Source organism: Phyllobates terribilis, unplaced genomic scaffold (genome assembly GCF_046119375.1).
Source record: "Phyllobates terribilis strain yellow unplaced genomic scaffold, ASM4611937v1 Scaffold_57__1_contigs__length_8443340, whole genome shotgun sequence".
In the NCBI taxonomy this organism is placed as follows: Eukaryota; Metazoa; Chordata; class Amphibia; order Anura; family Dendrobatidae; genus Phyllobates; species Phyllobates terribilis.
Window position 1 is genome coordinate 4,239,589 of NW_027362817.1, and position 72,089 is coordinate 4,311,677.

A 72,089-nucleotide genomic window follows, 5' to 3' on the forward strand; every position below is an offset into this window, starting at 1 on the left:
AGAGGTATGGCCTCAGGGCAGCGGATGTGGATGATGTTGGGAGTGATGGTGTGGATGTCCCAGCACTAACGGTGCGACAAGGAAGCACGGAAACGCGAGGGTACAGTTCAGGGCCTTTACTGATGGTACAAGGCAAATTCCCCCGGGAGTACTGGCTAGTAGTTGGGGCCTGGTTAGCCTGCGAGTAAGCCGGAGTTCCCCTGGCCAGGTGGAGTTGTAGGCCTTCCCGTTAGTCTGTACCCTTCCTGGCTACCCTGCTTTCAGCGGTTACAGGTAGCCCACGTCCCTGGGTATACCGTGTGGTGCTCACCCGTATGGCTGGTGACCTGGGGCCTCCTGTTAGCCTCCGCTCTGGGATGGCGGTGCTGGTCCCTTCGTTGTGACTGAGCCTCCGGGCTTTTATGGCCAGAGGACCTGGAATCCCCTGCCGGATGGATTCTGCTGCTGGGTATATCTTAGTCCCCACAGCCTCGGACTCCTGTGTCCGGTTTTAGTACCTTCTCCCAGGGCGAGCTCTGCACAGCTCCAGCCCCTGGCGCTTCTCCTTGGCTCCTACAGAGCTCCTGATGTCTATCTGTCCCTGTTTCTGCGTGTCCAGACCAGACTCCGTCTCTGTCTGGAACTCCTCTCTCTAACCCTGCCTCAGCCCCAGTTTATATAGGGGAAGTTCTTCCCCTCCCAGGACTGGGCAGGAGGTGTGGCATGCTTAGGATTCCTGCCCAGGAGACCTCCCACCTGCTCACAGACGTAATACTGCTATTACTGTGGAAACCAGACCCCTGGGGTGCCACACAGTGAGTCCAATGGCTAACCAATTTTAGGAAAAACCCCACTAAGAATTTAAAGACACATAGAGCAGGCCCACAGTAACAAGTACGACATGTTCCCATTAGAAATGAGAGCGTCTGCTTTACAGTTATAGGGTATGCAGTGAGTCTAATGGCTGACAAAATTCATGAAAAACTCCACTAAGTATTTAAAGACACATAGAGGAGGGCCACAGTAACAAGTACGACATATTCCCATTAGAATGGAGAGGTTCTGATATACAGTTATAGGGTATGCACTGAGTTCAACGGCTGACCAAATTTAGGAAGAACTCCAATAAGATTTTAAAGACACATAGAGCAGGGCCACAGTAACAAGTACGACATGTTCCCATTAGAAAGGATGGGGTCTGCTATGCAGATAAAGGGTATGCAGTGAGTCTAACGGCTGACCAATTTTAGGAACCCCCCCCCCCCTAAGAATTTAAAGAACCACAGAGCAGGGCCACAGTAACCACAAATTCCCATTAGAACGGAGAGAGTCTGCTATACAGTTATAGGGTAAGCAGTTAGTCCAACGGATGACCAATTTTAGAAAAAGCCCCACTAAGAATTTAAAGACACATAGAGTAGGGCCACAGTAATGACAAATTCCAATTAGAAAGGAGAGAGTCTGCTATACAGTTACAGGGTATGCAGTGAATCCAACGGCAGACCAATTTTAGGAAAGACCCCACTAAGAATTTAAAGACACATCGAGCAGGGCCACAGTAACAAGTACAACATATTCCCATTAGAAAGGAGAGAGTCTGCTATACAGTTACAGGGTATGCAGTGAATCCAATGGCTGAAAAATTTTACGAAAAACCCCACTAAGAATTTAAAGACACATAGAGCAGGGCCAGAGCAACGAAGGATTCCCATTTGAAAGGAGAGAGTCTGCTATACAGGTATAGGGTATGCAGTGAGTCCAACTAGTGACCAAATTTAGGAAAAACTTCACTAAGAATTTAAAGACACATAGAGCAGGGCCACAGTAACAAGTTTGACATGTTCCGATTAGAATGGAGAGGGTCTGCTATACAGTTATAGGGTATGCAGTGAGTCCAAAGGATGACCAAATTAAGGAATAACTCCACTAAGTATTTAAAGACACATAGAGCAGGGCCACAGTAACAAGCACGACATGTTCCATTAGAAAGGAGAGGGTCTGCTATACAGTTATAGGGTATGCAGTGAGTCCAACGGATGACCAATTTTAGGAAAAACCCCACTAAAAATTAAAAGACACATGCAGCACGGCCACAGTAACGACAAATTCCCATTAGAAAGGAGAGAGTCTGCTATATAGTTATGGGGTATGCAGTGAGTCCAACGGCTGACCAATTTTAGGAAAAACCGCACTAAGAATTTAAAGACACATAAAGCAGGACCACAGTAACAAGTATGATATGTTCCCATTAGAAACGACAGGGTCTGCTATACAGTTATAGGGTATGCAGTGAGTCCAATGGCTGACCAATTTTAGGAAAAACTCCACAAAGAATTTAAAGACACATAGAGCAGGGACACAGTAACGACAAATTCCTATTAGAAAGGAAAGAGTCTGCAATAAAATTATAGGGTATGCAGTAAGTCCAACGGCTGTCCAATTTTAGGAAAAACCCCACTAAGAATTTAAAGACACATAGAGCAGGGGCACAGTAACAAGTACGATATGTTCCCATTAGAAAGGAGAGGGTCTGCTACACAGTTATAGGGTATTCAGTGAGTCCAACGGCTGACCAATTTTAGGAAATACCATACTAAGAATTTAAACACACAGTAACGACAAATTCCCATTAGAAAGGAGAGAGTCTGCTGTACAGTTAGTCTATGCAGTGAGTCCAACGGCTAACCAATTTTAGGAAAAACCCCACTAAGAATTTAAAGACACATAGAGCAGGTCCACCGTAGCGACAAATTCCCATTAGAAATGAGAAGGTCTACTATACAGTTATAGGGTATGCAGTGAGTCCAATGGCTAACCAATTTTAGGAAAAACCCCACTAAGAATTTAAAGACACATAGAGCAGGCCCACAGTAACAAGTACGACATGTTCCCATTAGAAATGAGAGCGTCTGCTTTACAGTTATAGGGTATGCAGTGAGTCTAATAGCTGACAAAATTTATGAAAAACTCCACTAAGTATTTAAAGACACATAGAGGAGGGCCACAGTAACAAGTACGACATATTCCCATTAGAATGGAGAGGTTCTGATATACAGTTATAGGGTATGCACTGAGTTCAACGGCTGACCAAATTTAGGAAGAACTCCAATAAGATTTTAAAGACACATAGAGCAGGGCCACAGTAACAAGTACGACATGTTCCCATTAGAAAGGATGGGGTCTGCTATGCAGATAAAGGGTATGCAGTGAGTCTAACGGCTGACCAATTTTAGGAACCCCCCCCCCCTAAGAATTTAAAGAACCACAGAGCAGGGCCACAGTAACCACAAATTCCCATTAGAACGGAGAGAGTCTGCTATACAGTTATAGGGTACGCAGTTAGTCCAACGGATGACCAATTTTAGGAAAAGCCCCACTAAGAATTTAAAGACACATAGAGTAGGGCCACAGTAATGACAAATTCCAACTAGAAAGGAGAGAGTCTGCTATACAGTTACAGGGTATGCAGTGAATCCAACGGCAGACCAATTTTAGGAAAGACCCCACTAAGAATTTAAAGACACATCGAGCAGGGCCACAGTAACAAGTACAACATATTCCCATTAGAAAGGAGAGAGTCTGCTATACAGTTACAGGGTATGCAGTGAATCCAATGGCTGAAAAATTTTACGAAAAACCCCACTAAGAATTTAAAGACACATAGAGCAGGGCCAGAGCAACGAAGGATTCCCATTTGAAAGGAGAGAGTCTGCTATACAGGTATAGGGTATGCAGTGAGTCCAACTAGTGACCAAATTTAGGAAAAACTTCACTAAGAATTTAAAGACACATAGAGCAGGGCCACAGTAACAAGTTTGACATGTTCCGATTAGAATGGAGAGGGTCTGCTATACAGTTATAGGGTATGCAGTGAGTCCAAAGGATGACCAAATTAAGGAATAACTCCACTAAGTATTTAAAGACACATAGAGCAGGGCCACAGTAACAAGCACGACATGTTCCATTAGAAAGGAGAGGGTCTGCTATACAGTTATAGGGTATGCAGTGAGTCCAACGGATGACCAATTTTAGGAAAAACCCCACTAAAAATTAAAAGACACATGCAGCACGGCCACAGTAATGACAAATTCCCATTAGAAAGGAGAGAGTCTGCTATATAGTTATGGGGTATGCAGTGAGTCCAACGGCTGACCAATTTTAGGAAAAACCGCACTAAGAATTTAAAGACACATAAAGCAGGACCACAGTAACAAGTATGATATGTTCCCATTAGAAACGACAGGGTCTGCTATACAGTTATAGGGTATGCAGTGAGTCCAATGACTGACCAATTTTAGGAAAAACTCCACAAAGAATTTAAAGACACATAGAGCAGGGACACAGTAACGACAAATTCCTATTAGAAAGGAAAGAGTCTGCAATAAAATTATAGGGTATGCAGTAAGTCCAACGGCTGTCCAATTTTAGGAAAAACCCCACTAAGAATTTAAAGACACATAGAGCAGGGGCACAGTAACAAGTACGATATGTTCCCATTAGAAAGGAGAGGGTCTGCTACACAGTTATAGGGTATTCAGTGAGTCCAACGGCTGACCAATTTTAGGAAATACCATACTAAGAATTTAAACACACAGTAACGACAAATTCCCATTAGAAAGGAGAGAGTCTGCTGTACAGTTAGTCTATGCAGTGAGTCCAACGGCTAACCAATTTTAGGAAAAACCCCACTAAGAATTTAAAGACACATAGAGCAGGTCCACCGTAGCGACAAATTCCCATTAGAAATGAGAAGGTCTACTATACAGTTATAGGGTATGCAGTGAGTCCAATGGCTAACCAATTTTAGGAAAAACCCCACTAAGAATTTAAAGACACATAGAGCAGGCCCACAGTAACAAGTACGACATGTTCCCATTAGAAATGAGAGCGTCTGCTTTACAGTTATAGGGTATGCAGTGAGTCTAATAGCTGACAAAATTTATGAAAAACTCCACTAAGTATTTAAAGACACATAGAGGAGGGCCACAGTAACAAGTACGACATATTCCCATTAGAATGGAGAGGTTCTGATATACAGTTATAGGGTATGCACTGAGTTCAACGGCTGACCAAATTTAGGAAGAACTCCAATAAGATTTTAAAGACACATAGAGCAGGGCCACAGTAACAAGTACGACATGTTCCCATTAGAAAGGATGGGGTCTGCTATGCAGATAAAGGGTATGCAGTGAGTCTAACGGCTGACCAATTTTAGGAACCCCCCCCCTAAGAATTTAAAGAACCACAGAGCAGGGCCACAGTAACCACAAATTCCCATTAGAACGGAGAGAGTCTGCTATACAGTTATAGGGTACGCAGTTAGTCCAACGGATGACCAATTTTAGGAAAAGCCCCACTAAGAATTTAAAGACACATAGAGTAGGGCCACAGTAATGACAAATTCCAACTAGAAAGGAGAGAGTCTGCTATACAGTTACAGGGTATGCAGTGAATCCAACGGCAGACCAATTTTAGGAAAGACCCCACTAAGAATTTAAAGACACATCGAGCAGGGCCACAGTAACAAGTACAACATATTCCCATTAGAAAGGAGAGAGTCTGCTATACAGTTACAGGGTATGCAGTGAATCCAATGGCTGAAAAATTTTACGAAAAACCCCACTAAGAATTTAAAGACACATAGAGCAGGGCCAGAGCAACGAAGGATTCCCATTTGAAAGGAGAGAGTCTGCTATACAGGTATAGGGTATGCAGTGAGTCCAACTAGTGACCAAATTTAGGAAAAACTTCACTAAGAATTTAAAGACACATAGAGCAGGGCCACAGTAACAAGTTTGACATGTTCCGATTAGAATGGAGAGGGTCTGCTATACAGTTATAGGGTATGCAGTGAGTCCAAAGGATGACCAAATTAAGGAATAACTCCACTAAGTATTTAAAGACACATAGAGCAGGGCCACAGTAACAAGCACGACATGTTCCATTAGAAAGGAGAGGGTCTGCTATACAGTTATAGGGTATGCAGTGAGTCCAACGGATGACCAATTTTAGGAAAAACCCCACTAAAAATTAAAAGACACATGCAGCACGGCCACAGTAACGACAAATTCCCATTAGAAAGGAGAGAGTCTGCTATATAGTTATGGGGTATGCAGTGAGTCCAACGGCTGACCAATTTTAGGAAAAACCGCACTAAGAATTTAAAGACACATAAAGCAGGACCACAGTAACAAGTATGATATGTTCCCATTAGAAACGACAGGGTCTGCTATACAGTTATAGGGTATGCAGTGAGTCCAATGGCTGACCAATTTTAGGAAAAACTCCACAAAGAATTTAAAGACACATAGAGCAGGGACACAGTAACGACAAATTCCTATTAGAAAGGAAAGAGTCTGCAATAAAATTATAGGGTATGCAGTAAGTCCAACGGCTGTCCAATTTTAGGAAAAACCCCACTAAGAATTTAAAGACACATAGAGCAGGGGCACAGTAACAAGTACGATATGTTCCCATTAGAAAGGAGAGGGTCTGCTACACAGTTATAGGGTATTCAGTGAGTCCAACGGCTGACCAATTTTAGGAAATACCATACTAAGAATTTAAACACACAGTAACGACAAATTCCCATTAGAAAGGAGAGAGTCTGCTGTACAGTTAGTCTATGCAGTGAGTCCAACGGCTAACCAATTTTAGGAAAAACCCCACTAAGAATTTAAAGACACATAGAGCAGGTCCACCGTAGCGACAAATTCCCATTAGAAATGAGAAGGTCTACTATACAGTTATAGGGTATGCAGTGAGTCCAATGGCTAACCAATTTTAGGAAAAACCCCACTAAGAATTTAAAGACACATAGAGCAGGCCCACAGTAACAAGTACGACATGTTCCCATTAGAAATGAGAGCGTCTGCTTTACAGTTATAGGGTATGCAGTGAGTCTAATAGCTGACAAAATTTATGAAAAACTCCACTAAGTATTTAAAGACACATAGAGGAGGGCCACAGTAACAAGTACGACATATTCCCATTAGAATGGAGAGGTTCTGATATACAGTTATAGGGTATGCACTGAGTTCAACGGCTGACCATATTTAGGAAGAACTCCAATAAGATTTTAAAGACACATAGAGCAGGGCCACAGTAACAAGTACGACATGTTCCCATTAGAAAGGATGGGGTCTGCTATGCAGATAAAGGGTATGCAGTGAGTCTAACGGCTGACCAATTTTAGGAACCCCCCCCCTAAGAATTTAAAGAACCACAGAGCAGGGCCACAGTAACCACAAATTCCCATTAGAATGGAGAGAGTCTGCTATACAGTTATAGGGTACGCAGTTAGTCCAACGGATGACCAATTTTAGGAAAAGCCCCACTAAGAATTTAAAGACACATAGAGTAGGGCCACAGTAATGACAAATTCCAACTAGAAAGGAGAGAGTCTGCTATACAGTTACAGGGTATGCAGTGAATCCAACGGCAGACCAATTTTAGGAAAGACCCCACTAAGAATTTAAAGACACATCGAGCAGGGCCACAGTAACAAGTACAACATATTCCCATTAGAAAGGAGAGAGTCTGCTATACAGTTACAGGGTATGCAGTGAATCCAATGGCTGAAAAATTTTACAAAAAACCCCACTAAGAATTTAAAGACACATAGAGCAGGGCCAGAGCAACGAAGGATTCCCATTTGAAAGGAGAGAGTCTGCTATACAGGTATAGGGTATGCAGTGAGTCCAACTAGTGACCAAATTTAGGAAAAACTTCACTAAGAATTTAAAGACACATAGAGCAGGGCCACAGTAACAAGTTTGACATGTTCCGATTAGAATGGAGAGGGTCTGCTATACAGTTATAGGGTATGCAGTGAGTCCAAAGGATGACCAAATTAAGGAATAACTCCACTAAGTATTTAAAGACACATAGAGCAGGGCCACAGTAACAAGCACGACATGTTCCATTAGAAAGGAGAGGGTCTGCTATACAGTTATAGGGTATGCAGTGAGTCCAACGGATGACCAATTTTAGGAAAAACCCCACTAAAAATTAAAAGACACATGCAGCACGGCCACAGTAACAAGTACGACATGTTCCCATTAGAAAGGAGAGAGTCTGCTATACAGTTATAGGGTATGCAGTGAGTCCAACGGATGACTAATTTTAGGAAAAACCCCACTAAGAATTTAAAGACACATAGAGCAGTGCCACAGTAACAACTACAACATGTTCCCATTAGAAAGGTCAGGGTCTGCTATATAGTTATAGGGTATACAGTGAGCCCAACGGCTGACTAAATTTATGAAAAAACACAGACACAGAGAGCAGGGCCACAGTAACGACAAATTCCCATTAGAAAGGAGAGAGTCTGCTATACAGTTATAGGGTATGCAGTGAGTACATCGGCTGACCAATTTTAGGAATAAGCAGACTAAGAATTTAAAGACACACAGAGCAGGGCCACAGTAACGAAAAATTCCCATTACAAAGGCAAGAGTCTGCTATACAGTTATAGGGTATGCAGTGAGTCCAATGGCTGACCAATTTTAGGTGAAACACCACTAAGAATTTAAAGACACAAAGAGCAGGGCCACAGTAACGACAAATTCCCATTAGAAAGGAGAGAGTCTGCTATACAATTATAGGGTATGCAGTGAATCCAATGGCTGAAAAATTTTACGAAAAACCCCACTAAGAATTTAAAGACACATAGAGCAGGGCCAGAGCAACGAAGGATTCCCATTTGAAAGGAGAGAGTCTGCTATACAGGTATAGGGTATGCAGTGAGTCCAACTAGTGACCAAATTATGAAAAACTTCACTAAGAATTTAAAGACACATAGAGCAGGGCCACAGTAACAAGTTTGACATGTTCCGATTAGAATGGAGAGGGTCTGCTATACAGTTATAGGGTATGCAGTGAGTCCAAAGGATGACCAAATTAAGGAATAACTCCACTAAGTATTTAAAGACACATAGAGCAGGGCCACAGTAACAAGCACGACATGTTCCATTAGAAAGGAGAGGGTCTGCTATACAGTTATAGGGTATGCAGTGAGTCCAACGGATGACCAATTTTAGGAAAAACCCCACTAAAAATTAAAAGACACATGCAGCACGGCCACAGTAACAAGTACGACATGTTCCCATTAGAAAGGAGAGAGTCTGCTATACAGTTATAGGGTATGCAGTGAGTCCAACGGCTGACCAATTTTGGGAAAAACCCCACTAAGAATTTAAAGACACATAGAGCAGGGCCACAGTAACGACAAATTCTCATTAGAAAGGAGCAGGTCTACTATACAGTTATACGATATGCAGTGAGCCCAACGGCTGACCAAATTTATGAAAAACTCCACTAAGAATTTAAAGACACATAGAGCAGGGCCACAGTAACAAGTACGACATATTCCCATTAGAATGGAGAGGTTCTTCTATACAGTTATAGGGTATGCAGTGAGTCCAACAGCTGACCAACTTTAGGAAAAACCCCACTAAGAATTTAAAGACACATAGAGCAGGGCAACAGTAACGAAGAATTCCCATTAGAATGGAGAGAGTCTGCTATTCAGTTATATGGTATGCAGTGAGTCCAACGTTTAACCAATTTTAGGAAAAACCCCATTAAGAATTTAAAGACACATAGAGCAGGGCCACAGTAACAAGGTTTGACATGTTCCCATTAGAAAGGATAGGGTCTGCTATACAGTTATAGGGTATGCAGTGAGTCCAACTGGTGACCAACTTTAGGAAAAACCCCACTGAGAATTTAAAAACACATAGAGCAGGGCCACAGTAACAAGTCCGACATGTTCCCATTAGAATGGAGAGGGTCTGCTATATAGTTATAGGGTTCCCATTTGGTCCAACTGGTGACCAAATTTAGGAAAAACTTCACTAAGAATTTAAAGACACATAGAGGAGGGCCACAGTAACAAGTACGATATGTTCCCATTAGAATGGAGAGGGTCTGCTATACAGTTATAGGCTATGCAGTGAGTTCAATGCCTGACCAATTTTAGGAAAAACCCCACTAAGAATTTAAAGACACATAGAGCAGGGCCACAGTAAAGACAAATTCCCATTAGAAAGGAGAGAGTCTGATATACAGTTATAGGGTATGCAGTGAGTCCAATGGCTGACCAATTTTTGAAAAAACCCCACTAAGAATTTAAAGACACAAAGAGCAGGGCCACAGTAACAACAAATTCCCATTAGAAAGGAGAGAGTCTGATATAAAGTTATAGAGTATGCAGTGAGTCCAACGGATGACCAATTTTAGGAAAAACCCCACTAAGAATTTAAAGACACATATAGCAGGGCCACAGTAACAAGTACAACATGTTCCCATTAGAAAGGAGAGAGTCTGCTATACAGTTATAGGGTATGCAGTGAGTCCAACGGCTGACCAATTTTAGAGAAAACTCCACTAAGAATTTAAAGACACATAGAGCAGGGCCACAGTAACGACAAATTCCCATTAGAAACAAGAGAGTCAGCTATACAGTTATAGGTTATTCAGTGAGTCCAACGGCTGACAAATTTTAGGAAAAACCCCACTAAGAATTTAAAGACACATAGAGCAGGGCCACAGTAACAACTACAACATGTTCCCATTAGAAAGGTCAGGGTCTGCTATATAGTTATAGGGTATACAGTGAGTCCAATGGCTGACCAATTTTAGGAAAAAAAAACTAATAATTTAAAGACACATAGAGAAGGGCCACAGTAATGACAAATTCCCATTAGAAAGGAGAGAGTCATCTATACAGTTATAGGGTATGCAGTGAGTCCAATGGCTGACCAATTTTAGGAAAAACCCCACTAAGGCTGCGTTCACACATTACGTATTTCCCTGTGTTTTTTTACGCTGCGTATATTCCTGCTTTTTTACCTGCGTTTTTTTACGCAGGTAAAAAAAGCACCTCCATTCACACACTGCGTAAAAAAGCGCAGCAGAAAACGCAGTGTGAAAATGAAGGGTGACATGTGTAATGTCACACTTCATTTCAGTGTGACGTGTACTGTCTGTGTGTCGTGTGTGTACTGTCTGTGTCTATGTGTCGTGTGTGTCCCTAGCAGTGTATGTACAGACTATGGATACTCACCTACCCGATGGATGAGAGACGCGTCTGCTCCGTCCCGCGTTTGGAGCATCTGCCATGAAGCGATCAGCTGATTGTCACGTGACCGGCTTGTAATCAGTTGACCAGAAGCCGGTTACAAGCTAACAGCTGATAGGCTCACCGGCAGATGCTGGAAGCGCGGGATTGGAGCGGACCGGAGCGGACGCCTCTCCCCTGACATCGGGTAGGTGGGTATCCACCTGAGCCTCGGTAAAAAAGCGATGGAATTACGCAGTGTGTGAACACCACTGCGTAATTCCATCGCTTATAAAGGGCACAATAGTGAGAAAGCGCGGGACTCAGCTGCGTAAAGAATTGACATGGCAATTCTTTACGCAGCTGCGCTATCCCGCTGCGTAAAATTACACAGTGTCTGAACGGCAAAGTGAATTTCCCATTCACTTTGCTGGCAGACACAAAGCACATTGCGTATTTTCAAAAAGCACGCGCAAAAAAGCACACGAAAATACGCAATGTGTGAACGCAGCCTAAGAATTTAAAGACACATAGAGCAGGGACACAGTAATAAGTATGACATATTCCCATTAGAAATGAGAGGTTCTGCTATACAGTTATAGGGTATGCAGTGAGTCCAACTGGTGACCAATTTTAGGAAAAACCCCACTAAGAATTTAAAGACACATCAAGCAGGGCCACAGTAACAAGTACAACATGTTCCCATTAGAAAGGTCAGGGTCTGCTATATAGTTATAGGGTGTACAATGAGTCCAACGGCTGACCAATTTTAGGAAAAACCCCACTAAGAATTTTAAGACACATAGAGCAGGGCCACAGTAACGACAAATTCCCATTAGAAAGGAGAGAGTCTGCTATACAGTTATAGGGTATGCAGTGAGTCCAACGGCTGACCAATTTTAGGAAAAACGCCACTAAGTATTTAAAGACACATAGAGCAGGGACACAGTAATGACAAATTCCCATTAGCAAGGAGAGAGTTTGCTATACAATTATAGGGTATGCAGTGAGTCCAACGGCTGACCAAATTTAGGAAAAACCCCACTAAGAGTTTAAAGACACATAGAGCAGGGCCACAGCAACAAGTGCGATATGTTCCCATTAGAATGGAGAGGGTCTGCTATACAGTTATAGGGTATGCAGTGAGTCCAATGGCTGACCAATTTTAGGAAAAACCCCACTAAGAATTTAAAGACACATAGAGCAGGGCCACAGTAACGACAAATTCCCTTTAGAAAGGAGAGAGTCTGATATACAGTTATAGGATATGCAGTGAGTCCAATGGCTGACCAATTTTAGGAAAAACCCCACTAAGAATTTAAAGACACATAGAGCAGGGCCACAGTAACAACAAATTCCCATTAGAAAGGAGAGAGTCTGATATACAGTTCTAGGGTATGCAGTGAGTCCAACGGATGACCAATTTTAGGAAAAGCCCCACAAAGAATTTAAAGACACATAGAGCAGGGCCATAGTAACAAGTACAACATGTTCCCATTAGAAAGGAGATGGTCTGCTATGCAGTTATAGGGTACTAGATGGTGGCCCGATTCTAATGCATCGGGTATTCTAGAATAGGTATGCGGCCGACGGGGCGCAATTAGCAGAGCGGTGTTTACATTTTGCGCCAAAATCGCTGATTGGTCTCGTTCGGCAACCGTGACCAATCAGCAAAGCGGTGTTTAAATTTGGCGGCAATATTGGTTATTGGTCGCGGGCGGCGGCGGCGACCGATCAGTGAACCGTGTTAGTGAGGACTGGAGAGCGTATTTAAATTTGGCACCAAAATCGCTGATTAGTCACGACCAATCAGCAGAGCGGTGTTTGAATTTGGCGCCAATACTGCTGATTAGTCGGGGCCGCCGGCCGCGACCAATCAGCGATTTTGGCGCAAAATTTAAACAACGCTCTGCTGATAGGTCGCGGCCTTTGACTAATCAGCGACTTTGGGGCCAAATTTAAACCCCGCTCTGCATCGCTCTGCTGATTGGTCGCGGTCGCCGGCCTCGACCAATCAGCAGAGCGTTGTTTAAATTTGGCGCCAATCTGGCTGATAGGTCGCGGATGGGGGCCGCGACCAATCAGCAGGGCGGTGTTTAAATTTGGTGCCAAAATCGCTGATTGGTCACGGGCGGCGCCCGCCGCCCGATCAGCGAACTGTGTTAGTGAGGAATGGAAAGCGTGTTTAAATTTGGCACCAAAATCGCTGATTAGTCGCGGCCGGCGACCAATTAGCAGAGCGTTGTTTAAATTTGGCACCAATCTCGCTGATTGTTCGTGGCTGACGGCTGCGACCAATCAGCAGAGTGAGGTTTAAATTTGGCGCCAATACTGCTGATTGGTCGCGGCCGGCGACCGCGACCAATCAGCAGAGTGGGGTTTAAATTTTGCGCCAATACTGCTGATTGATCTCAGCCAGCGACCGCGACCAATGAGCAGAGCGTTGTTTAAATTTGGCGCCAAGCTCGCTGATTGGTCGCGGCTGGCGTCCGTGACCAATTAGCACAGCAGTGTTTAAATGTCGCGGCAAGATCGGTGATTGGTCGCGGCCGCTATTTAAATGTTGTGCCCAAATCGGTGATTGGTCGCGGGCAGCGGCCACGACCAATCAGCAGAGCGGTGTTTAACTTTAGCGCCAAGATCACTGATTGGTCTCGTGCGGAGAGTGCGACCAATCAGCGAATCGTATTGGTGAGGAGCGGGGAGCGGAATCGTATTAGTGAGGAACGGGCAGCGCCGCTGCCTGTGCGGGTACTTCCGCTGCGAGAACCCGGGACATGAGCGACTGCTCGCAGCAGAAGTATCCCGACCCACAGCGCCGCTCCCCGGTCCTCCCTTCACACCCTAGCCGCTTATGTCTCCACAGTATCCGCATAGTGTTACAAAGGTCCGGACATTTGTGTGAAAAATCGCTGATTGGTCGCTGGTGCTGCCCGCGACCAATCACCGATTTGGGCGCCAAATTTAAATATCGGCCGCGACCAATCACCGATCTTGGCTCCACATTTAAACACCGCTGTGCTGAGCGCCAGCGACCAATCAGCGATTTTTAACACAAATGTCCGGACCTTTGTAACACCATGCGGATACGGTGGGGACATCAGCGGCTAGGGTGTGAAGGGAGGACCGGGGAGCGGCGCTGCGAGTCCGGATACTTCTGCTGCGAGCAGTCGCTCATCTCCCGGCTTCTCGGAGTGGAAGTATCCTCACAGGCAGCGGCGCTCCCCGGTCCTCACTAATACGATTCCGCTCACCAATACGATTCGCTGATTGGTCGCGCTGTCCGCACGCGACCAATCAGTGATCTTGGCGCTAAAGTTAAACACCGCTGTGCTGATTGGTCGCCGACGCTGTGCGCGACCAATCACCGATTTGGGCGGCACATTTGAATAGCGTCCGCGACCAATCAGTACAGCGGTGTTTAAATGTGGAGCCAAGATCGGTGATTGGTCGCGGCCAGCGGCCAATCAGCGTTTTTTAACACAAATGTCCGGACCTTTGTAACACCATGCAGATACTGTGGGGACATCAGCGGCTAGGGAGTGACGGGAGGACCGGGGAGCGGCGCTGCGGGTCCGGATACTTCTGCTCCGAGCGCCCGCTCATGTCCCGGGTTCTCGGAGAGGAAGTATCCGCACAGCCAGCGCCGCTGACATCCATGCGGCTAGGGCGTGAAGGGAGGACCTGGGAGCGGCGCTGACCTCCAATTGGTCGCGGCCGCTATTTAAATGTGCCGCACAAATCGTTGATTGGTCGCGGACTTGGCCCACGACCAATCACCGATTTGGGTGCCAAATTTAAATATTGGCCGCGACAAATCACCGATCTTGGCTCCACATTTAAACACCGCTGTGCTGATTGGTCGCGGCCGATATTTAAATTTGCCGCCCAAATAGGTGATTGGTCACGGGCAGCGCCAGCGACCAATCAGCGATTTTTAACACAAATTTCCGGACCTTTGTAACACCATGCGGATACTGTGGGGACATCAGCGGCTAGGGTGTGAAGGGAGGACCGGGGAGCGGCGCTGCGGGTCGGGATACTTCTGCTGCGAGCGCCCGCTCATGTCCCTGGTTCTTGCAGCGGAAGTATCCACACAGGCAGCGGCGCTGACATCCAATTGGTCGTGGACGCTATTTAAAATTGCCGGACAAATTGGTGATTGGTCGCTGTCTTGGCCCGCGACCATGACTGATCTTGGCGCCAAAGTTAAACACTATTGTGCAGATTGGTCACAAACGCTGACCCCGACCAATCACCGATTTGGGCGCCAAATTTAAATATCGGCCGCGACCAATCACCGATTTGGGCGCCAAATTTAAATATCGGCCGCGACCAATCACACATTTAAACACCGCTGTGGTGATTGGTCGCGACCGATATTTAAATTTGGCGCCCAAATCGGTGATTGGTCACGGGCAGCGTCGGCGACCAATCAGCACAATAGTGTTTAAGTTTTGCGCTAAGATCAGTGATTGGTCGGGTCCGAAGACCGCGACCAATCATCGAATCGTCTTGGTGAGGACCGGGGAGCAGCGCTGCCTGTGCGGCTACTTCCGTTGCGAGAACCCGGGACATAGCGGGCGCTCGCAGCAGAAGTATTCCGACCCACAGCGCCGCTCCCCGGTCCTCCGTTCCGCATGGAGGTCAGCGGTGCCGGCGGTCCTTCCGCTGCTACCGGCCGGGAGATGAGCGCCTCGCGCCGCTCATCTCCCAGCTGCATTTCCGTCCCGCAGATGGGTCCGGCGGTCGGGTTCCTTCTGCTGTTGCTTGCCGGGAGATGAGCGCCTCGCGCCGGTCATCTCCCGGCTGCATCGCCGCTCAGCTCCGTCCCGCAGATGAGCCGCTAACGGCCGCCATCTTTTTTTAGAAATCCCCCGGCGCTGATTGGCCGCTGCCGGACCAATGAGCGACACGAGATTTCCTGGACAGACAGACAGACAGACAGACAGACAGACGGGATAAGATGATTATATATATAGATGCAGTGAGTCCAACGGCTGACCAATTTTAGAGAAAACCCCACTAAGAATTTAAAGACACATAGAGCAGAGCCACAGTAACGACAAATTCCCATTAGAAAGGAGAGAGTCAGCTATACAGTTATAGGGTATGCAGTGAGTCCAACGGCTGACAAATTTTAGGAAAAACCCCACTAAGAATTTAAAGACACATCAAGCAGGGCCACAGTAACAACTACAACATGTTCCCATTAGAAAGGTCAGGGTCTGCTATATAGTTATAGGGTATACAGTGAGTCCAACGGCTGACCAATTTTAGGAAAAAAAAACACTAAGAATTTAACGACACATAGAGCAGGGCCACAGTACCGACAAATTCCCATTAGAAAGGAGAGAGTCATCTATACAGTTATAGCGTATGCAGTGAGTCCAATGGCTGACCAATTTTAGGAAAAACCCCACTAAGGCTGCGTTCACACATTGCGTATTTCCCTGTGTTTTTTTATGCTGCGTATATTCCTGCTTTTTTTACCTGCGTTTTTTTACGCAGGTAAAAAAAGCACCTCCATTCACACACTGCGTAAAAAAAGCGCAGCAAAAAACGCAGTGTGAAAATGAAGGGTGACATGTGTAATGTCACACTTCATTTCAGTGTGACATGTGTACTATCTGTGTCTGTGTGTCGTGTGTGTACTGTCTGTGTCTGTGTGTCATGTGTGTACTGTCTGTGTCTATGTGTCGTGTGTGTCCCTAGCAGTGTATGTGCAGACTATGGATACTCACCTACCCGATGGATGAGAGACGCGTCTGCTCCGTCCCGCGCTTGCAGCATCTGCCGTGAAGCAATCAGCTGATTGTCACGTGACTGGCTTGTAATCAGCTGACCGGAAGCCGGTTACAAGCCGGTTAGCTAACAGCTGATAGGCTCACCGGCAGATGCTGGAAGCGCGGGATTGGAGCAGACCGGAGCGGACGCCTCTCCCCTGACATCGGGTAGGTGAGTATCCACCTGAGCCTCCGTAAAAAAGCGATGGAATTACCCAGTGTGTGAACACCACTGTGTAATTCCATCGCTTATAAAGGGCACAATAGTGAGAAAGCGCGGGACTCAGCTGCGTAAAGAATAGACATGGCAATTCTTTACGCAGCTGCGCTTTCCCGCTGCGTAAAATTACACAGTGTCTGAACGGCAAAGTGAATTTCCCATTCACTTTGCTGGCAGACACAAAGCACATTGCGTATTTTCAAAAAGTGCTCGCAAAAAAGCGCACGAAAATACGCAATGTGTGATCGCAGCCTAAGAATTTAAAGACACATAGAGCAGGGACACAGTAATAAGTACGACATATTCCCATTAGAAATGAGAGGTTCTGCTATACAGTTATAGGGTATGCAGTAAGTCCAACTGGTGACCAAATTTAGGAGAAACTTCACTAAGAATTTAAAGACACATAGAGCAGGGCCACAGTAACAAGTACGATATGTTCCCATTAGAATGGAGAGGGTCTGCTATACAGTTATAGGGTATGCAGTGAGTCCAATGGCTGACGAATTTTAGGAAAAACCCCACTAAGAATTTAAAGACACATAGAGCAGGGCCACAGTAACAACAAATTCCCATTAGAAAGGAGAGAGTCTGATATACAGTTATAGGGTATGCAGTGAGTGCAACGGATGACCAATTTTAGGAAAAACCCCACTAAGAATTTAAAGACACATAGAGCAGGGCCACAGTAACAAGTACAACATGTTCCCATTAGAAAGGAGAGGGTCTGCTATACAGTTATAGGGTATGCCGTGACTCCAATGGCTGACCAATTTTAGGAAAAAAAACACTAAGAATTTAAAGACACATAGAGCAGGGCCACAGTAACGACAAATTCCCATTAGAAAGGAGAGAGTCTGCTGTACAGTTATAGGGTATGCAGTGAGTCCAACGGCTGACCAATTTTAGGAAAAACCCCACTAAGAATTTAAAGACACATCAAGCAGGGCCACAGTAACAAGTACAACATGTTGCCATTAGAAAGGTCAGGGTCTGCTATATAGTTATAGGGTGTACAGTGTGTCCAACGGCTGACCAATTTTAGGAAAAAAAACACTAAGAATTTTAAGACACATAGAGCAGGGCCACAGTAATGACAAATTCCCATTAGAAAGGAGAGAGTCTGCTATACAGTTATAGGGTATGCAGTGAGTCCAAATGCTGACCAATTTTAGGAAAAACCCCACTAAGAATTTAAAGACACATAGAGCAGGGACACAGTAATGACAAATTCCCATTAGAAAGGAGAGAGTTTGCTATACAATTATAGGGTATGCAGTAAGTCCAACGGCTGACCAAATTTAGGAAAAACCCCACTAAGAGTTTAAAGACACATAGAGCAGGGCCACAGTAACAAGTGCAACATGTTCCCTTTAGAAAGGAGAGGGTCTGCTATACAGTTATAGGGTATGCAGTGAGTCCAACGGCTGACCAATTTTAGGAAAAACCCCACTAAGAATTTAAAGACACATAGAGCAGGGCCACAGTAACAAGTACGACAAGTTCCCATTAGAAAGGAGAGGGTCTGTTATACAGTTATAGGGTATGCAGTGAGTCCAATGGCTGACCAATTTTAGGAAAAATCCCACTAAGAATTTAAAGACACATAGAGCAGAGCCACAGTAACAAGTACGACATGTTCCCATTAGAAAGGAGAGGGTCTGCTATACAATTATTGGGTATGCAGTGAGTCCAACGGCTGACCAATTTTAGGAAAAAAAACCACTAAGAATTTAAAGACACATAGAGCAGGGCCACAGTACCGACAAATTCCCATTAGAAAGGAGAGAGTCATCTATACAGTTATAGGGTATGCAGTGAGTCCAATGGCTGACCAATTTTAGGAAAAACCCCACTAAGGCTGCGTTCACATATTGCGTATTTCCCTGTGTTTTTTTATGCTGCGTATATTCCTGCTCTTTTTACCTGCGTTTTTTTACGCAGGTAAAAAAAGCACCTCCATTCACACACTGCCTAAAAAGCGCAGCAAAAAACGCAGTGTGAAAATGAAGGGTGACATGTGTAATGTCACACTTCATTTCAGTGTGACATGTGTACTATCTGTGTCTGTGTGTCATGTGTGTACTGTCTGTGTCTATGTGTCGTGTGTGTCCCTAGCAGTGTATGTACAGACTATGGATACTCACCTACCCGATGGATGAGAGACGCGTCTGCTCCGTCCCGCGCTTGCAGCATCTGCCGTGAAGCAATCAGCTGATTGTCACGTGACCGGCTTGTAATCAGCTGACCGGAAGCCGGTTACAAGCCAGTTAGCTAACAGCTGATAGGCTCACCGGCAGATGCTGGAAGCGCGGGATTGGAGCGGACCGGAGCGGACGCCTCTCCCCTGACATCGGGTAGGTGAGTATCCACCTGAGCCTCCGTAAAAAAGCGATGGAATTACGCAGTGTGTGAACACCACTGTGTAATTCCATCGCTTATAAAGGGCACAATAGTGAGAAAGCGCGGGACTCAGCTGCGTAAAGAATTGACATGGCAATTCTTTACGCAGCTGCGCTTTCCTGCTGCGTAAAATTACACAGTGTCTGAACGGCAAAGTGAATTTCCCATTCACTTTGCTGGCAGACACAAAGCACATTGCGTATTTTCAAAAAGCGCTCGCAAAAAAGCGCACGAAAATACGCAATGTGTGAACGCAGCCTAAGAATTTAAAGACACATAGAGCAGGGACACAGTAATAAGTACGACATATTCCCATTAGAAATGAGAGGTTCTGCTATACAGTTATAGGGTATGCAGTAAGTCCAACTGGTGACCAAATTTAGGAGAAACTTCACTAAGAATTTAAAGACACATAGAGCAGGGCCACAGTAACAAGTACGATATGTTCCCATTAGAATGGAGAGGGTCTGCTATACAGTTATAGGGTATGCAGTGAGTCCAATGGCTGACCAATTTTAGGAAAAACCCCACTAAGAATTTAAAGACACATAGAGCAGGGCCACAGTAACAACAAATTCCCATTAGAAAGGAGAGAGTCTGATATACAGTTATAGGGTATGCAGTGAGTGCAACGGATGACCAATTTTAGGAAAAACCCCACTAAGAATTTAAAGACACATAGAGCAGGGCCACAGTAACAAGTACAACATGTTCCCATTAGAAAGGAGAGGGTCTGCTATACAGTTATAGGGTATGCCGTGACTCCAATGGCTGACCAATTTTAGGAAAAAAAACACTAAGAATTTAAAGACACATAGAGCAGGGCCACAGTAACGACAAATTCCCATTAGAAAGGAGAGAGTCTGCTGTACAGTTATAGGGTATGCAGTGAGTCCAACGGCTGAACAATTTTAGGAAAAACCCCACTAAGAATTTAAAGACACATCAAGCAGGGCCACAGTAACAAGTACAACATGTTGCCATTAGAAAAGTCAGGGTCTGCTATATAGTTATAGGGTGTACAGTGTGTCCAACGGCTGACCAATTTTAGGAAAAAAAACACTAAGAATTTTAAGACACATAGAGCAGGGCCACAGTAACGACAAATTCCCATTAGAAAGGAGAGAGTCTGCTATACAGTTATAGGGTATGCAGTGAGTCCAAATGCTGACCAATTTTAGGAAAAACCCCACTAAGAATTTAAAGACACATAGAGCAGGGACACAGTAATGACAAATTCCCATTAGAAAGGAGAGAGTTTGCTATACAATTATAGGGTATGCAGTGAGTCCAACGGCTGACCAAATTTAGGAAAAACCCCACTAAGAGTTTAAAGACACATAGAGCAGGGCCACAGTAACAAGTGCAACATGTTCCCTTTAGAAAGGAGAGGGTCTGCTATACAGTTATAGGGTATGCAGTGAGTCCAACGGCTGACCAATTTTAGGAAAAACCTCACTAAGAATTTAAAGATACATAGAGCAGGGCCACAGTAACAAGTACGACATGTTCCCATTAGAAAGGAGAGGGTCTGTTATACAGTTATAGGGTATGCAGTGAGTCCAATGGCTGACCAATTTTAGGAAAAATCCCACTAAGAATTTAAAGACACATAGAGCAGAGCCACAGTAACAAGTACGACATGTTCCCATTAGAAAGGAGAGGGTCTGCTATACAATTATTGGGTATGCAGTGAGTCCAACGGCTGACCAATTTTAGGAAAAAACCTACTAAGCATTTAAAGACACATAGAGCAGGGCCACAGTAACGACAAATACTTATTAGAAAGGAGAGGGTCTCCCATAGTGTTGCCCTATGCATTTAATGCAAGAGTTGCCAAAAATTGTGAGGCATTCCAATGCCCTGTGAAAAAGACTTAGAGGGCCTCATAAAAAAATGTTCGCATTAGAAATGAGCGGGTCTCCTATACTTGGAGTATGTGGGCTGACAAACATTTACCCCTGGGAGGTATACATGAACATACTGTATGATTTTTTTTTGGGGCGGCATCATAAACACCCTTTAAAAAAATTATGTGGGTGTTGCATCACGGTCCACGGTCACCCTGGTGATATGGTGGTGGAGGATGAGGAGAAGGAGGAGGACAAGAGCAAATAGCCAAAATCAGGAAGCGTATACCCATGTGTGGGTGTGAAGAGGTGCATGGGAATGCCTCCCAAAAAACGACACTGGATTTGAGTTTATGTTACGCTGCTATCATTCGGTGTTGCTGAGAAGTCTGGCCCAATCCAGCCCTTGTTCATTTCTATAAGAGTCAGCCTGTCAGCATTTTCAGTTGACAGACGGATGTGCTTATCAGTTATAATTCCACCAGCGGCACTAAAAACCCGCTCTGAATTCACACAATGGTGCCTGGAGCTGCTTCACTTTATCTTGCCGGAGAGGATCAGACCTCAGTGGATGACGGTAAATGAGGTCGGGGCAGGGGTAGGATGTCTGACGTGAGGAGGGGGCTGCAGGATGCTGCTCCCCTCCTGTTAAGTGCACACAGGATTCCATACTGTCAGGTCCGCGGTGGCTCTGATGTCTCTCTGCATAAGTTAATGCAGTACTTTGACCTTTGCTGCAGATCAGGTCATTCTGGGTTATCGGCTCCAGCATCACCAGATCTGCAGGAAAGAGTCCTGCAATAAATCACCCTTCAGAGCGACCACAGACATCAGCACACAGGATCCTAAACTGACTGATCAACCCTGAACCTGCAACACATCACATACTATACTGCTCCATATATAATATGTGAGGTCCTGTAGGCAGGTGTGATCAGTACAGTGTATATCCCTTTTATAAAAAATGTCATATCCAGTGTACAGATTAGTGTATGGTATACTGTGGTACAGACATCAGATGTGAGATAACAATGTGTATAGTATATAACATCTGATATCTGTATCACAGTATATCATACTAGCTATTGAATTTGTTCTACACCTGGGTGGAGAGCTTTTTTCTTAGTACATTTCCGGCACCATTTTTTGTTATGACACTGTCTGCAAATTTGCATATACAGTGTCTTCAATAAAATGGTGCCGGATAGCGTGGTATGTGCATGCGCTGACTCCGGCATGACTTCATTGAAGTATTGTGCTACAAAATTAAAGGGATCTTTTCATCAGAAATAACGCTATTAACCTGCAGGTTAACAGCGTTATTATGCTGCCCAGCAGCTGAATGCAGCGGGGAGAAAATTAACTTTATTCTCCTCGCCAGCATTCTATTTCAGTCATGGGGGCGGGACGGTGCCGGTTCGGTCACCACTCTGAGTACACAGAGTGTCCCCTATAACCTTGCCCCCAGCACTGACTGACACTGACTCTACATTGAGGCCAGTTGACAGTCAGGTCTGGGGTTACATCGGCCGCTCTGTATTCTCAAAGCAATGTCTGAACCGGTGCTGGACCAGACCCCATGACTGAAATCGAATGTTCCCCCATCCCGGTGTATGCTCCCCCATACTGGTATATGCTCCTTCATCCGGGTCCCCCATCCTGGTATATGCTCCCCCGATCCTGGTATATGGTCCCCTTATCCAGGTTCCCCATCCTGGTACATGCTCCCTCCCATTCTGGTATATGGTCACCTTATCTGGGTCCCCCATCCTGGTATATGCTCCTCCATCCTGGTTTATGCTCCCCCATCCAGGTCTCCCATCCTGGTACATGCTCCCCCATCCAGGTCTCCCATCCTGGTATCCCATTCTGGTACATGCTCCTCTATCCTGGTATATGCTCCCCCATCCAGGTCTCCCATCCTGGTACATGCTCCTCCATCCTGGTATATAGTCCCCTTATCCGCGTCCCCCATCTTGGTCCATGCCCCCCCATCCAGGTACCCATCTTGGAATATACTCCCCCATCCAGGTCTCCCATTCTGGTGTATGCTCCCCCATCCAGCTCTCCCATCCTGGTATATGCTCCCCCATCCAGGTCCCCCATTCTGGAATATTCTCTCCCATCCAGGTCTCCCATCCTGGTATATGCTCCCCCATCCAGGTCTCCCATCCTGGTATATGCTCCCCCATCCAGGTCTCCCATCCTGGTATATGCTCCCCCATCCAGGTCTCCCATCCTGGTATATGCTCCCTCATCCAGGTCTCCCATCCTGGTACATGCTTCTCTATCCTGGTATATGCTCCCCCATCCAGGTCTCCCATCCTGGTATATGCTCCCCCATCCAGGTCTCCCATCCTGGTATATGCTCCCCCATCCAGGTCTCCCATCCTGGTATATGCTCCCTCATCCAGGTCTCCCATCCTGGTACATGCTTCTCTATCCTGGTATATGCTCCCCCATCCAGGTCTCCCATCCTGGTACATGCTCCTCCATCTTGATATATGTTCTTCCATCCAGGTCTCCAATCCTGGTATATGCTCCCCCATCCATGTCTCCCATCCTGTTATATGCTCCCCCATCCAGGTCTCCCATCCTGATATATGCTTCACCATCCAGGTCTCCCATCCTGGTACATGCTCCTCCATCCTGGTATATGCTCCCCCATCCATGTCTCCCATCCTGGTATATGCTTCCCCATCCAGGTCTTCCATCCTGGTATATTCTCCCCCATCCAGGTCTCCCATCCTAGTACATGCTCCTCCATCCTGGTATATGCTCCCCCATCCAGGTCTCTCATCCTGGTATATGCTCCTCCATCCAGGGGAGCGAGGCTGGAGGAGTGTGGCGCCAGAGTTTGTGCCTGCACATAGTGCAATCTCCAGCGCCATTTAGTTGAAGACAAATTTGCACACAGTGTCTTCAACAAAATAGAGATAGAGGTATGTGTCGTAATGGCGCCGCAGATAGCGGTATGTGGTCAGCTCTTACGCATACCACGATCTCAATCCTTTATCCTCGTCCTCCTCCCTCTCACCTGTAATGTTTGATGTGTTCTTCTGTCTCTGGCCAGACTGCGCAGGCGCATTGCGTGCACAGTCTAAAGAGGCTTCGGACAGGTGGACAATTTCCGATTATATTATAGACTAGCTATTGAACCTGTTCTACGCCTGGGTGGTGAGCATTTTTATTGGTTTATATGGTCTCCCATGCTGGTATGTGCTGCCCCCCTCCTTGTATTTGTGCTGCCCCCATCCTGTCCCCACCATCCAATCCTGGTATGCGTGGCACCCCTCACCCCCAATCCTGGTATGCGTGGCACCCCTCACTCCCAATCCTGGTATGTGTGGCACCCCTCACCCCCAATCCTGGTATGCGTGGCACCCCTCACCCCCTATCCTGGTATGCGTGGCACCCCTCACCCCCAATCTTGGTATGCGTGGCACCCCTCACTCCCAATCCTGGTATGCGTGGCACCCCTCACCCCCAATCCTGGTATGCGTGGCACCCCTCACCCCTATCCTGGTGTGTATGGTATCCCTCATCCTGGTATGCATGGCACCCTATCCCTCACTCCCAATCCCGGGATGCGTGGCACCCCTCACCCCCAATCCCGGTATGCGTGGCACCCCTCACCCCCAATCCCGGTATGCGTGGCACCCCTCATCCTTATCCTGGTGTGTATGGTGTCCCTCATCCTGGTATGCATGGCACCCCATCCCTCATTCCCAATCCCAGTATGCATGGCACCCCTCATCCCCAATCCCGGTATGCATAGCACCCCTCATCCCCAATCCCAGTATGCCTGGCACCCCTCACCCCCAATCCCGGTATGCGTGGCACCCTTCACCCCCCAATCCTGGTATGCATGGTACCCCTCACCCCCATTCCCGGTATGCTTGGCACCCCTCACCCCCCAATCCTGGTATGCGTGGCACCCCTCACCCCCAATCCTGATATACATAGCACCCCTCATCCCCATACTGGTGTGTATGGTATCCCTCATCCTGGTATGCATGGCACCCTATTCCTCACTCCTAATCCCGGTATGCATGGTACCCCTCACCCCCAATCCCGGTATGCGTGGCACGCCTCATCCTGGTATGCGTGGCTCCCCTCACCCCAATCCCGGTATGCGTGGCACCCCTCACCTCCAATCTCGGTATGCATGGCACCCCTCATCCCAATCCTGGTATACGTGGCACCCCTCATCCCTGTCCTGGTGTGTATGGTATCCCTCATCCTGGTATGCATGGCACCCTATCCCTCACTCCCAATCCCGGTATGCGTGGCACCCCTCACCCCAAATCCCGGTATGCGTGGCACCCCTCATCCTGGTATGCGTGGCTCCCCTCACCCCCAATCCCGGTATGCGTGGCACCCCTCACCCCCAATCCCGGTATGCGTGGCACCCCTCATCCTTATCCTGGTGTGTATGGTACCCCATCCCTATCCTGGTGTGTATGGTATCCCTCATCCTGGTATGCATGGCACCCCATCCCTCATTCCCAATCCCAGTATGCGTGGCACCCCTCATCCCCAATCCCGGTATGCATGGAACCCCTCATCCCCAATCCCAGTATGCCTGGAACCCCTCACCCCCAATCCCGGTGTGTGTGGCACCCCTCACCCCCCAATCCTGGTATGCGTGGTACCCCTCACCCCCCAATCCTGGTATGCGTGGTACCCCTCACCCCCCAATCCTGGCATGCGTGGTACCCTTCACCCCCAATCCTGGTATGCATGGTACCCCTCATCCCCAATACTGGTAGGTGTGGTACCCCTCACCCCCAATCCTGGTATGTGTGGTACCCCTCACCCCCCAATTCTGATATGTGTGGTACCCTTCACCCCCCAATCCTGATATATGCATGGTCCCCTCACCTCTTTCACACTGTACACACATACGAAAAAAATAAACAGTTATACTCACCTTTCTTCTCTGTGCTCCAGCGCTGCTGTGTCCTCTTCTGCCGGAGGCCGGGGGAGGAGTGCGGCGCCGGAGCACCGCGCTGTCCGGCGCCATTTTGCTGAAGACACATTGTAAATGTGTCTTCAGTAAAATGGCGCCGGATAGCTCTATGCGCACGTGCCGGTCTGACGCCTTCACTCCGCCCCCGGTCTCCAGCAAAGAGAGGCGCCGCGGCAACGCTCCTCCCGGTCAGGTAAGTATGTAAGTATGGCGCCGGAGATCGCAGTATGCGTTCAGTGTCTACGCATACCGCGCGATCTCCGGCGCCATACAACTCCTCTTACCTGTAACGGCTGGATGCGTGCTTCTCTCTGGAGCCAGACTGCGCGTCATGCATGCGCAGTCTATCGAGGCTTCGGACAGAAACACGCATCCCTGGTTATATTATAGATACCAGTCATGTATTCTCATATAGACTGTATAGGGCCGTAGCTAGGGGAAGAGGAGGGGCATGTGACCTGGGTACTGCCATTAGGGGGTGCCTTCGGGCCACCTAATGTTGTGGTCAGAGGTGTCTCCCAGGCAGTTGCATTTTGCTGCCCCCAGAGAGGGATTCAACCATTCTCTGAGCTGGCTGTGGAGCCGACAGTCGATCAGAGAAGGGAGCTATGTACAGGCTCATATTGTATATAAGGAGCTATTTGGGGGCTCATACTGTATATAGGAGGCAATTTTTGGGCTCATACTGTATATAGGAGGCTATTTTGGGGCTCATGTTGTATATAAGGAGCTATGTGAGGGGTTCATACTGTATATAGGAGGCTATGTGGGGGGAAGATACTGTATATAGGAGGCTATGTGGGGTGATGATACTGTATATAGGAAGGCTATGTGGGGCTCATACTGTATATAGGGAGGCTATGTTGGGATCATACTGTATATAGGGAGCTATGTGGGGGGCTCATACTGTATATAGGGAGCTATGTGGGGGGCTCATACTGTATATAGGGAGCAATGTGGGGGGCTCATACTGTATATAAGGAGTTATGTGGGGGCTCATACTGTATATAGGGAGGCTATTGGGGCTCATACTGTATATAAGGAGCTATGCGGGGGCTCATACTGTATATAGGAGGCTATTTGGGGGCTCATACTGTATGTAGGAGGTTATTTGGGGGCTCATACTGTATATAGGAGGCTATTTGGGGGCTCATACTGTATATAGGGAGCTATGTGGGGCTTATACTGTGCATAGGGAGTTATGTGGGGACTCATACTGTATCTAGGGGCTTTGTGGGGACTCATACAGTATATAGGGGGATGTCAGCATACTTAATTCTGCTCAATATTAAGTCATACAATTAATATAATTTTTTTAAAATTATTTTGTTAATATTAATATTGAGCAGAATTAATTTCAGCCTATTGGTTCAGCCTCCACAACAGTCACGGTCTCTCATGTGGCCCCTTGGGAACATTAATCTCCCAACCCTGCTCTGCTATATATAGCGCTATGTTATGTATAGGGTTGTACATAATGGAAAAAAATCTCATGCCGCAGAACCTCCACTTGTTTACCTGCTACGGTTGGGGTGAGTGAGAGCCCGTCAGCTGTTATGGAAGTGAACATGCCTGCTGTTTTTTGACTGATCTCAGACACTGAGCACACCCCATCTTTCTTAATCCAACATTACATCTCTGCCTGCACCTCTCTCATAGTCCAGCAGCTTGTCATGTTTACCCTACTCCACCCTCTCTCAGCACAGCAGCCAGCCCTCAATTCCACAGTTGTGGTCACATAAAAGTTTGTTTCTTCCTACACATGCCAAAGGAGAGAGCTTGAATTTCCCCATATCCAATCGGTTGGCCACGGAAATGCTGCCTTTCCGTCTGGTGGATACAGACGGTTTCCGAAAGCTGATGGCCATCTCAGTCCCCCAGTACCAGTTGCCCAGTTGCCATTTCTTCTCTAAGAAAGATGCGCTACACCAGCATGTACCAGACAACATCTCTTATTCTTTGAAAAAAATCTAGGTCTGCCAGGGTGCATTTCACCACAGACACATGGACGAGTAAGCATGGCCAGGGGCGTTACATGTCGCTGATTGGGCACTAGGTGACTCTGGCGGTTGTGGGGGCAGGCGGGGAATGGGCTGCTCCACAAGTTTTGGAATCCCCAAGGCTTGCAGGGCGCTTGGGGATGGAGAACTAAACGACTACCCACCAGAAGATGGAGAACTAAGCTACTATACAACAGGGGTTGTAGAACTAAACTACTAAATACCTTGGGTTGGAAAACAAAATAAATACACACCAGAACATGGAGAACTAAACTAATAGACAACAGTGGTTGGAGAACTAAACTACTAAACAGCTAGGATTGGAGAACTAAACCACTACACACCAGGGGATGGAGAGCTAAATCACTAGACACCAAGTCTTGGAATCCCCAAGACTTGCAGGACAAACCTCTGTATCTAACACTTCCTCCACTGCTTCTGCCTCCTCTACCTCCTCTAAGGCCTTCACCTGTGCCCTCAACCTCTGCCTTAATGAGACACATGTTCTAACATTCGACAGAGAATCTCCCCCATCTCCGTACTGCGCAGTATTTAATATGCCTTGGAGATCGCAGTCATATAGATCAATAGTTGTGGACAACTATCTATGTCGAGTTTGAGCAATGGCTTTCTCCACAGAACCTGGAGCCAAGGAAGGCCATGTGCAATAACGGTGCAAACCTGGTGGCGGCCCTACACTGGGGCAACCGCACATACGTGCCTTGTATGGCACACATCCTCAATCTGATGGTACAGCAATTTCTGTGCTATCCTGGCTGTATATACTGCTGCAAAAACCACGGTCTCTGTGTGCTCACTTCTGCCATTTACAACCCGCGGGTCATCGACTTGCGTCGCTACTGAGATCTTTCGGCCTACCGATTAACCGTTTGATATGCGATGTGCCGACATGGTGTAATTCAACTCTGCACATGTTGCAGCAACTGTGGCAGCGGCGACGAGCCCTGATGCAGTATCTCATGTCGTATAGCCTGGGCAAACGCAGTGCAGATGTGGTGCAAATCACACTTGCGAAGTGGACACAGATGAAGGACCTCTACACCCTTCTGCACATTTTAGAAATGGCTACTAAGATGGTTAGTGCTGACGATGCCATCATCATCGCTATTTCGGTCATCTACATGCTGGAGCACACTTTGAATAGTCCGCAGGAGGAGGTGGTGGTCTCAGGGGAAGAGAAGGAAGCAGAGGGGGCTGCAGAAGCGCTAACAATATCTCTAAGTTGTCGCACAGGCGGTTGCCATGGGAGGGTGGATTACAGTTATCAGGGGATGCTCATGGTACCAGACAAACTGTCAGTGAAGGTGCAGGAGCCGATGAACAAATGGAGGAGGACAAGGAGTAAGAGTTGATTGATGTAAGATGAAGAGGATAATGATCTCTCTGCTGTTCGTGGTTGACAGGATGGGATGGAGGAAACAAGCTTAAGTATTATCCTGCCACCAACACACTATGGCCTTGGACCTCATGAAAGAGACCGACCCATAATTGCCTATTTGCAGCACTATCTGCAACATGATTGTTGCCCGTATTGTTAGTATTAGAAATAGTGCTGACTACTGGGTTGCCACTCTGTTCGATCCATGGTACAAGAGTAAATTTTGCCAGATGCTTTCAACTCCTGGAAAGGGACATGCCCATGCTGGAGTATCAAAACATGCTTGAAGACAATCTTGAGAATGGTTTCCCCCGAGACAGCAGTGAGGCACACAGTGTGTATTGCAGTTATAGACTTCCAACCCCAGGAACGTTGAATCTTCAACACAAAAACATTACCAGCCTTGCAGCACTGGGGTCCTGTGTCCCGACCCCATCAAGGACAACATCTGCAAGGAATTTGTATGTTCTCCTTGTGTTTGTTTGAGTACTCATTTTTCTTCCCACACTCCAAAGACATACTGATGAGAAATTTAGATTGGGAGCCCCTAACATCTGTAAAGCGCTGTGGAATTAATGGTGCTATATGAGTAAAATAAATGTAAAAAAATAAAATCTCTGAGTCGTTTCACTCCTTTTTTAGACTGGACCGTGCAACTGCAGACCAAAGTACAAGTTTGACACGTAGTGAACGACTGAAGAACATGGTGCAGGAGTATCATGAGCTCAATAACAATGCCATTGGGGGGGGTTGAACCCTTTTGAATTTTGGCCTAGAAAAATTGAAGAGTGCCCTGAGCTCGCCTGTCACGCCTTAGAAGTTTTGTCATGGGCGGCAGCCAGTGTTCTCTCAGAACGTGTCTTCAGTGCTGCTGGTGTGTGTAGTGCCGGCGTCCCTGCCCTCTGCTAGGCAGGGACGCTGTTCCCCTCACCGCTCTGCTCCGTGCCCGGCGTCCCTTTCCCGCTCTGCTGGCAGCGCGCGCTCCTTCCCGGCCACTGTGCTTAGGGCGCGCGCGCTCTCCCTCCCTCTTAAAGGGGCCGCGCGCGCCGTCCTAAGGAGTCCCCGGCCAATGGCCGGAGGACTTTACCATATATAAGGCACCTCCTCCAAAATGGAGGTGCCCGAGCAATGTTGTTTGCACCTGTGTCTCACCTGTGCTTCAGCCCTCAGGTCCCGTTGCCAGTTACCTGCCAGTTACCTGCCAGATTCCTGCCTGATTACTTGCTACCTGCCTGCTAGTCTGAGGTCCGACGGTCTGCCTTACTAATCCTGTCAGTCTGTCTAAGGACCAGCCTGCCCGCTCACCTGGGAGCGCACATCTGCTACCTGCCTGCTAGCCTACCTGGAGGCTCCGCCGTCACGTGCTGTGACCACCTGCCTGTCCAGTGACTCCTGCCCGCTCACCTGGGAGCGCTCATCTGCTACCTGTCTGCTTGCCTACCCGGAGGCTCTGCCGTCACGTGCTGTGACCACCCGCCTGTCCAGAGACTTCTGCCCGCTCACCTGGGAGCGCTCATCTGTCGCCTGTCCGCTGGTCTTCCTGGAGGCTCCGCCGTCACATGCTGTGACCACCCGTTCATCCAGAGACTCTCGCCTGCTCACCTGGGAGCTCACGTCTATCTTCAGCCGCCACAGGTCGTACCAACCCTATACCTAGAGACTGCCCCGGTCACTTGCCGTGACCTCCAGCCCGTTCACTCAGAGACTGTCCCGTTCACTCTGAGACTGTCCCGTTCACCTGCTGAGACTTCCAGCCCGTCTTCCCTGGTCGCCACCCGATCCCTTACAAGGACCGCCCCCTTGTATAGTAGCTCAGAGGTTCCGCCTCCCAGACCCGTTACAGTTTGCTCGGGCCATGGAACCCGGTGGCACCCAAGCTCCCTCGCTCTCGGACCTGTGTCATGAACTGTCCCGTCAAAGGTCCCAACAGGAGTCCATTCTGGGTTACCTACGGAATGTCAATACTCGCCTGGACACTCTGACTGCTCCACCAGCAACCTCCGCCAGTGCCATGTCTCGCAATCCGGCAGCTCCACTGCCCACTAATACCATGGTATCTTACCCCGGACCCCGGCTTTCTGCACCTCCTCGCTTCGGAGGCGACTCCGCCCAGGCTCGGGGCTTCATAAGTCAGTGCACCCTGCACTTTGAACTATTATCTCACCAGTTTAACTCCGACCGGGCCAAAATTGCATTCATCATGTCCCATCTCACCGGGGAGGCCCTGGCCTGGCTAAATCCTCTATGGGAGAGAGGAGACCCCCTGGTATCCAACTTGCCTGCTTTTCTCACGGCTTTCCGGAAAGTCTTCGACGAACCCGGACGGAAGACCTCATCCGCATCATCTCTGCTACGCCTCCGTCAGGAAAGTCTCACCGTGGGCCAATATGCCATACGGTTCTGTACCCTTGCCTCGGAGCTGGCCTGGGATAACGACGCTCTGGTTTCCATCTTCTGGGAGGGTCTGTCCGGCCGTATTAAAGATGAGCTTGCCGGTCGGGACATTCCTACCACTCTCGATGATTTAATAACTCTTGCCACCCGGATTGACCTACGGTTCCAGGAGCGTGCCAGAGAGGTCACCCGTGAGAGGAGATTACCACGTCTAGCTCCTACTTTTCAGAAACCCATCACTCCTTCTGTCTCTTACCAGGTACACTCTCCTGAGCCTATGCAGGTCGACCAGACCAAGATGGTCAAGACCCGTCAGGACTTACGCCGTGCCGAGGGGACCTGCTTCTACTGTGGCAGTAAGGAGCACCGGATCCATGCGTGCCCGGAGAGGTCGGGAAATGCCTGTGTCTAGGTTTGCTCAGAGAGGTCCACCTAGACAAGAATAAATCCTCTCCATCCCTGCTGTTGTCAGTTTCAATCGTCTACGGGGAGAACCGTTATTTCGAACTAGCCCAACTTGACTCTGGAGCAGCCAGGAATCTTATCTCACAGTCCCTGGTAGAGAAATACCGCATCCCCACCAAACCTCTGGCTGTACCCTTGTCTGTTGCTGCCGTGGATGGGGGGCTCTTACCACGCCCCATCCAACTCATCACCGAATCCATTACTCTGCAGGTGGGAATGCTGCATTCTGAAAGTATCTCCTTCCATGTTCTGCCTGGACTCTCTCACGCCCTCCTGCTAGGTCTACCTTGGCTCCAGAGACATGCACCCGTTCTTGACTGGCAGACCGGAGAAGTCCTTCGCTGGGGACAGGGCTGCCATAAGACCTGTCTGGTTCCCGTCCATCCCGTCCGTCCTTCTCCTACCCCAGCTAATCTACCTGGACTTCCGATCCCTTATTGGTCTTATGCTGATGTCTTTAATAAAAAGGAAGCAGAGACACTACCCCCTCATAGACCATACGACTGCCCTATCGACTTGTTACCTGGTACTTCTCCTCCCCGTGGGCGTATTTATCCATTATCCGCTGCTGAGACCCGCTCGATGTCCGAATATATTGAGGAGAATCTGGCCAGGGGATTCATCAGGAAATCTACCTCCCCGGCGGGAGCAGGCTTCTTTTTCGTCAAAAAGAAGGATGGCTCTCTCCGTCCCTGTATAGACTATAGAGGCCTTAACCAGATCACGGTGAAGAATAAGTACCCCCTTCCGCTCATTCCGGAGTTATTTGATCGTCTGAGGGGGGCTAGAATCTTCACCAAACTAGACCTCCGTGGGGCGTACAACCTGGTTCGTATCCGTCAGGGGGATGAATGGAAGACGGCATTCAACACCCGGGACGGCCACTATGAATATCTGGTAATGCCCTTTGGCCTCTGTAACGCTCCTGCCGTCTTTCAAGAGTTGGTCAATGACATCTTCCGGGACCTTCTCTACTCCTGCGTAGTGGTGTACCTGGACGACATCTTGGTCTTCTCTCCGGATCTCCAGACTCACCGGAGGGACGTTCGTCAGGTCCTGCTCAGGCTCAGGCAGAACCATCTCTACGCTAAATATGAGAAGTGCCTCTTTGAGCAGACCTCGCTTCCGTTTCTGGGCTACATTATCTCTCAGACCGGCCTACAAATGGATCCTGAGAAACTGTCTGCCATCGAGAAATGGCCCCGACCGGAGGGGTTGAAGGCCATTCAGCGATTCCTGGGCTTCGCCAACTACTACCGCCTCTTCATACCACACTTCTCTTCCCGGACTGCCCCAATTTCCGCGCTCACCCGTAAGGGTACTAATCCCAAAGAGTGGCCGCCCGAAGCAGAGGAGGCCTTTCTTTCCCTAAAACAGGCCTTCTCTTCCGCCCCGGTGCTGCATCGCCCGGACGGCAACAAGCAGTTCTTCCTGGAAGTTGATGCCTCCTCCTCTGGAGCCGGAGCGGTACTTACTCAAAAATCATCTTCCGGGAGAATGGTAACTTGTGGCTTCTTCTCCAAACTCTTCTCCTCTTCTGAGCGCAACTATTCCATAGGAGACCGAGAGTTATTGGCCATCAAGCTGGCGTTGGAGGAGTGGCGTTACCTACTCGAGGGGGCTCTTCATCCGGTAATAATTTACACTGACCACAAGAACTTGGCTTACCTCCAGCATGCCCAGAGACTTAACCCACTCCAAGCCCGGTGGTCCTTGTTTTTTGCTCGCTTTGATTTTGTTCTTCATTTTCGCCCGGCTGACAAAAACGTCAAAGCAGACGCCTTGTCCCGATCCTTTCTGGTGTCCGATCTCGAGGAAGAACCTAAACATATCATCGATCCCGCCAGAGTAATGCAGGTGGCTCCCGTGAGTCTAAATCGTCTCCCTCCCGGTAAGACGTTTGTTTCAGTACCTGATCGGGAGAAGATCCTACACTGGGGCCATTCGTCTAAGCTAGCTGGCCACGCCGGTCAGAAAAAGACCCTCCAGCTTATTACCCGGCACTATTGGTGGCCTACCCTGCACAAGGACGTAATAGACTTTGTTTCTGCCTGTGTGTCCTGCGCCCGCAACAAAGTCCCGAGACATCTGCCAGCCGGACGCCTCCTTCCGCTTCCTGTGCCTGCTGCCCCCTGGCAGCATATTGCTATGGACTTCATAACTGATCTCCCCGTCTCTGTCGGTTGTACGGTCATTTGGGTGGTCGCTGACCGCTTTTCCAAGATGGCTCACTTTATTCCCCTGCCAGGCCTCCCGTCTGCACCCGAGCTGGCTAAAGACTTTATCCGCCATATCTTCCGTCTTCATGGCCTGCCCCTCCACATCGTGTCGGATCGTGGGGTACAGTTCACCTCACGTTTCTGGAGAGCCACTTGTAAACTACTAGACGTCACCCTGGACTTCTCCTCCGCTTACCACCCACAGTCCAATGGTCAAGTGGAGCGGATCAATCAGAACCTGACCAGTTACCTCCGGCACTTCGTTAATGCCCACCATTCTGACTGGGTGGATCTCCTACCATGGGCCGAGTTCTCTTATAATAATCACGAGAGCGAATCCTCCTCCAAATCCCCGTTTTTTGTAGTTTTCGGTCAGCATCCTCGGATTCCTTTTACTGTCTCCACCTCTGTGGACAACCCGGCTGCGGAATCTCTCGTTAGCAAATTTTCCTCCATATGGGAGAGTACCCGGTCCGCACTCCTTCTGTCATCCGAGCGTATGAAAAGACACGCTGACAAAAAACGCCTGGATCCTCCACAATTTCGTCCAGGAGATAAGGTCTGGCTCTCATCTAAATATGTTCGACTCAAGATACCTTCTTACAAGTTAGGGCCTCGGTTCATCGGTCCTCTGGAGGTCATCAGTCAGATCAACCCGGTGGCCTATAAATTGAAACTCCCGGCCAACTTACGGATCCCTAACTCCTTCCATGTATCTCTCCTCAAACCCGTGGTGCTTAACTCTTTTTCCAAGTCTACAGGTACGCCTCCTGCTCCGGTTTCCGCTGAGGACGAGTTTGAGGTAGAGAACATTCTTGCTACCAAAAGGGTAAGAGGGAAGACCTTTCTTCTGGTAGATTGGAAGGGGTTTGGTCCTGAGGAGAGAACGTGGGAGCCCCGGGAGAACATCCATGCCCCTCTCATCCTTGCTAAATTTCTGTCTGGCCTAAAAAAGGGGGGGCCTAAAGGGGGGGGTACTGTAGTGCCGGCGTCCCTGCCCTCTGCTAGGCAGGGACGCTGTTCCCCTCACCGCTCTGCTCCGTGCCCGGCGTCCCTCTCCCGCTCTGCTGGCAGCGCGCGCTCCTTCCCGGCCACTGTGCTTAGGGCGCGCGCGCTTTCCCTTCCTCTTAAAGGGGCCGCGCGCGCCGTCCTAAGGAGTCCCCGGCCAATGGCCGGAGGACTTTACCATATATAAGGCACCTCCTCCAAAATGGAGGTGCCCGAGCAATGTTGTTTGCACCTGTGTCTCACCTGTGCTTCAGCCCTCAGGTCCCGTTGCCAGTTACCTGCCAGTTACCTGCCAGATTCCTGCCTGATTACTTGCTACCTGCCTGCTAGTCTGAGGTCCGACGGTCTGCCTTACTAATCCTGTCAGTCTGTCTAAGGACCAGCCTGCCCGCTCACCTGGGAGCGCACATCTGCTACCTGCCTGCTAGCCTACCTGGAGGCTCCGCCGTCACGTGCTGTGACCACCTGCCTGTCCAGTGACTCCTGCCCGCTCACCTGGGAGCGCTCATCTGCTACCTGTCTGCTTGCCTACCCGGAGGCTCTGCCGTCACGTGCTGTGACCACCCGCCTGTCCAGAGACTTCTGCCCGCTCACCTGGGAGCGCTCATCTGTCGCCTGTCCGCTGGTCTTCCTGGAGGCTCCGCCGTCACATGCTGTGACCACCCGTTCATCCAGAGACTCTCGCCTGCTCACCTGGGAGCTCACGTCTATCTTCAGCCGCCACAGGTCATACCAACCCTATACCTAGAGACTGCCCCGGTCACTTGCCGTGACCTCCAGCCCGTTCACTCAGAGACTGTCCCGTTCACTCTGAGACTGTCCCGTTCACCTGCTGAGACTTCCAGCCCGTCTTCCCTGGTCGCCACCCGCTCCCTTACAAGGACCGCCCCCTTGTATAGTAGCTCAGAGGTTCCGCCTCCCAGACCCGTTACAGTGTGTTGTTGAATAAGCGCATGTGGCTGTCCCCTGAAAGTGTAGACCTCCTAACTTTTATCAAGATGAACAAGTCATGGATCACCAATGACTTTTGCACCCCAGTCGCAGAACGGGAAGACTAGGCGATGGTGTACATTTTAGTGTGCTGCATTGTTCATGCGTAATTGCAGTCTGTGACACCTTTGTCTTGGCTTCTGTGCCTGTTGTTCTAGTGCTGCTGATGTTACTACAAATTTTTTGAAATGTGGAGACTCCAAGTTGGGTCTCCATCTAATGGGTTGCCTGTAGTGGAGTCAGAGCCCCATTATACTATTTCTACTATGGGGAAATTGATAATGTCTGTAAAGCACTGTGGAATTATTGGCGCTATATAAGTGAATAAAATAAATGAATAGAAATTGATGCCACTTTTGTGGTTGTCTGACCCGTCGAAGCGCATTTGGGCAAAATGGGCATCGTTAAAACAGGTGTAGCACGTACACCTTCCAGCTTGTGTTTTTATTCATGAAACAATAAAGAAGCAACTTTTATTCAGACCAGTGAGTGCCTTCTACCTTTTTTTAATTTTATGTACACTTGTAGTGTAACGGGGGGCAGGGTGGTAGTCAGTGGCGAGTGGCATGTCAGTTTCAGTGTCTGGATCTTCACCCTGGCCTGCTACAGACAATGAGGACTCTGAGAATCCCTGGGTGTGTGTGGGCTGTGGTGATTCTGTGGAGGAGACCTCCATACTCACTTCTGACCCGCTGTCCCTGGTGTCGACTCTTTCAGCCTTCAGAAGGAGGAGACCGGACAGTTGATAAATACCAAGTCTATTTACTTGTCAAACTATCAGCATACAAAGGATAGCAGGAATTACACTTATTAATTTCTGTACCAAACGGAGGGACGTTCTTGGCGGTTACTGGCGATGGCACAATACTTGTGGCAAATGTTACAATTCACAGTTCAGGCAGAGGACCTCCATATTACTAATGCAGCACCACCGGGGTCGATGTGTTTCGCCGTGGAACTGCACTCAGACCAATCTTTCCTCGAGAACAGAAGTAAGGGAGCTTCTCCCACTATCTTCTTTCTATTCGTGCCCAGACCTCTCTGTTTCCGTCCATCTGACTGCAGCTCTCGGGCCTATCCAGCACTAGGGCCGTTCCCACCACCTCTCTTAGAACGTCTCTTCCTCATTGTAGGTCCCCTAACTTGCCTGTGTCTGGAGAACACTATCACACCGTAATTTTGCTGAGAACACTTGCTTCTTGTTACACTGATTTCCACACACACCCTTCTGTTGTATTGGTTCCTGTAACCTCCTGACAGTGACTAATCACTGTCCCTCACTCCACTAACTAAGATGGCTGAAAACTAACCTCCCAGAGATCCCTCAGTTCCCCCTTGTCACTGAGAGCCGCATATCCTAGGTTAACCCTCTATGTGCCCCCAACTACCATGAGGGTAAGATAATACAAGTATAAACCTCTGCTGCCATCTAATGGCCGTACCTGAAAACCACAGTTTTTTTCAGATAACTAAAACATACACAGTTATTAAAACAGTATAGTTCTATAGGGGGGGGGGGGTTGAGGAGATAATCACCCCACACCCCTCACAGAACTTTTATATACTACTTGTACTTGTCTGACCCGTCGAAGTGCATTTGCGCGAAACGGCCGTCATCAAAACAGGTGTAGCACGTACACCTCCCAGCTTGTGTTTTTATTCATGAAACAGTAAAGAAGCAACTTTTATTCAGACAAGTGAGTGCCTTCAACCTTTTATTCATTGCATTGTGATGTGCTGTCTGCTCACTTCAACGCCCTTCCTCCTCAGCCAAAAGCAGGCAGCAACCAGGCATCAGAACAGGCCTGCAGACTCATTGTGCTCTAGTTATTTTAGACAACACTTACTCTCGCCAAAGGACGTCTGTGAATTATAACAAGGGATATGCAAATATATGCAAATAGGAGGGTCTGTGCACGTGAAAGTAAGGCCCCATCCTATCTTAAGATAAGATAAGATAAGATATACTTTATTTATCCCGGAGGAAATTGCGGTATCACAGCAGCAGAACACAGATCTCGAACATGACACATATGATAACATAACATTTGGAATGCTTTAGACATTGCTTTTCAGACATTTGTTAAACACCCCCATAGCAGGTTATTAAGCAGCTGCTAATCAGCTTCATATAGCAAATCAGCGGTCGTTAAAAGGCTTCAATTGCCCAATGTTCATGCACCTTAGATCTACGTATTTGACTCCATGATGACTTCTCATATCCACAGCCGTCTCTGCAGACTTCCATCTTCTCCAGTCTTCGGCAGCACATCCCAAAACGCTGCCGATAAAAATAAGAGTGTGATTATAATGTTCCTGAATAAGAACAACCACCCAAGCTGTGCCCTAAATAAACTATTACACACACGCCGCTAGGTTCAGATAGAGGCGAGACAGGTTACATGAATTCTTTGGAATCCTGGGGGAACCATCACTCAGGGCGACCATAGACCATGTGCTGCAGCTTCTCTCAGGCACATAGGGGTATTGACCCTCAGGCACAGACACGTAGGTTGTTTCACTTGCTGACCAGACACACTTGACAAGAGTCCTCATAAACGGTAGAACAGTAACATTTAATAAGAAGTCGCACAGACATTGCAAGTTAAATCTTATGAGCAACAGGTTCCAGTGACAAACAATACAGTTTCTTTACTGTGAACAGCAGCAGTCCACAGTCTTCCCAGTAGTACAGGACAGCACAGTTGTAATGCAAAGGCACATTGATGAACACCGCATTCTTTACAGCACAGTGAGATGGAGAAGGGGGGAAGGGTTTGCTGAGGGAGATGATCCCTGTAACACCATTTCTTCTAGTCCTTATCTTTCTGCCTGACAATACTCTGCACTGTTAGTTCAGGAACTCTACCTGACCTGTGCTTAGCTTCACTCCTGACTTGAATCCTTTTCACTTGCAGGTGCGCTTCTGTGAAATACAGAACACACACACCACCTTTCTTTTCTGCTCCAGCCAGACTTCCCCACAATCCCCCTGGGGCTCTGTTAAAACACTCCACTTCTCTTGTGACTGTGTTAACCTCTCTAGTTGCTGGATTCTTCTGGATCATAACACTTCCTGTCTCATGTGCTTGTGTTACTTCTAATAGTTGCTGAATGCTTTTAAATCAACAGCACTACTTCCGCATGTCACACTCTGCAACAACACTACTTCTGCATGTCACACTCTTCCCTCCTTTTTGAATGTTATCCTTGACATTCCTCTTAATTGGTCAATCTGACCAATTCTGAGACAGTGGTGAAAGTAGGATAACTTTATATACAAACTGGCATTGTGAAATTGGTATAACGTTCATAAACATTGATAACAAGCTAATCTTATGACCTTTTTCTTGTAGGATGCCTGTAAGAAATAAACAGTTAACACAATTAAAACAAACAGCATCTCTTCAGCTGGAGCTTTTCGTACGTCTTCAACCAGCTCTCTCTCTTTATGCTTTAACAGTTCTTTGTTTCTACAAAATCTTTTAAGGAAAATCAAAGCATGAAAACAAGTCTTTCCACCAGGCAACATCTTCCATACTGCCTCACGGTGGTGAGTACCACTCAAGTGGGCTTACCTGGTCCACAGGCAGAGATACCTGTTTCCAGTCGACAGTCCTTGGCACTTGACTCAGTTCACCAAGTGTCTCATACGTCAGCATCATGGACCTCCTGACTTCTTGAGTCGATATCCTCCTTGTGGGTTGTTCCTCAGAGAACACGGGTTCTTCGGTCACAGAAGTTTCTTCCGCCGCACTCATTTCCAATGCTTCCTTGGATGCTCTTGGAGCTGCTTCTGTAAGTTCCTGCACTTCTCCTGAGTCATTTGTTTCTGCACGATCTGGTAATTCCGCTCCTCCTGAGTGTCGATCGTTCTCTTCAGGGGCCGGTGTTCGATCATCAGATCTGAATTGGACTTCATCTGCACTCCTTGTTATGAACTCTGGAGCCTCAGGACTTAGTTCATTCTCCTGAGGATGGTACATCCCTCTCCTTGCCGGTCCGAGAAATTCTTCTCCATCAGAACTTTCAAGTTCACTATCCACCTCTGGAGCTTCAGTCTTTGGAGCTCCCTTAGTCGATCTCAGACGATGTTGGTCTACTTCTGGGAAGTCTTGTTGTGATGGGAGATAATCACAGGGTAGCAGTAAATTCCGATGGACTATTCTGGTTTTCTTGGCTCCCATTTCCAGTTGGATTTCATACACTGGGCTGTCATCAGCTTTCCTCCTTACGACCACATACACCTTGTCTTCCCAGTACGAATGAAGTTTTCCTGGACCGCCTTTCTCAGGTATGTTCTTGAGTATCACCCGGCCTTCCGGTGCCAATTCTGCTCTATAACATTTTCGATCATAGTACTCCTTACTCTTGCTCTGTCCTTGCGTAACCACTTTGGACGCTATGTTGTATGCCTCTGACATCCGTTCCTTCCATTTCCGAACGTACTCCAGATACATTCTGTAAGTCTCTGACACCGGAGTATCAAACATGATGTCGATTGGCAGTCTTGGCGATCGTCCATACAATAGGAAAAAGGGTGAGTAACCCGTTACATCGCTCTTTGTACAGTTATAGACATGTACCACTTTTGACAGAGAACTCTTCCAGTCTCTCTTCTCATCAGCTGTTAAAGTGCGCAAGATCGACAATAATGTCCTGTTAAAACGTTCCACTTGTCCATTACCCTCTGGGTGATAGGGTGTTGTGTGGGATCTCTGAATTCTACAGTATTTTCTTAGCTTGGCAAAGAGCTGGTTCTCAAATTCTCTTTCTTGGTCGTGGTGTAACCTCGTAGGGAACCTAAACCTCAAAGCAAAATCATTGAAGATCTTCTCTGCTGCTGTTTGACCCGATTTATTGGTGCTGGCATATGCTTGAGCAAATCGAGTGAAATGGTCCATCACCACCAAGATGTATTCATAACCACCCTTGCACGTCTCGAGATGTAGAAAGTCTATTGAGACAATCTCAAACGGATATGTAGTTTCGATGTTGCCCATAGGTGCCTGGGTTGATGTTTTATGACATTTATCTTTCAGACACCCACATTCCCTGGTCATGTACCTCTCAATATCTCTCTGCATGTACGGCCAGAAGAAACGTTCACAGATCAAAATTGTTGTCCTTTCCACTCCCAGGTGTCGCATGTTTTCATGGAGTTCTTTGAAGACCAACCTACGGAATACGGAATACTCTGAGTAGTACCAACTGCCGTTTTGTCCTCCTTTATGATACAGGATACCATCTTCACTGAGGTAGAGCCTCGTCCATTCTTTAATTAAAACAGATACTGCTGGTGACTCATTGTCTCTCTCCCATTTACTTGGAAACCGATTTTGGTCCACATAAAATAGTTTTCTACCAATTATCTGATCTTCCCGTTGTGCTCTATGGATTTTCCCTTTTGGTAGTTGTTGAATAGACCGGGGGTGATCTTGTTCCCTCGCTTTTATGGTGGTTTCCACCATCAACGGACACCACAAAGGTGTGTCTTCCTCCTGATAAGCTTGTACTGATTGGGTAGTGCTCTCAATTGCTTCCAGACTGACTTCCTCCAAGCATTCTTGCCTGAACTCCTCAGGCTCTAGTGGCATTCTTGACAATCCATCAGCATCCGCATTGCATTTTCCTGGCCTGTACTTGATGCTGAAATTGAAATCAGCTAGTTCCACGACTCATATCTGACCCATTGCATTCAGTTTGGCTGTAGTAAGGACATAGGTCAAAGGGTTGTTGTCAGTGTATACCTCAAACTCTTTGCTGTAGTAGAGATAATATCTAAATCATTCATAGATAGCCCATTTCAATACCAGGAACTCCAATTTTCCGGAATGTAGATGGTAATTGTAACGGGTCTGGGAGGTGGAACCTCTGAGCTACTATACAAAGGAGCAGTCCTTGTAAGGAAGCGGGTGGCTCCCAGGGAAAGCGGGCAGGCAGTCACGTCAAGTGACAGGGATAGTCTCTTGACAGGCGGGTGGTCACAGCAAATGACAGCAGGATAAGAGTCTCTAGACAGGTGGGTGGTCACGGCAAGTGACAGCAGGGTAAGAGTCTCTCGACAGGCAGGTGGTCACGACAAGTGACAGCAGGATAAGAGACTCTGGACAGGCAGGTGGTCACGGCAAGTGACAGCAGGGTAAGAGTTTCTGGACAGGCAGGTGGTCACAGCAAGTGACGGCTAAACCTCCAGGTAGGCTAGCAGGCGGGTAGCAGGTGAGCGCTCCCAGGTGAGCGGGTAAGAGTCTTTGGACAGGCTGGCAGGCAGGCAGGTATCAGGCAGGTATCAGGCAGGTATCTGGCAGGTGCTTCCTGGTCCACGGGCGGACTGATCCATAGACAGACTGGCAGGTGCTGGTAGGCAGACTGTCGGACCACAGGATTGCAAGCAGGTAGACAGGTATCAGGCAGGTATCAGGCAGGTATCTGGCATGTGCTTCCCGGTCCGCAGGTGGACAGATCCATAGACAGACTAGCAGATGCTGGTAGGCAGACTGTCGGACCGCAGCATTGCAAGCAGGTAGACAGCACTGGAAAACAAGCTGGCAACGGGACCTGAGGGCTGAAGCAGAGTTGAAAGGCTTTGCAACAACATTGCTCGGGCACCTCCATTTTGGAGGAGGTGCCTTATATATGGTGAGATCCTCCGGCCATTGGCCGGGGACTCCTTAGGACGGCGCGCGCGTCCCCTTTAAGAGAGGGAGCGCGCGCGCGGGTGCCCTAAGCACAGTGACCGGGAAGCAGCGCGCGCTGCCAGCAGAGTGGGAGGAGGACGCCGGGCACGGAGCGGAGAGGTGAGGGGAACGGCGTCCCTGCCTAGCAGGAGGCAGGGTCGCTGACGCTACAGTAATTCTTCTCGGCGTCTGTCCACGTTCTAGAACCGTAACCGATGACTCTCATTTTTCCATCTTGATGCTGATACAGGGCAGCTCCCAGTCCAACTTGAGAAGCGTCACAATGAAGAACAAAAGGTAAATTGAAATCAGGAAATCCCAAGATGGGTGGTTTTACCAGGTAGTCTACTAGTTCTTCCAATACCTCCTGGTGGTCTGCTGTCCAGAGAATGGGCTGTTGAAACGAAACGGCGTTGTTTCTTGTAAGCCCGGTCCTACCCGCGTTCTTCTTTTTCTCCATGGGTGCTGTTGTCTCTATCCTCCCACCCAAGAGGAGGTATAGTGGGACAGAAATCCTGGAGAAGTTCCGAATGTAAGTACGATAGTAGGAGAGGAATCCTAATATCTGCCTCAACTCCCCGATGGTAGAGGGCCGCTTGTCTTTTAAGGCCAGTACCGGAGCGATTTCTGCTGGGTCCATGGTATATCCTTCTCTGGACACAATTTTCCCTAGAAATCGGACTTATCTTTTGAACAGTTCACACTTCTCTGGGGTCAACTTAACTCCGTGTTGTTGATACCATTGTAATATGGTCCTCACGTGTTCAACATGCTCCCGGAAAGTTTTGCTGTGCACCACATTGTCATTCAAGTACGGTTGGCAGATATCGTTCCTCAATCCTTCTAAACATGTCTCCATGCTCCTATGGAATTCTGCTAGAGCTGAACTGAGCCCAAATGGTATGCAGATCCACTCATATAATCCCCATGGTGTGATGAATGCTTTCAAGGGTCTACTGGACTCTTCAAGAAACCCTTGGTGGTATGCGTTACCCTGATAGAGAACAGAAAACCAGATGCTTTCTGTATCGGGTGACGATCAGGTACTGACTTTCGGTTTAGTTCTTGGTAATCACAACAAAGTCTCAACGTACCGTCCTTCTTCCTAACACAGACAATAGGAGAGAAATAAGACGACTTTGACTTTTGGACCCAACCTCTATTGATGAGATCTTGTAAATATTCTTTCACTTCACGATGTAATGGTTTTGGCACAGACATGATTACTGGGGTCGTGTCTTTCAAATTGATTTTCAAATACAACGACGGGATACAGCCTATATCAGAGTCATCTTTGGAGAACGTATGACACTCTTCTCTCAGAATCTGTTTTGCTACCGCTAGATCTTCAGCACACAAGTGTTCCAAGGGTACTGGGGATCCCAGGACCCGGCGGTGGGTTGCACAATTTCCTCCCCTGGGCAACTCCTGTTGCTTGAGACTGAATTCCCTATAGACCCCTGGACTGGTCTCACACTGGCTGGATATTGTTATGATCTGCAACAAGTACTAAGGAAAGAAAGGGGAAAGCTATCCCTACAGTAAAACTAAGCTGAATCCCTACGATGTAGCGGGCTGCCTGTTCCTTGCGAACAGACCCGCCTTAGTCCATGGCTAGTCTGAATGAAGACCTATAGCATAAAGGGAAGGGGTCCCTAAAAGAACTAAGGACAGGAACAAAAATGGGACACCTCCTGAACAGAGAAAGTTGTTGCAGAACACAAAAAGATAAACTGACAAAAAGGTACTAGAGGTCCAAGAAGGACCAAGCGAACTGACAGAGAAAGGCACCGAAGCACCTAGCTAGCAAAACAGTCAAACAACACTGAAGTCCAGCCCAGCCAAAAGGGCGGAGCTGAAATATAAAGGCAGATGGTCACGTGACCGCAAAACACAAGGTGGAAAAAACAAACAGGAGGGTTCTAACAGTACCCCCTCTTTTATGAGGATCCTCCAAGACCAGGCCTATCTGGAAACCTCTTGTGGAAAGCTCTAACAAGCCTAGGAGCAGAGACATCATCCGCCCTTACCCAGTAGTTACCTTCGGGACTGAACCCCTTCCAGGAGACGAGATACTGTAATCTCCCTCTATGCCATCTAGAATTCTAGATATGAGAAATTTCATATTCGTCATCTTCCACCACAGGAGGAACTGTGACAGTGGCATCCCTACCTGATACATCAACCTTTTTCAACAAGGAAACATGAAACACAGGATTAATCTTCCAGGAAGTAGGGACATCCAACCTAACCACAGACGGGTTAACAACCTGAAGCACTTTAAATGGACCGACAAACTTAGGACCCAGTTTTTTTTAGAGGGAATCCTCAACCGCAAGTTCCTTGAGGACAACCAAACCATGTCACCACACAGTAAACAAAACCTCCTTACGTTTCCTGTCAAAATACTTCTTGGACTTCTCGAAGGTTTCAACGTACATTAGTCCAAACTCTCTCCAAATCACCGGAAAAATTCTCCTCTTCCAGCACCACCAACCCCAATTTGGAGAACGAACCAAAAGACGGATGTCTCCCAGTACAACAAAAAAAAAAGGAGAACACCCAGCAGAGGAGGATGTATGATTGTTAAGAGAAAATTCTGCGAGAGGCAGAAACTCAGACCACACCTCTTGATTGTCCGCCACAAAACAACGCAAAAACTGTTCAACATCCTGGTTCTTTCTTTCAGTCTGTCCATTAGACTCAGGATGATACCCAGATGAAAATGACAAATGGATTCCCAACCTGTCACAAAAAGCACGCCAAAAGTGAGCCACAAACTGAGGTCCTCTATCAGAAACAATATCCGTGGAAGCGCCATAAAGCTTGACACTCTCTTTAACAAACGCCTTAGCGAGTGTCTAGGCGCAGGGCAACTTAATGAATGGAATCAAATTACACATCTTACTAAAACGGTCCACGACCACCCAGATGACAGTAAAACCCTCGGACACAGGCAGATCAGTAATAAAATCCATTGTGAGATGCGTCCAAGTAGCACTAGGAATCTCCAGAGGACAAAGCAACCCCGCAGCAGGAGTATGTGAAGCCTTTGACCTAGCACACACACTACATTGACGCACCCACTTGATGACTTCTTTCTGCCATCCAGGCCACCAAAAACTGCCACTGATAAGTCTCTTAGTCTCAGAAATTCCTGGATGACCTGCCAACCGAGACTCATGACACTCCACAAACAAATCTGTTCTAAAGGTTCTAGGCACAAACAACCTCCAATGGGGAGTGTTAGATGGAGTATCATCTTCAGCTTTCAGAATCCCATTCTCCAAAACGGAGTCCAATGCCTCCACCACAACTCCTTTCTGTAAAATGCTCTCCTCCTCCTCGGCACCGACCGTAGGAGAGAAGCTGCGAGATTAAGCATCGGCTTTAACATTCTTAGTACCAGGGATATAGGTAATAGAAAAATGAAACCGAGAAAAAAAAGTGCCCACCTAGCTTGACGGACATTCAAGCGTTTGGCAGCATCCAGATAGATCAAATTCTTATGATCTGTGAAAACCTGAATAGGAAATCTAGCGCCTTCCAAAAAATAACGCCAATGTTCAAACGCGAGTTTAATAGCCAGCAACTCCCAATTTCCAACATCATAATTCAGTTCGGTTACGAAATTTTTTTCGAAAAGAAGGCACAAGGATGTACTCCATCCCTGTTCTCCTGAGACAAAACTGCTCTGACCCCCACCGATGAAGCATCGTACTTGACCAAAAAAGCCTTGGTCTCATCAGGCTGCATAAGAATAGGGGCAGAACTGAACCTCTCTTTGAGATACTTAAATGCTTCAATGGCCTCAGTAGTCCACTGGACCGTATTCGTACCTTTCCTGGTGAGATCGGTTTGAGGTTTAACAATTACAGAAAAATTCTTAATGAATTTCCTGTAATAATTGGCAAAACCCCAAAATCTCTGTATAGATTTCAAACCAATAGGCCTAGGCCATTCCTGCACAGCCTGAACCTTCACCGGGTCCATCTCAAAGCCCTCGCTGGAGACAATGTAGCCCAAAAAACTAATTTTCTGCACAGCGAACTCACATTTCTCCAGCTTAGCAAAGAGTGAATTATCACTCAATAACTGCAAAACTTCACATACACTCTCCCAATGGGACTCCAGATCTGGCGAATAAATCAAAATGTCATCTAAATACACAACCACATTCTTACCAATCAAAGGTCTCAGGATGTCATTAATAAGGTTCTGAAAAAATGCAGGTGCATTGGTAAGACCAAAAGGCATCAGCAGATTCTCAAAATGACCTACCGGAGTGTTAAAAGCAGATTTCTATTCATCACCCTCCTTCACTCGTAACAAATTGTATGCCCACCGGAGATCAATCTTAGAGAACCACTTGGACCCCACTAACTGGCTGAATCCCTACGATGTAGCGGGCTGCCTGTTCCTTGCGAACAGACCCGCCTTAGTCCTCGGCTAGTCTGAACGAAGACCTATAGCATAAAGGGAAGGGGTCCCTAAAAGAACTAAGGACTAGAACAAAAATGGGACACCTCCTGAACAGAGAAAGTTGTTACAGAACACAAAAAGATAAACTGACAAAAAGGTACTAGAGGTCCCAGAAGGACCAAGCGAACTGACAGAGATAGGCACCGCGGCACCTGGCTAGCAAAACAGTCAAACAACACTGAAGTCCAGCACAGCCAAAAGGGCAGAGCTGGAATATAAAGACAGATGGTCACGTGACCACAAAACACAAGATGGAAAAAACAAACAGGAGGGTTCTAACAGATATACAGTTTTAATGGTTTCAATGTGACCTAACACAGTCTTTGGATCCAGTCTAATTTTGTGTTTGTTTCATCACCGGTACTGTCACTTGAGCAAACCCACCAGTAGGAATCATAAGCACAGTCTCACCTTGAACTAGGCCTTCTGGAAGTTCTGAGGAGTCTTTTGGTACGAACAGTCTTTTCTGGACTTTTCTTCCCGGTTCTACCCGAACTCCACACATCACCCCCACCATTTGTTTTGCAGGGATGATGGTTGGGCGCAAGCCTACCTTGACTTCTTTTAGGTCCATTGTATTCTGTGCTTTCTTTACTCTATTAATCAAGTTTTCCACCATGGCATTATGTATGGTGAACGATGTGGCGATTGCATCCACCACCAACGCCCCTGCCTTGTGTTTCGTGATGACCTCACTGTTTACATTATAACCCAGGATAGGATAATCTGCCACGTTCTGATCACTGGTCACGAGAAAAGGTACCAAAAGCTTGATAGTGTTGCTGTTCTACGTGACCCTGAGTTGGAAAGTCACTTCCACCCAGCTTATGAAAGGGATTTCGGTCTGGTTCCACTGGTCCCAAGAGTTCTTTTAGTGACTGAAGGTAGGTATGGGGCATGTAGCTCCTTCTCCATTCTTTATTTAAAAGGTTATTTTGAGCTCCTGTGTCCCACAATGCTTTTACTGGGAGTCCATCTAGCTGGCACTGTATCGTTTGACCTCTGCACTGGGCATTAAGTAACTGATGCCCCTGTATCCCTTGCAGCTGTTGTAGACGGGAACACACTTGGGGATAGAACTGACTCAGCCATTTTACCTCATGCACCATTTCGGGGGTTTGGTGAGATTTGGATTTACTTCTGGTGCGTCCTCCGTGTCGCAGTTACCAGTCACCATGCCCTGGCAATTTCCTGTCTTTTAACCCAAACGACCGTGACCTTTGGCATTCCTTGGCATAATGTCCTTTGTAACGGGTCTGGGAGGCGGAACCTCTGAGCTACTATACAAGGGGGCAGCCCTTGTAAGGAAGCGGGTGGCGCCCAGGGAAGACGGGCAGGTAGTCACAGCAAGTGACAGGGACAGTCTCTGGGTAAACGGGCAGTGGATCACAGCAAGTGACCAGGACAGTCTCTTGACAGGCAGGTGGTCACGGCAAGTGACAGCAGAGCCTCCAGGTAGGCTAGCAGGCTGGTAGCAGGTGGACGCTCCCAGGTGAGCGAGCAAGAGTCTCTGGACAGGCAGGTGGTCACAGCACGTGACGGCAGAGCCTCCAGGTAGGCTAACAGGCAGGTAGCAGATGAGCACTCCCAGGTGAGCGGGCAAGAGTCTCTGGACTGGCAGGTGGTCACAGCACGTGACGGCGGAGCCTCCAGGTAGGCTAGCAGACAGGTAGCAGGTGAGCGCTCCAGGTGAGCGGGCAAGAGTCTCTGGACAGGCAGGTGGTCACAGCACGTGACGGCGGAGCCTCCAGGTAGGCTAGCAGGCAGGTAGCAGGTGAGCGCTCCCAGGTGAGCGGGCAGGAGTCTCTGGACAGGCAGGTGGTCACAGCACGTGACGGCGGAGCCTCCGGGTAGGCTAGCAGGCAGGTAGCAGATGTGCGCTCCCAGGTGAGCGGGCAGACGGATCCATAGACAGACTGGCAGGGCTGGTAGGCAGACTGTCGGACCGCAGGAATAGTAGCAGGTAGACACGAGACAGGCAGGTATCAGACAGGAAACTGGCAGGTAACTGGCAGGTAACTGGAAACGGGACCTGAGGGCTGAAGCAGAGTGATGAACTGTGCTACAACATTGCTCGGGCACCTCCATTTTGGAGGAGGTGCCTTATATATGGTGAAGTCCTCCGGCGATTGGCCGGGGACTCCTTAGGACTCTCTTAAAGGGGCCGCGCGCGGCCTAAGCACCGTGGCCGGGAAGCAGCGCGTGCTGCCAGCAGAGCGGGAGGAAGACGCCGGGCACGGAGCGGAGAGGTGAGGGGAACAGCGTCCCTGCCTAGCAGGAGGCAGAGACGCCGACGCTACAGTACCCCCCCCTTTAGGCCCCCCCTTTTTTAGGCCAGAGAGAAATTTATCAAGGATGAGAGGGGCATGGATGTTCTCCCGGGGCTCCCACGTTCTCTCCTCAGGACCAAACCCCTTCCAATCTACCAGAAAAAAGGTTTTTCCTCTTACCCTTTTGGTGGCCAGAATGTTCTCTACCTCAAATTCGTTCTCAGCGGAAACCGGAGCAGGGGGCGTACCTGTAGACTTGGAAAAAGAGTTAAGTACTACGGGTTTGAGGACAGATACATGGAAGGAGTTAGGGATCCATAAGTTGGCCGGGAGTTTCAATTTATAGGCCACCGGATTGATTTGTTTGATAACTTCCATTGGCCCGATGAACCCGAGGCCCTAACTTGTAGGAGGGAATCTTGAGCCGGACATATTTGGACGAGAGCCAGACTTTATCTCCAGGACGGAATTGTGGAGGATCCAGGCGTTTCTTGTCAGCGTGTTTTTTCATCCGCTCGGACGACTGAAGGAGTGCGGATCGGGTACTCTCCCAAATGGAGCAGAATTCACTAACGAGAGATTCCGCAGCCGGATTGTCCACCGAGGTGGAGACGGGAAACGGGATCCGAGGATGCTGACCGAAGACTACAAAAAATGGGGATTTGGAGGAAGACTCGCTCTCGTGATTGTTGTAAGAGAACTCATGGTAGGAGATCCACCCAGTCTGAATGGTGGGCATTAACGAAGTGCCGGAGGTAACTGGTCAGGTTCTGATTGATCCGCTCCACTTGACCATTGGACTGTGGGTGGTAAGCGGAGGAGAAGTCCAGAGTGACGTCAAGCAACTTACATGTGGCTCTCCAGAAGCGTGAGGTGAACTGAACCCCACGATCTGACACGATGTGGAGGGGCAGGCCATGGAGACGGAAGATGTGGCGGATAAAGTGTTTAGCCAGTTCGGGTGCAGACGGGAGACCCGGCAGGGGAATGAAGTGCGCCATCTTGGAAAAGCGATCAGCGACCACCCAAATGACCGTACAACCGGCAGAGATGGGAAGATCCGTTATAAAGTCCATAGCAATATGCTGCCACGGGGCAGCAGGTACTGGAAGAGGAAGAAGGCGACCGGCTGGCAGGTGTCTCGGAACTTTGTTGTGGGCGCAGGACACACAGGCAGAAACAAAGTCTATTACATCCTTGTGCAGGGTAGGCCACCAGTAATGCCGGGTAATGAGCTGGAGGGTCTTTTTCTGACCGGGTGGCCAGCTAGCTTAGACGAGTGACCCCAGTGTAGGACCTTCTTCCGATCAGGTACTGTTACGAACGTCTTACCGGGAGGGAGACGATTTAGATTCACGGGAGCCACTTGCATTACTCTGGCGGGATCAATGATGTGCTTAGGTTCCTCCTCTAGATCAGATACCAGGAAGGATTGGGACAAGGCGTCAGCTTTGATGTTTTTGTCTGCCGGGCGAAAATGAAGAACAAAATCAAAGCGGGCAAAAAACAAGGACCACCGGGCTTGGCGCGGGTTAAGTCTCTGGGCGCTCTGAAGGTAAGCCAAGTTCTTGTGGTCCGTGTAAATTATTACCTGGTGAAGAGCCACCTCGAGCAGGTAACGCCACTCCTCCAGTGCCAGCTTAATGGCTAACAATTCTCGGTCTCCTATAGAATAATTGCACTCAGAAGAGGAGAAGAGTTTGGAGAAAAAACCGCAGGTTACCATTCTTCCGGAAGATGACTTTTGGGTGAGTACCACCCCGGCTCCGGAGGAGGAAGCGTCAACCTCTAGGAAGAATTGTTTGTTACCGTCCGGACGATGCAGCAGCGGGGCGGAGGAGAAGGCCTGTTTTAAGGAAAGAAAGGCCTCCTCAGCTTCGGGCGGCCATCTTCTGGGATTAGTACCCTTACGGGTGAGCGCAGAGATAGGGGCAGTCCGGGAAGAGAAGTGCGGTATGAAGAGGCGGTAATAGTTGGCGAAGCCCAGGAACCGCTGAATAGCCTTCAACCCCTCTGGTCGGGGCCACTTCTGGATGGCAGACAGTTTTTCAGGATCCATTTGTAGGCCGGTCTGAGAGATTATGTAGCCCAGAAATGGAAGAGAGGTCTGCTCAAAGATGCACTTCTCATATTTAGCGTAGAGGTGGTTCTGCCTGAGCCTGAGCAGGACCTGACGAACATCCCTCCGGTGAGTAGGAAGGTCCGGAGAGAAGACCAAGATGTCGTCCAGGTACACCACCACGCAGGAGTAGAGAAGGTCACGGAAGATGTCATTGACCAACTCTTGAAAGACGGCAGGAGCGTTACAGAGACCGAAGGGCATTACAAGGTACTCATAGTGGCCGTCCCGGGTGTTGAATGCCGTCTTCCACTCAACCCCTCTGACGGATACGGACCAGGTTATACGCCCCATGGAGATCCAGTTTGGTGAAGATTCTAGCCCCCCTCAGGCGGTCAAATAATTCAGGAATGAGCGGAAGGGGGTATTTATTCTTCACTGTAATCTGGTTAAGGCCTCTATAATCTATACATGGACGGAGTGAGCCGTCCTTCTTTTTGACGAAGAAGAAGCCTGCTCCCGCCGGGGAGGTAGATTTCCGGATAAATCCCCGGGCAAGATTCTCCTCAATATATTCAGACATGGACCGGGTCTCTGCTGCGGACAAAGGGTAGATACGCCCACGGGGAGGAGTAGAGCCGGGTATCAGGTCGATTGGACAGTCATATGGTCTATGAGGGGGTAATGTCTCTGCTTCTTTCTTATTGAAGACATCCGCATAAGACCAATAGGGAACCGGTAGACCGGGTAGATTGACTGGGGTAGGAGAAGGACGAGCAGGATGAACGGGAACTAGTCAAGTCTTATGGCAGTCCTGTCCCCAGCGAAGGACTTCTCCGGTCTGCCAGTCAAGCACGGGTGCATGCTTCTGGAGCCAAGGTAGGCCCAGCAAGAGTGCGTGAGAGAGTCCAGGCAGAACATGAAAGGAGATGCTATCAGAATGCAGCATTCCCACCTGCAGAGTTATGGATTCGGTGATGAGTTGGATGGGATGTGGTAAGAGGCCCCCATCCACGGCGGCGACAGATAAAGGTACGGCCAGAGGTTTGGTGGGAATGCGGTATTTCTCTACCAGGGATTGAGAGATGAGATTACCAGCAGCTCCAGAGTCAAGTTGAGCCAGTTCGAAATAGCGGTTCTCTCCGCAGGTGATAGAGACTGACAGCATCAGGGATGGAGAGGGTTTACTTTTGTCTAGGGCGACCTCTCTGAGCGACCCTAGACACAGGCGTTTCCCGATCTCTCAGGGCAGGAACGGATCCGGTGCTCCTTACTGCCACAGTAGAAGCAGCTCCCCTCGGCACGGCGTGAGTCTTGACGGGTTTTGACCATCTTGGTCTGGTCGACCTGCATAGGCTCAGGTGAGTGTGCCTGGGGAGTAACGGAGGGAATGACGGGTTTCTGGAAGGTGGGGGCTAGATGTGGAAACCTCCTCTCACGGGTGACCTCTTTGGCGCGCTCCTGGAACCGGATGTCAATCCGGGTGGCAAGTGTTATTAAGTCGTCGAGAGTGGTAGGAATGTCCCGACCGGCGAGTTCATCTTTAATACGGCCGGACAGACCCTCCCAGAAGACAGACACCAGAGCGTCGTTATCCCAGGCCAGCTCCGAAGCAAGGGTACGGAACCATATGGCATATTGGCCCACGGTGAGATTTCCTTGACGGAGGCGTAGCAGAGATGATGCGGATGAGGTCTTCCGTCCGGGTTCGTCGAAGACTTTCCGGAAAGCCGTGAGAAAGGCTGGCAGGTCGGACACCAGGGGGTCTCCTCTTTCCCATAGAGGATTTAGCCAAGCCAGTGCCTCCCTCGTGAGATGGGACATGATGAAGGCAACTTTGGCCCGGTCGGAGATAAACTGGTGGGACAGGAGTTCAAAGTGCAGGGTGCACTGGTTTATGAAGCCCCGAGCTTGAGCGGGGTCGCCTCCGAAGCGAGGAGGTGCAGAAAGCTGGGGTCCGGGGCAGGATACCATGGTATTGGTAGGCAGCGGCGCTGCCGGGTTGCAAATCATGACACTAGCGGTGGTTGCTGGTGGAGCAGTCAGAGTGTCCAGGCGAGAGTTGACATTCCGCAGGTGACCCAGGATGGACTCCTGTTGGGACCTCTGACGGGACAGTTCATGACATAGGTCCGAGAGCGAGGGAGCTTGGGTGCCACCGGGTTCCATGGCCCGAGCAAACTGTAACGGGTCTGGGAGGCGGAACCTCTGAGCTACTATACAAGGGGGCGGCCCTTGTAAGGAAGCGGGTGGCGCCCAGGGAAGACGGGCAGGTAGTCACAGCAAGTGACAGGGACAGTCTCTTGACAGGCGGGTGGTCACGGCAAGTGACGGCAGAGCCTCCAGGTAGGCTAGCAGGCTGGTAGCAGGTGGATGCTCCCAGGTGAGCGAGCAAGCGTCTCTGGACAGGCAGGTGGTCACAGCACGTGACGGCAGAACCTCCAGGTAGGCTAACAGGCAGGTAGCAGATTAGCGCTCCCAGGTGAGCGGGCAAGAGTCTCTGGAGTGGCAGTTGGTCAAAGACTGTCGGACCGCAGGAATAGTAGCAGGTAGACACGAGACAGGCAGGTATCAGACAGGAAACTGGCAGGTAACTGGCAGGTAACTGGAAACGGGACCTGAGGGCTGAAGCAGAGTGATGAACTGTGCTACAACATTGCTCGGGCACCTCCATTTTGGAGGAGGTGCCTTATATATGGTGAAGTCCTCCGACCAGTGGCCAGGGACTCCTTAGGACGGCGCGCGCGGCCCCTTTAAGAGAGGGGGAGCGCGCGCGCCCTAAGCACCGTGGCCAGGAAGCAGCGCGTGCTGCCAGCAGAGCGGGAGGAAGACGCCGGGCACGGAGCGGAAAGGTGAGGGGAACAACGTCCCTGCCTAGCAGGAGGCAGGGACGCCGACGCTACATCCTTCCTCACCACATCTTAGACAGTGGACACACCCCATACTCTGATTTGATGAACGGCACGCTTCACAAGCCGGGTATCTTCTGTTTTCGAACCCACTTCTTGGTCTGAGGGTTCTGGCCTGGAACGACTCAACTTTTTCACCTCAATCAACTCGGCTCGCAGTTCTCCTATTACTTCCTCCCAGTCAGCGATGTGAGGCCTCTCTTTTGTTGGTGATTTAAGGTGCTCTCTCAGAGGTCGCACTGGAGGGTCTCTATGATGATCTTCGCACTGGGCATCGGGGTCTCCAACTTCAGCTGATTCATTTTTGTGATTTTAGGAGCAGAGCCTTTCTTTAACTTCTGTTCGCTCTCTGACTCCAAACTAGCAGCCTCATTCACTTTTTCAATTAGGACTTCGTCCAAAATGCCAGGATCTTCTAGGTACTGTTTCAGCTGCAACTTGATTTCTTTGCTGATTAATCCTGTTCTCAATGTTCTGAAGAACTTCTTCTGGACTAGTCCAGCATCAAACTTCTCTTCCGCTTCTATATCTTTGGATGCAAACAACAGTCTATCATTCAGTTAAATTGCCCTGAACAAGAAATTTTCGGGTGATTCCTTATTTTTCTGTGAGAGGTTAATGAGTTGGTGGAACAATTCTGAAGTACTCTCTTCTTTATAGTGCCATCTTCATCTGTTGCAAGGTCAATTGACTTTTAATTTCTAGCATACTACGGAGGTTTAGTCCTGGGCTGCTCGCTTTCACCACCACCTCAACAATCTCATCTGGCTGGTAGCCTTTCTGTAAGCCTTCATCGATCTGGTGCAACAAGTTCCTATAAGACAGTCTCTCTTTCTGTTCACACTCTCCAGTCTGTCCCAGGATCTTGAATTCTTTCCTTATGGTGATTTGTGGTGTTAGAGAGGACTGTCTCCCTTATTTATATAACCCGAGCAGGTTAAAGGTCCCGTTCAGAGGTTTTGGTCGATTCCTGCAGGGCTGTTGTTAGGGCTTTGAATTGTTCTTTCAATTCCTGTAATTCTGTCTGTGGACGGAGCTTCCCACATTTGGTAATTGGTGCCGCCCCTCCATCCTCCAACTTCAACCTGGTTAGAAACTGTGTTAGTTCCTGGAGGAATGTCCCCATGACGTCTTCAGCTTCTTTCTCCCCCAGCTCATCTATTTTTGCATTAATGGCAGCTAACAGTTGCCTGCGATTGTGTGCTTTGGAAATCTGTTCTACTGAGATCTTTATATGTTCTGCTACTGTTCTCAATTCTTCACAGGTTAACTGAAGAAGCAGTTCACTAATTCTGTCCATTTGTATTTCCACCTCCATTGCTGCTAGTGAGTTTTTCTTTAGGGTTGGTCCCCTTTAACTGGTGTAGCAGAGTTGAGTTGAGGTGCTGTGCTGCTGTGTTTTTCCAGACACTTTTCCTCTTCTCCCTCTACACGCTAATTCCCACTCAGGATTCCCCGTACGGGCCGCCAATGTTACATGCACGCCGCTAGGTTCAGATAGGGGCGAGACAATTCACATGAATTCTTTTGAATCCTGGGAAAACTGTTACTCAGGGCGACCATAGACCATGTGCTGCAGCTTCTCTCAGGCCCATAGGGGTATTGACCCTCAGGCACAGACACGTAGGTTGTTTCACTTGCTGACCAGACACACTTGACAAGAATCCTCATAAACGGTAGAACAGTAGCATTTAATAAGAAGCCGTACAGTCATTGAAAGTTAAGACTTATGAGCAACAGACTCCAGTGACAAACAATACAGTTTCTTTAGCAGCACAGCAGTTCACAGTCTTCCTAGTAGTACTGGACAGCACAGTACTAATGCAAAGGCACATTAATGAACACAGCATTCTTTACAGAACAGTGATATGGAGGAAGGGGGGAGGGTTTACTGAGAGATGATCCCTGTGACATCATTTCTTCCAGTCCTTATCTTTCTGTGTGACAATACTCTGCACTGTTAGTTCAGGAACTCTACCTGACCTGTGCTTAGCATCACTCCTGACTTGAATCCTTTTCACTTGCAGGGGTGCTTCTGTGAGATACAGAACACACACACCACCTTTCTTTTCTGCTCCAGCCAGACTTCCCCACAATCCCCCTGGGGCTCTGTTAAAACACTCCCCTTCTCTTGTGACTGTGTTAACCTCTCTAGTTGCTGGATTCTTCTGGAGCATAACACTTCCTGTCTCATGTGCTTGTGTTACTTCTAATAGTTGCTGAATGCTTTTAAATCAACAGCACTACTTCTGCATGTCACACTTTACAACAGCACAACTTCTGCATGTCACAAAACCCTATGCTGTGCCCCTATATACACCCTATACTTTGCCCCTAAATAGATAATTGCCCCTCACTGTGCTCCCTATGCAAAAAATGACCCACATGGTCTCACTTATGGTACGCAGACTCCACACTATTCTCTCCTATAAAATTTTCCCACCACACTGACTACCATAGCTATATATGACAGTCACAGTGTAACATCCCTGGTGGCATGCTGGCATGGCTTACCATCTCCCACCATGCAAGACCGCCAACTTACCTATCAGTCCAGGCTGCACACTTTGCTCCATTACTTGCTGTGTGCATGTCTCTTGTCTGATTGCTTAGGGCTGCGGTGCTGTTGCTACCGGTTAAAGTTACAGTGAGCGCAGCCCTATTGTGTCCCCAGCCTATTGCTGTGAGTCACTGGATACGTAAACCCCCTCCACCCAGTAGGAGGTGCATGAGCAACACTTTGTTTCAGTGTGTTCTGTGCAACTGAGTTGCCAGGTCCTGTCTTGTATCTTGTCCGTTCCCGCCACCCTGGGGGCTGAGTACCCAGGCCCGTTACCTGCATCTGTGACTTCTAGTCTGTTTCCGCCACCCTGGGGGCTGAGTACCCAGGCTCATTCCTGTATCTTGTTCCAGGTTCAGTTCCTGTCTGAACAGTGTCCTAGCCCGTTACCTGTCTCTATGTCTGATCCTTTCCTTTTCCTGCAGTGTCTAAACCTGCACCTAACTCCTTCTCGTTGTCTCTGTACTTCTGTTTGTGAGTTTTGTGTCCACTCGTTACTTCATTGCAAGTACCTTGTGTGTATCTGGCTCTGCTTGTCCCATTTCCCTGCCTCCGTTTCTACCTTCTGTGTTCTAGCTATCTTCCTGTGTTTTCCAGTCTGTTCCATGTGAACAGAGCCCTGTCCTGTCTGCCTGCACCTTCTGCTCTGCGGTTACTCTCTGCTCTGTTCTGCCTTGCTTGTCCTCCGCACCTGCAGTTTCGCTTTGCTCTGCTGGCCCTCCGCACCTGCGGTTTCGCTCTGCTCTGCTTGCCCACCGCACCTGCGGTTTCGCTCTGCTCTGCTTGCCCTCCGCACATGTGGTTTTGATATGCTCTGCTTGCCCTCCGCACCTGCGGTTTCGCTCTGCTCAGCTTGCCCTCCGCACCTGCGGTTTCTCTCTGCTCAGCTTGCCCTCCGCACCTGCAGTTTCGGTTTGCTCTGCTGGCCCTCCGCACCTGTGGTTTCGCTCTGCTCTGCTTGCCCTCCGCACCTGTGGTTTCGCTCTGCTCTGCTTGCCCTCCGCACCTGTGGTTTCTGCTCTGCTTGCCCTCCGCACCTGCGGTTTCGCTCTGCTCTGCTTGCCCTCCGTACCTGCGGTTTTGCTCTGCTCTGCTTGCCCTCCACACCTGCGGTTTTGCTCTGCTCTGCTTGCTCTCTGCACCTGCGGTTTCGCTCTGCTTTGCTCGTCCTCCACACCTGCTGTTTCGCTCTGCTCTGCTTGTCCTCCGCGCTTGTGGTATCGCTCTGCTCTGCTTGTCCTCCACACCTGCTGTTTCACTCTGCTTGTCCTCCGCACCTGCGGTTTTCACTCTGCTCCGCTTGTCCTCCGTGCCTGCGGTTCTACTCTGCTTGTCCACTGCACCTGCGGCTCTGTTCCTTTATCCCAATCTGTACTGATCCCTATCCAGCCTGCGTTCCCACCTGCCAGTATCTGCCTGTCTGCATACCAGCCGTGCCTGCCAGTACCCGCCTGTCTGCATACCAGCCGTGCCTGCCAGTACCCGCCTATCTGCATACCAGCCATGCCTGCCAGTACCCGCCTGTCTGCATGCCAGCCATGCCTACCAGTACCCGCCTGTCTGCATACCAGCCATGCCTGCCAGTACATGCCTGTCTGCATACCAGCCGTGCCTGCCAGTACCCACCTGTCTGCATACCAGCCGTGCCTGCCAGTACCCACCTGTCTGCATACCAGCCGTGCCTGCCAGTACCCGCCTGTCTGCATACCAGCCGTGCCTGCGCATTCCTGCATTCCCCGGTGTGGGTCAACAGCTGTGACCGGGGTCTTACCTGGAGTAGCAACTGGGCCACCTCCCATGTCCCTCCTTGGACCACGGAGTCGATTAAGCCACCATGTGGTCAGATCTGGCGAGGCCCCTAGTCACGCTCCTCCAGGCACTCCTCGGTTCGTGGCCCAGTTGGACCACTAGCCACGCTCATGTCAGTCAGTCTTGGCGTGAGCGTAACACAAAGCACCACCTCAAATGATAACCACCACATCGTCCTCTCCATTCTTCACACAGAGCTCCCCACCCATGTTTTCCATATATCTCCCCCCTCCCCTGGTTTTCCATACAGCTTCTCCCCCTTCTCCCCAGGTTCTCCATACAGGTGGCCCCTCCCCAAGTTCTCCATATAGCTTCTCCCCCCTTCCCCAGGTTCTCCATATAGCTTCTCCCCCCCTTCCAGGTTCTCCATATAGCTTCTCCTCCCAGTTTCTCCATATAGCTTCTCCCCCCTCCCCAGGTTCTTCATGCAGCTTCCCCCCCTCTCCAGTTTCTCCATATAGCATCTCCCCCCTCCCCAGTTTTTCCATATAGCTTCTTCCCTCTCCCCATGTTCTCCATGCAGCTTCTCCCCCCCTCACCAGGTTCTTCATGCAGCATCTCCCCCCTCCCCAGGTTCATCATCAAGGTTCTCCATATAGCATCTCTCCCCCTCCCCAGGTTCTCCATATAGATTCTCCCCTCCTTCCCAGGTTCTTCATCCAGCTTCCCCCCAGGTTCTCAATACAGCTTCTCCCCTCCTTCCCAGGTACTTCATCCAGATTCTTCATATAGCTTCTTCCTCCCTCCCTGGGTTCTCCATATAGCTTCCTCCTCCGGCTGCATCTTTGGCTCTGTGAGCGCTTACCTGCTCCAGGGTCCAGCTTGTCCTCCTGCATGGCGCTCTGCCTGCATTGATGTCGGTAGCGGAATGAGGTCTCCTCATCGCGCTGCCATGATGTCAGCAGCATGTGCACGCAGCAGCACGTGGGGTCAGGGAGCCGAATGGATCTCCACTGACCCCGGAAGAACCAGTGTACACGGACTTTCTTTTGTATTAGTGTCTCAAAGACGCTAATATAAATGAATACAGGGACACCTCTCTCCCACCCATCCAGCTGCAAAGACTCCGGTTTTCTTACGGAGTCTGGGAAGGGAAAAGTATATCTGAAAAAAATATATATATTTTTTGTAAATCCTGAGCCTGGCGGCACCCACCGCAACCCGCTGTCCTAGCACCAGACACCCGGTGCTTATTGGCAAATATGAGTCTGATAATACCCAATATACAACCTGCAGAAGACGTGGGTAAGTGCCCCCAACACGTGTTTGGCTTCCTCAGGAGGTGTTTTTGTAACATCCACTGCTGCTTGCTTGTTTCTGGAAAACACCCATGGAATTAAAATCGGCACTACTGTAAATTCTTGGAGGGGTGTAATCTCCAAAATTGGGGTCACTTGAGCTCTTCTAGAACTTAGGGGCTCTGTATATGGAGTCCACAAACTATTCTATGAAAAAGCTCCTCCCGAGTCTGTGTGGCTAAGTGGCACTGTACAGCCACATTACAGCCACATATAGGGTATTTCCACGTTTAGCAGAAATTGCGTATCAAATTTTGGTGCCATTATTTTCCCCATTTGAAAATGTAAAATCTGGGGCTGAAACAAATTGTTTGTGGAAAAAATGTAATTATTTTTTTCTTCATCACCCAATGGTATAAAATTCTGTGAGGCAGCCGTGGTGTCAGTATAATCACTGCACTCCTTAATGAGTTCATTGAGAGATGTAGTTTGTAAAATGGGGTCACTTACAGGGGAGTACTGCCGTTCTGGCACCTCAGGGGCTCTGTCAATGTGACATGTCATCCGCAAACCATAACTGCAAAATCTGCACTATTGGTGCTCCTTCCCTTCTGAGCTTTGCACTGTTCCTGAAAAGTACCGTATTTTTTGGACCATAAGACACACTTTTTTCCCCCAAATTTGGGAGGAAAATGGGGGGGTGCGTCTTATGGTCTGAACGTTACTTTACCGGATAGTTGCAGCTGTGGTGGAGTGGGATCGCAGGGCCCTCCATACCCTCCCTCTTCCAGGAACGCAGCGGCGGCAGCAGAAGAAGAGGTGAGATGCCGTCGGCGGCGAAGCAGAGCGGCGTGCGCGACTTTCCGGTGGCCGTGATCTAAAGGAAAATGGTCGTCTGAGCCAGCGCATGCCCAGACTGGGAGCTCGGGCGTCCATTTTCCTGTAGATCACAGCTTCAGGAAGATTTGGGGTGCATCTTATAGTCCAAAAAATATGGTATTCAGCAGTTGCGGTGTCTCCTATATGATATGCCGTATTTTTCAGACTATAAGACGCACTGGACCATAAGACGCACCTAGGTTTTAGAGGAGGAAAATAAAAAAAAATTTAAGCAAAAAATGTGGTCATGATGCACTTTTAAGTGGGAGGGGGTCTTCTGCTGACACTGGTATAGGGGTAATGTCCCCCCAATTCTGACAATATCCCCCATCCTGGTATATATGCCCACCCCCTTCCTTTTATACGTGGTCTCCATCCCCATCCTGGTATGCCTGGCATCCCTCCATCCTGGTATGCATGGCACCCTTCATCCTTATCCTGGTATGCATGGCACCCCTCATCCCTGTCCTGGTATGCAAGGCACCCCTCATCCCTGTCCTGGTATGCATGGCACCCCTCATCCCTATCCTGGTATGCATGACACCCCTCATCCCTATCCTGGTATGCATGGCACCCCTAATCCCTATCCTAGTATGCATGGCACCCCTAATCCCTATCATGGTATGCATGGCACAGCAATCCCCATCCTGGTATGCATGGCACCCCTCATCCCTATCCTGATATGCATGGTACCCCTCATCCCTATCCTGGTATGCATGTCACCCCTCATCCCTATCCTGATATGCATAGTACCCATCATCCCTGTCCTGGTATGCATGGCACTCCTCATACCTGTCCTGGTATGCATGGCACCCCTCATCCCTGTCCTGGTATGCATGGCACCCCTCATCCCTGTCCTGGTATGCATGCCACCCCTCATCCCTGTCCTGGTATGCATGGCACCCCTAATCCCTATCCTGGTATGTATGGCACCCCTCATCCCTGTCCTGGTATGCATGGCACCCCTCATCCCTGTCCTGGTATGCATGGCACCCCTCATCCCTGTCCTGATATGCACGGCACCCCTCATCCCTGTTCTGGTATGCATGGCACCCCTCATCCCTGTCCTGGTATGCATGGCACCCCTCAGCCCTATCCTGGTATGCATGGCAACCCTAATCCCTATCCTGGTATGCATGGCACCCCTCACCCCTGTCCTTTTATGCATGGCACCCCTAATCCCTATCCTGGTATGCATGGTACCACTAATCACTATCCTAGTATGCATGGTCCCCCTACTCCCCATCATGCTGCACATTAAAAAAACGTCACTGCCATGTGCGGCTCACAAGGAGAGTTCAGCTGCCGGAAGTCACTGCTCCCCACGCCGGTTCTGTATGCTCGGGGAGCAGTGACTTCACTCTCCTGCGTAGCCGACACACAGCGGAGCCGCACTGCGGCTCCTGCTGCTTCCGGGCTATAGCGTGTGCCCGCTTATTAAAGGGCATGAATATTCACCCCCTCCCCATGCCCATGGGCGTGGAGAGAGGTTGAATAGTTAAATATTCATGCCCTTTAACAGCGGGCACAGGAGATAGCCGGGAGCAGCAGGAGCCGCAGCGCGGCTACACTGTGTAGCGCTATTAGGGAGCATGAATATTCAGTGCTCCCCACGCCCCAGTGAACATTCATTTTCTTTTGCAACAGGGACAGTGTAGGCTGCAGCAGGCGGCTGCTGCCTCCTGTGCCCCGCTCCTCCACCGATACCGCTCCCCCCACACCACACATAAATATACCCCCCCCATTTTACTCCAAAATTTTGGAGGAAAAAAGTGCGTCCTATAGTCCGAAAAATACGGTATTTGTGAGTTTCCTATGTGATATATGCATCATAATGTAGTATGTAGTGTAATATCAGTCTTAATATAGTATGTAAGGTAGAGTTGTGTATATATAGTATATAGTGTAGAGATGTTTATATAGTATGATGTATATAGTATGGAATCCACACTATATACACTGCTATATCTCTACACGGTATAGTATAAACACCACTCCACTCTATATTCCTTAACACAGTATATAGTGTGGAGCTGTGCATGTCGTGTATACTTCTCTAGTCCTGTATACATGGTGTAAATCTCAGTATCCGCATTAATTTTGAGTGTGTATGTATGTGTGTGTGTGTGTGTGTGTATGTATGTGTGTGTGTGTGTACACTATTGGCCAAAATTGAGGCAACACCCTCAAGATTTATTAATTTTTAGCATTTTGCCGATACAAATCAAAATTTCATAAATGTTTTTGATTTCACAGTAAAATTTTTAAGTAGAAATAACAAAATCTCATATAGAAACACAATATTAGCAGGAAATTTGTTCATTTGTCAACAAATTGGACATTATTGTCACTCAGATGACAGTGGGAGAAAAGCCATTTATTTGTCCTATTTTCATATCTAACACTAAAATGTTAATACTTAGTTGGATAGCCCTTGGCCTTGATAACTGCCTGGCATCTACTTGGCATGCTATCTACCAGTTTGTGTAAATCAGATGGTGTGATGATTAGAGATGAGCGTTGTTCTACTCGAACTGTTCGCCAATCTCAAATTCGAGCTGTTTTGGGCGGTGTTCGAGCCGTTCGGCGAACACGAACAATTTGAGAAAAATTCGGCTGTTCGAGGTTATGTTCGATAACTGTTCGTGCACCAAAATCATAACTGGATTTTTTCTCAGTAATGATGAAAATTAATGTTAATACGCAGTTTGAGTGTACAGCGGGGTGGGGGGAGGGGCAGGGGATGGATCTCTGCAGGAACAATGAAGATCTCCATTTTTTTTTCTCTTTCCCGCATTTGCAGTGGGGAGGTGCAATCTGTCAGCCTATCAGCAGCGCACACACGGAGCGAAGTGCTTTTTTTCACACAAGCAAGGGCATGTGTCATTGGCAGTGTATGTCACATGTCCTTGCCCTATAAGACCAAGCCATTTTCCCCGTCGCCACCATTTTCTCACTGCTGCAGCTGCGTGTTAGACGGCACCGCTGTTGCTGTGTGCGCTATACCTTGTTAATTTCAAGCCAATTTTCGCACAAATCTACAGATAGCTTGGGAGTAGGGAATAGTTGTGATTGCAGTCCTTTTAAGGACTAGGTTACAGCATTTCCTACGACTTTTATCAGGCAGGTCTGTGCTCTTAAATAGATATTTGGGCTTCTAGCTGTGTGTGGGACTTGTTCTATTAGTCCATCTATACTGACCTCCATAAGGTTGCAAATTCAAAATAATTTTTTGTCTGCATCTACCTCTGAAAAAATATTTGGCCTTCTAGCTGTGTGTGGGACTTGTTCTATTAGTCCATCTATACTGACCTCCATAAGGTTGCAAACTGAATATAATTTTTTTCTGCATCTACCTCTGAAAAAATATTTGGGTTCTAGCTGTGTGTGGGACTTGTTCTATTAGTCCATCTATACTGACCTCCATAAGGTTGCAAATTCAAAATAATTTTTTGTCTGCATCTACCTCTGAAAAAATATTTGGCCTTCTAGCTGTGTGTGGGACTTGTTCTATTAGTCATCTATACTGACCTCCATCAGGTTGCAAATTCAAAATAATTTTTTGTCTGCATCTACCTCTGAAAAAATATTTGGCCTTCTAGCTGTGTGTGGGACTTGTTCTATTAGTCCATCTATACTGACCTCCATAAGGTTGCAAACTGAATATAATTTTTTTCTGCATCTACCTCTGAAAAAATATTTGGGCTTCTAGCTGTGTGTGGGACTTGTTCTATTAGTCCATCTATACTGACCTCCATAAGGTTGCAAACTGAATATAATTTTTTTCTGCATCTACCTCTGAAAAAATATTTGGGTTCTAGCTGTGTGTGGGACTTGTTCTATTAGTCCATCTATACTGACCTCCATAAGGTTGCAAATTCAAAATAATTTTTTGTCTGCATCTACCTCTGAAAAAATATTTGGCCTTCTAGCTGTGTGTGGGACTTGTTCTATTAGTCATCTATACTGACCTCCATCAGGTTGCAAATTCAAAATAATTTTTTGTCTGCATCTACCTCTGAAAAAATATTTGGCCTTCTAGCTGTGTGTGGGACTTGTTCTATTAGTCCATCTATACTGACCTCCATAAGGTTGCAAACTGAATATAATTTTTTTCTGCATCTACCTCTGAAAAAATATTTGGGCTTCTAGCTGTGTGTGGGACTTGTTCTATTAGTCCATCTATACTGACCTCCATAAGGTTGCAAACTGAATATAATTTTTTTCTGCATCTACCTCTGAAAAAATATTTGGGCTTCTAGCTGTGTGTGGGACTTGTTCTATTAGTCCATCTATACTGACCTCCATAAGGTTGCAAATTCAAAATAATTTTTTGTCTGCATCTACCTCTGAAAAAATATTTGGCCTTCTAGCTGTGTGTGGGACTTGTTCTATTAGTCATCTATACTGACCTCCATCAGGTTGCAAATTCAAAATAATTTTTTGTCTGCATCTACCTCTGAAAAAATATTTGGCCTTCTAGCTGTGTGTGGGACTTGTTCTATTAGTCCATCTATACTGACCTCCATAAGGTTGCAAACTGAATATAATTTTTTTCTGCATCTACCTCTGAAAAAATATTTGGCCTTCTAGCTGTGTGTGGGACTTGTTCTATAAGTCCATCTATACTGACCTCCATAAGGTTGCAAACTGAATATAATTTTTGTCTGCATCTACCTCTGAAAAAATATTTGGCCTTCTAGCAGTGTGTGGGTCTCATTGTATTAGGCCATCTATACCAAGCTCCACCAGCTTTTCAATTAATAATAATTTTTCGCTGCATCTAGCCCTGAAAATAATTTTTCTTCCCAATAGTAGTAGCAATAGAAATATGGGGCACGCTCCTGGCTTGCAAAAATATACGCTTCATAACAAAAAACACCAGCTTAGCGCACTGCATTAATAAGATGGCATCATCGTCTCTCCCAGTGCTAAGCCTACTACCCAGGCTAGCATTCCTGTGCCTAAAACACAATGTATGGGTCCACGCTAGCCACTATGCTGAGGGGTCTAAAGCTGCTGCTAACGCTTTATAACAATTCAATTGGCAGATTTTCACAGAGCTCTTCCACAATGCCCACCCATCGGGACAACAGTTGCCCACCTTCCCTATGGGATCTAGTGGCGAATAGTTGATGCCATTAATCAGAGCGTCAGTTGCCCCGTCGACGTGGCAAGCATACGGTAAGGCATGGGAAGAGTGGACACGACTAGTAGCAGGCAGACGGGTTGACCAATGTGAACAAGCTAGATCACAAGTCACCATAGAATTTCTCCACCAGCTAATGATGAGGGGCATATCAGGGGCGTCAGCGCAGCGGTGTCTGACCGGAGTAGCATTTCACTTCCAACTACTGAATTGGGGAGATGTGACAAAGATTCATCATCAGACAATCCATAAAAGGGTGGAAAAGGGGTCAGCCAAGTCAGGAGTGTAGACGTCCCGTCCCGTGTCACTAAAACTGATTTCTCACATCATATCCCTAACACCATTAACATGACACTCACAATTTGAAGCAACACTACTGTCTACTGCATTTGTGATCGCCTTCTTCGGGGCGCTATGCATAAGCGAATTAGTCCCTCAATCCAAAATTAGCACCAGTGGAGGCTTATTACACCAGGACGTAGTCATAGCCAATAATGCAATACGTCTACGCATACACAAATCGAAAATGGTTCCAGCGGGCAGGGGCACTTGGGTACTTCTACAACCCACAAACGGTACACTGAGTCGGGTAACAATAGTAAAACCATATCTAACCATCAGATCACAAAGTAATTTGTTCCTATCACACATTGATGGGACGCCATTAGCAAGATACCAGTTCCAAGCTATATTTAATAAATGCATAACATCGGCAGGGAACCACCCCAAAGATTACGGGACACACTCATTCCGCATAGGCGCGGCCACAGAAGCAGCAAGAGCAGGACTGTCAGAAACAGAAGTTCAGAGGATAGAGAGATGGTGATCCACGTGTTTGGCAAGATACATAAGACCGGACTTGTTATCCTAACGTGGTTTGTTTCTTTTACAGGTGACGCTAAGCCAACAGTGTGGGTGATAGGCCACTCGTATATATATTGGGCAGATTAAAGGGCGAAAGTCCGCCCAGGCGGGAGGAAATTAGAGTTTCATAACACATATTTCAACTGGAGAGGTATTAGAGGCCTGCTATGGCCACAGGTACTAATGGAGATAATCAAGGTAGGGAGAGAGGCAAGATGTCTGGTCATCTTAGTTATACAGGCCGGGGGAAACAACCTAGGTCATCACAAGAGCGCATAACTAATGGCAATAATGAAACTAGACACTGAGCGCTTCAGAGAATTTTTCACAAAACTAGCTATAGTATGGTCAGAGATTGTGCCGATAGCGGTATGGCAAGGTGCGCGAAACATCACGGCCATCGAACGGACAAGGCGGGTAATAAATATTCGGATGGCAAAATTTAGAAGAGACAGAGGCGGTGTAGTGGTACGACACCGACAACTGGAAGGAGATAAAGCAGGCCTCATACGGCCCGACGGTGTTCACTTAATGGATATTGGACTGGACATATTCCTGTCAGGACTCCAGACGGAGTGGAACAAGCGTTAAGAGTGATGGGTGGGGGTCAGAGTCCTGCATACGAGTACGCAGGATCCTCCGTGGCCTGGAAATAGAAAGGACAAGTTGGAGAGTTACACTTGTTGGCCAAGTTGCCGGAGTGGAGACCCAGGGCATGCTGCAACAAGCTGAATTATTTTAGAAATAAAATGTCTTTCTAATGGAATGAGTATAAAGAGTTAATAAAGCTGTGACCGATCCTCACCCATCCAGTTGTAAGAGTTACATTATTGTATTGTCAAGGAAAGGGGGGCGGTAGGGGGGCTGAGCGTCTGGGTTTGGTTGGGGGTCCCCACAGTCTGCCTAGGCTAGATGCATTTAAAAATTCTTATTAGATACACAGGCGGTGCAGCTTGCTTCGCAGCTGGGCTACTACGCCCAAAGTATTGCCTAGGCTAGATGCAGTTAAAAATTCTACGCTGACTAGCAGACACTGAAGATTTGGAGCAGACCTCTGAGTAAACAGCTCTTCAGACTCAATCATCTGTGTTACCCCAAGCCATAGTGTATGTAGTTTTTTACAGTTAAAAGGGGGGGGGGGCGACCCAACCCACCTGGAATTGACGATGCCAACGTCACGTAAGACACAGCAAGGGGACTCCAAAAAGAGTTTCCATTTTTTCCCAAAATTGTGGCACAGACACCACTTAACCCTAGAAAGCATACCTGGGGCCTCGCAGTCCCGCCCTGTGAATTGTTTTCTATTTTCTGCAAGATTACTTTAGTTAGAATTTTGAAACTCTAGGTATTCTTCATGTATATAGTTGTTTGTCATTTGAGTTTGAGTTATTCAATGTTATTTGCACACGGGCCTAAAAGGCCCCAGGTATATGAAAGTGTAGATTTTTATGGTCATGCGTTCTAGGGTTAAGTGGCATCAATTGCCCCACAGTTGCTTAAAACGGTTGGTGAGGTGATATTACCAAATCCTCAAGCTTTTAGCCTCCCAAGGATAACACAGGATTAGAAAAGTCCTTGCGAATCCATGATTTGTTCATCTTTATGAACGTGAGTCTGTCTACATTCTCAGTGGACAGCAGCGTGCGCTTATCTGTCAGCACACCATCAGCAGCGCTGAACACACGTTCAGAGAGAACACTGGCTGCAGGGCATGACAAGATCTCCAAGGCGTGAGTGGCGAGCTCCGGCCATTTTTCCAGATTGGAATACCAAAATGAGCAAGGGTCCAGTGACACAGTCATGGCTTCGATGTTCACTTGGAGATACTCCTGCACCATCCTCTCTAGACATTGACTATGTGTCAGACTTCTTGTCTCCTGTGGCCTTGCAAAGGATGGTCTAAAAAAGTGGTGAAACGATTTCACAAAATTGCTGTTACCAGCAGATACTGTGTTACTGTTACGGTTTGAGTGATGAAGACTTGACAGTCCCGCGGTTGGCAAGTTAGAACTGTGAGATTCACTTCGTGCACCACTGGTGTTTTGTGGAAAAGCACATGTAAGATTCTGCAACAGCGTCTGCAGATACTCCTGCATGCGTCAATCCCTTTTTATGGCAGGAATTATTTCGGCAAATTTACTTTTGTACCGGGGATCTAAGAGTGTGGCAACCCAGTAGTCGAGATTACTTCGAATTCTGCAATCTGAGGGTCATGTTGCAGGTAGTGCAGCAAGAAGGCACTCATGTGTCTTGCGCATCCAGGAGGACCAAGTCCTTGTTGTGTTGGTAGCGAGGTAAGAATCATGCTTCTTTACTCTGCCCTCTCCCCCCAACCTCGCACAACAGAAATGTGATCAAGGTCTCCCTCATCTGATGAGTCTTCCATGCCCATCGCCAGCTCATCCTCCACTTCTTCCTCGGCTCCTGCACCTTCCTCAACAGTTTGGCTGCTACCATGCGCCCTGTTTAATCCCTCTCCCCCACCCTCCCATGCCTGCCTCCTTGGTGCTGCCAACCGTCTGGACCTTGGAGATGTTATCCCTTCCGCATACGACTCCTCCTCTACTTCCTCCACCTCCTCTTGTCCGACCACCTGACTCTGAATTCTGTTTAATGTGTGCTCCAGCATGTAAATCACCGGAATAGTTATGCTGATAATGGCATTGTCGTCAGCACTAAACATCTTCGTCGCCATTTCAAAACTGTGCAGAAAGGTGTGTGGCGCCCCTGAGGGTGCAGTCACCACAGAGTTACTGCATCTCATCCAGAGGTGTGGTATCTCACCCTCAGGTAAGGAAGGCGTATGGCTCGGGACCCTAACACCTGCATCCAACACATACCCGCAGTGGGGTTAGGGCAAGATTGCTCCTAAGGGAGAGCACAGTCCCAGGTCCCTAGCTGGTGGGAGGATCCTATGTAGTGGGTGCTTAGGGGAGCAGCTTAGGGGAGCACATGACAGGGAGAGTATAAATAGGAAGCCATCTTAGAAAGAGCAAGCCAGTCAGAGGAGGAAAAGTGACAGGAGCAGAGGCTCGGCATGAGCTCTGCTCCGGAGGCGGGCCTAGCCTGGGAGGCCCAGGACTGAAGGAGAGAAGAGAGGAGTGGGAGCAGGAAGGCTCCAGGAACCAAAGGGACCCTAGGGCTACGGGCCGTGCAGAAGGCCACCTGTACTCCCGCTGCTACCAGGAGGTAGAGGGGTCAGGCCAGATAAGGGGAACCGGTCCCTCAACTATAGGAGAAACAGCAAGGCTCAACTAGAAACCGGAGGCTGCAGCATTTCATGTACTGCAGGCAAAAGTCCACACCAGTCTCACTAAGAAGGTAGGCACATAGGACCCAGGGGACGGAACACAAGTCGCCCGCCAAGGCCCGAGGATACCGGATAGAAGTGTCACTGGGTGTGAGGTGCAGGGAGAAGGCCAGAGAAAGGACACACAGAAGGGGGTCCTGCTAAGTACTCCGGAGCTATCTGGGGGTGGACTGAGCCCCTCACTGAGTACGCACAGCACGACGGGTGAGATAGCTCTGGTACCTGTAATCTGGACTGCAACAACTGTGAGTAAAGATCTTGGGACTGCATCACACGGACTCTGTGTTCATTACTGACTCCCTGCACTACAACCACCATCATCCACCCACACTGCCCTGAAGCTACACTCTTCCTGTGGTGAGTAATAATACCATTGCAGCAAAACCACCAGCTTCAGAGGACTGTTCCGCAGCGGCGGCCCCTTTGGCCGCACTCCACAGGTGGCGTAGTCGGACATTATAAAATCCATATATACAAATTACCGTTGGATTGACCGCCCTGGGTCACGGACCGGGTCACCGCCACAGTGACTGCAACCCCCAGCATCTACCGGCCCGGCTCCGGGTACCCCACGGCCCAGGCTATACGTCAGAAAGTATTGCACCAGGGCTTGTCGGTGCTGCCACAGTCGCTGCAACATGTGCAGAGTTGAATTCCACCGTGTCGGCACATCGCATTTCAGCCGGTGAACTGGCAGGCCCAACGACTTCTGTAGAGATGTAAGTCGCTGAGCTGCGGGATGCGAACAGCGGAAGTGAGCACACAGCGACCGTGCCCTCTGCAGAAGGCCATCTAGTCCGGGATAGTGGGCTAAAAATTTATGGACAACCAGGTTCAACACGTGAGCCATACAAGGCACGTGTGTAACATTGCCCCGGCTAAGGGCCGCACCCAGGTTTGCAGCATTGTCGCACACGGCCTTCCATGGTTGCAGGTTCAGTGGAGACAACCATTCATGAAACTGGGTCTCCAGAGCTGACCACAAGTCCTCAGCTGTGTGACTCACATTTCCCAGACATTTCAAAGTAAAAACCGCCTGATGACGTTGAGCCCTACTGCCAGCATAGTAAGGAGGTGTGCAGGAACCCTTCTGCGCAGTAGAAAGCTTGTGGCACGACCAGACAGGCTTTGGGTGC